The 72,089-nt window shown below is 45.2% G+C and overlaps 1 protein-coding gene across 1 annotated transcript; it reads right to left on the bottom strand.

Annotated features, from left to right (window-relative positions):
• Nucleotides 1–29,838: 29,838 nt before the first annotated feature.
• On the bottom strand, nucleotides 29,839–49,265 carry CCDC50 (coiled-coil domain containing 50). The gene is made up of 12 exons (XM_062498769.1): nucleotides 49,124–49,265; nucleotides 48,936–48,998; nucleotides 47,498–47,627; nucleotides 42,933–43,023; nucleotides 40,182–40,299; nucleotides 35,911–36,609; nucleotides 34,269–34,375; nucleotides 33,624–33,668; nucleotides 32,975–33,079; nucleotides 31,953–32,032; nucleotides 30,864–30,961; nucleotides 29,839–29,858 (listed from the first exon to the last, which is right to left on the bottom strand). The coding sequence occupies exons 1-12, from the start codon at nucleotides 49,263–49,265 to the stop codon at nucleotides 29,839–29,841; spliced, it is 1,698 nt and encodes a 565-aa protein (XP_062354753.1).
• Nucleotides 49,266–72,089: the final 22,824 nt, after the last annotated feature.

Here is a 72,089-nt window from a genome sequence, read left to right as displayed (position 1 = left end):
CACAGAAGGGAACAAAGAAGGGACAAATGTGTTCACTCCATCTATAGACACTGATACTCTGGGAAGAGACATGAGCACGTTGTGGGAGATGTGAAACAATTCAAAATAGATGTGGCAAATTATGGAAAAAGAATAAACAGGGTGATAATAAAGGACAAATAAACAGTATCTGAATTTCACCTGGAATAGTTCACTGACATCAAGGCAAACTGGAGAGCAGCTGGTTGAAGCAGGTAGGATCATAAGATAGGGAGCTCAGACAGCTGCTGGAAAGCCAAAAGGCAGAAACTCTCCAGGGTGAAGAACTCCCTCTGCTTCCCAGAAGACACAGTTAGAAACCTGTCTCTCTTAACCCAGCACTGCCAGAGCTGTGTCCAGGCCTGGAACCACAGGTCAGAAACATGTGGATGAAATGCAGAGTAAAATGTTCATGAGATACAGAAAATTCAGTAAACTAGAACAGGATGAAACAGAACTGTTTGGCTTAGAAAAAGGGGAGGGGGAGTACTCAGTGCTCTGCAGACAAAAGGTTACTACAGAAAAGTTACAAGTTCATCTGTGGTGGTCTGGGCAAAAAAGGGATGGACTTGGACTGCAGTAGGGGAAATTAAAAAATATTCTTAATATTTAGCCAATGAAAAATAATGGAGAAGGACTGGAAATTCTTGTCCATGGGAAATCTGGATGCTCCAGACATAAAAATCTTAGTTGAATAGTTTAGAAAAGGACCTTTCAGCAAGGTGAGTCAATCCTGTCTTTAAACAGAAAGAAAGGCACAGACTTATGGCCTCTCTAACCCAATTTTCTCTAACTCCTGTGACTTCTATTGTCAGTACTTGCCTTGCTAAAATGGAACTGTTTCTCGTCTTCCTCAAATATCCTTTGCCAGCAACAGAGCAAGGAAAAAAAGGCATTTTAATTGGAATCATCTCCATTCACCTCCGGTACATTTCCCACAAAACAGAAAAACAGTGAAGTCATCTCTTCCTAACCACATTCTCCCATGAGGTTTTTGCAGAGAGGGAAGAAACCCAGATCCATTAAAAAAGCAAATTATTATTATTGTTGTTGCTATTATTATTATTATTACTACTACTACTACTACTGAAATAAAAAACTAAAATAGTTATTTTCCCCACTGAAAAATAAAAAGGTGAATGGAGAAGCAGCAGACAGGCTTTATGGAGGCATTTATGTCTGAACTCATCAAGAAACCAGCAGTGCTAACATTGGAGAAGGACAAGGTCCTGTGTGCTTAACAACCCAGAGCAGCACTGCAAACTGGGGAAGGCTTTGAAGTATAGCAGACTCCTGAAACCTGTGAAAACTGTGCTGGGGCTGTGGGGGCAGATTTAGGTAAGCAGAAAGTAATTTCCTTCTCAGGTAAATTCAGCCCAGGTATTTCTGAAGGCTACAAAATCAACTCCAGAAAAATCTCATAAGTAGGAGCTTCAAATGGATTATTCCAGCATTTTACATTTATACGAAAGTTTGCAACAAGTAAGGGGGTTTAATATTGTATGTCTTTATTCCAGGAAGAGAGTTGCCAAATTCAAATTTGGGGCTAGATTTTCCTAGAGGAAACCAAGAGATAAGGTTTTTCTGTGGGATCATACTGAAGTAATTCTGAAATTCAATCATGCAAACTCTTTGCAGACGTGGACTTCATGTCTCCGTTCTGCAGCTGGCCAAGAATGGTCTTAAACTTTTGCATACACACTAACAATTGTGCAGGTTTTTTCTAGCTATCCCACATAAAATCCTTTTTGCAAATACTGATCTGTGAACTCCTGCAAGAAACAAAACCACTAAATGAGGCAAATGGAACTATAACAGGAAAAAAATAGGAATAGAACTGGAACCAAATCCACATGAAAATCTGCCTGCCATCTCTCTTTTAAACTGCTCCCAACATAATTCATGACTCTGGAAGATACTGAAAACTCACATGCAGTCCACAGTCATCAATCCCAGTATTTTCTGTGCTAGGCAGAGTCTTGGCCTGTAACATTTTCATCCTCCCACCCATGTTTTGGATGACTGGTGAAGCTATCAAACTTCACTTGGTGTTCTCATTCCTCGGCAAAACCCAGAAGAAAATCACCAGCTATCAGGGAAGTCAGTCACAATCACAATGCTTATTCTCTTTGCAACTGACTCAAGAGGTTTTTAATTCAACTTTTTATCCTTTTCACTAGATATGTTCCCAGCTGGAACAAAATAAATTACCCTTAGCTATCCAAATGAAAATTAAAAAGCATCAATAAGACTTGACTAACATCTTAACACATTCCAAATCTCTTCCAAACCCATATTGTCATTCTGAACAGGACAGTATAATCAATCCCCTCCTACATTCTTTTCACTGTTCTAAGTAGCCTTTCCCTTTACTTATAACTGTGGCGTCACATACTTGCAATCTACCAAAAAAAACCCAAACAACCCCCCCCCCAAAAAATAAAAAAAAAAAAACAAAACCAAAACCATTTAAAATAGGAAAATTATTTTTTGCTCTTTCCCCTATACTCATCAGGCACAGAAACAGCACCAAAAAAAAAAAAAAAAAAAAACAACAAAAAAAAAAAACCACAAACCTGCAAGGTTTGCAAAACACCTTCTTCATGTGCCCTCAAACTGGTCTGAATAGTCTGACTCCTGTTATCCAAAGCCTCATTTTCTGAGAATGGCACTGATTTCAGTAAACCTATTCCACAGGTTAAGGACAAGCCAGTGAGTTTATTTGAATGACAGCTCCACATACCCATACCTTCATCCTGAGAGAACAGTCAAAGATAGTTGTTCCAGTCTAAAAAGATTAGGTTTCTTCGATCCTGAAAAGAAACAGCTAAGGGAAGTATAAATATATCCATAAAATCAGGAGTGGCATGGAGACAGGGAACAGGTAGAGGCTGCACATGCACTGTCTCCAAATCAGAACTAAGGGCTATCAGACAAAACCATGAGAATAGCTTCAAAACAATCTAAAGGAGGTGCCTCTACATAAATGTGCATTGCAGCCAAGGAGCTCATTGTTCTGAATGTTGTGGATGACAGAAGTCGACACAGGCTAAAAATTGGAACATTTCTCTGAAGAATAAAGTACAAAGTCAGACACTGCCTTTGCTGTACAAAAGCCCTGCACCACAAACCGCTGGAAACAAGACTATTTTAAAAAGTACCTCTACACTTGCCTGTATTCTGCTGTAGATGAGACACTGGGCTAGATCCAGCATGTTTATTCTTACATCCTTATAAGATTTTTTTGAATGAGAAAAAGGATTGCTGGGAGGAAAAGCAAGGTTAGGAAATAATGTTACTGAATGTTTTCAGTTTTCTGAGTGAAACTTGAAGTGCTACTGTGCCATACAAAATACACTTGCTCTTTATGTGTATTCTCACACAAATCTGCTGGCTTGAGCAAGAGAACACATTTCTTCTCCTCCTAATTCCTGCTTGGCCTAAAACTGAAGAGTTTGCCCTCTTCTGTGTGTCACCAAGAACACTGATTGCAAAGACTCAGTTGAGTAGCCAGGAAAAGCATTCCTGAAGGTGTCAGAGGTTTCATAAGGAGTTTACGTTCAGCTTGCAAGAATTTCATTGATACAGGTAACTCAGAAGAAGGAGGAGATCCAGGACAGCCCCCACATTCCTGATATGTCTTTGGGTAACAAGGACATACCAGGTAACAAACAAGCTAACACAAAACTTGTAAGGAAGCATTTCTAGTTATAAGATCAGGCATCACTAAGAGGTTTTTTGTGCATGGAAAGTTCTTACTTATTTAAAAGCACATTTGTATTTGCAAAGGCATGTACAAACCTTATCAAAACTGAAGTGGGCCTGATGCTGCTCTTTCTAGAAGAACAGGTCTCTGTGGGATGAGCAGGAACTCCATCCCTCATCACTCACCACATCTCTCACACACAAAGAGTGAGCTCTTCATGAGGCATTAAAAACAAAGGGAAATAAAACACTTCTACCATTTGCCATCAAAAATTATTTCATATCGAGGAATAGTTCAGTTACATTTCGAGATGCCTCTTGGCAACAAGTCAAAATTCTGGCCTACTATTTCTCCAAGGTATGGGAAGATAGAAAAAGTTAAATAATCCATGAGACTTCAAATGATGATTTTCTGTAACCACTATGGGATTTAGAAGACTTAACCCAAATCTAAGGTGTCCAAATAATACTTCATTTCTAACCAAGTGTCTGCAACATAAATGACACTCACAACCTTATAAAAACCCTCAACTCTTCCTCTTCTGATTTTCAAATTTATTCATAGGAAAACACTTCAGTCATCACTGAGCTGTGATTGCCTCTTGCGTGGCAGGCAGCACTTAAACTGCTCAGTGCTTGAGGATTCAACCACATGAGACAGAGCCCTGGGCAAAACAGCCCAAATCTCCAGGAGCACTTTGGCTCTAACTCTCACTGACACCCATGGCAGCGTGGCCCTAAATAACTGCAGGGAGCTGTGACACTGCAGTTACTCCAAGCAGAGTTTGGTCAGTGTGCAGCAGTAAATGCCCTGTCCTCTCCAGGAGTGAGGATGGGTAATGGGAAGTTGAGACACATTCTGTTTTACTCCTCCTGCCAATAGCGGCCTCCAGACAGAGCTGTTGAGACAATTGTGACAGTAACCAGTCTCAAGGCTGCCTTGCTGGGTGGATGACAACTCAGAAGGCCATCCCAGTACCCACAGCTAGTCCAAGCATTAGCAATTGCATGTCTGTGTCAGCACAATCCAGCTCTGAGTAACTCACAGCAAGCTGCCAGCCCAGTTTCTGCAAGCCTGAAAAATTCGACCAACAGAACAAACTGTATAGACAGACATTATGGTAAGCAAATTATCAGGATTACTATGGTAACAACAGGGAGTGAATGATGACTTCAAGGTCACAACAACATATGCATCTTGTAGAAACAACTAATTGTCTGACTCTGCTCACTGACACCACAACATTTTTCACTAAATACCTTAGTATTTCAATTTTGCTGCCTCCAGCTACTATTAACATATTTTGCATTCCTTCTTTGAATAAACTCCTACTAATGCTTCCAGTTAAAGTTCCCAAACATATATTCAATTTATATTTAATGAGACAGTGTGACTTAAGTAAATGAGTGTTCATTAAAGCATATGTATAGTGGGCTGAGAGGATTAATTAATGTTTGCAGAGAGCTCTAAAAAATGTAAAAAACTATCTAAACATGAACTTTGCTTTGGAAGAAAGAAGGAGAGTGAGGAGATGAAGGGATACAGAACATTATATCTAACCTCTTAACATCATGCATGGTTTGCCATCAGTGTTATCTGCAATGAGAAACAATCCACACATTAGTTAAAATCTGATTAACAAGTTGCTGCTTTTCTGTTAAAAGTAAAATGGGCCAAATTCTCCAGTTCTGTTTCCACTGTGACAGTGCCACATAACATGACACATAGCATGAATTATCCAGAGTTACTGGATAAACACCAAGAGGGGACAGCATGGCCCAAGGGCAGGAGCAGTGTTTGCAGAGTTCCTAGTGCTGGCTTGCTGAATGCCAGTGGTCTCCAGCTAAATGTAGAACACACATTTTTCTAATGCTCCAACACATTTCCATGGCACCCAGAAAATCCCTGAGCTGAGCACTAGGGCTGCCAGCTCCTCTCTGGCTTCACGGTAGAAATCACCAATGCTCAAATCTTCTGGCTGCAACCCCTATACACATCTTCCTTCTCCTTCTTCCTTCTCTCAAGGATTTCAGCTCCCGGGCACTGTCTGTATACTTGGAGACCTGCCTGGCAGCATGAATGAAGAAAAAGAGCACTTAGAGCTTTCTAGCACAGTCTGCCACTGGCAGGGAGAAGGCAGCTTGGTCAGAGTTAACTCCACTGCTCCCTGGGCTGTGCTGAGACAGCTCAGGTCCCACAGTCCCAAACCCATCCAAATCCACACAGCCCCAGGGCTGAGAGTCTGCTCTGCAGGAATCATCTCAGGGAATGATGGACCCTTGAGCCAGAGGCAGCCAAAGCTGTCCTACATGCTTTCACTAGCCCTCCCCAACACTCAAGGGATAAGCAGGGAATATTTGTGGTCAGACAGCCAGAAAGATTGTGTTTCTTTGACTTTTGCCAAGGTAGTTCATTTTATACAAAGCTGGAGAGAAGGGGCAGAACAAAGTAAGTCACACAGGGAAAACTTCTTTAGACAGTGTAATTGATGCAGGGCAGTGTAATTGATGTAGAAGAGCTTTCCAGGACAACACACTGGTAAACCTTACGTGCCTGCTAAAGAGCCCTAGAAATTAATTTGGCTGTCTGCAAACCTAGAATGAAACAGTCTGCCCGACCTCAAGGTGAGTCTTTCAACGAAAAGAGGGCAAGGAATGTGCTTCCCCCTTCACCTCCTGAAAACTTAATAAAACATGATGAAGCAAGAGAGCCTAATGTGACAGGCTTCTCAGCACCTGGGCTGGGCTGTGTCCTCAGCAGACCTAAGGACTGAATTCACAGAAGCCCAAATTCCTTCCCACCTTCATGCGAGGCATGAATAAGAGGGAAAACTAGCACAGTATCTGTGAGGGATCCTGCCATGGTGGGTGCTGCTGGGGCTTAGGTGGCATTCTGGTACCATGTGTCCCATGCAGGTGAGCTCCATAACCAGCACCCAAAATCCTAAACCAATCATGTACCTATTAACCCCTGAAGTCAGCAAGAACCTCCCAGCTCTAACTCCCACAAGATGGAACAGTCTATTTAAACAGTTTCTGGGCCACTGTGATCTACCTTGAAAGCCCAGATTCTAATCAACATATGCCTGGAAAGATTTGGTTAGTAATAAACTCCAACAAATGGCAGCCTCACTTTCATAGGTGCCTCCTGCAGAGAAAGGCAGCTCATTGCAGTCTTCGGGAGAGATCGTGGCTGCTGCCCCAGACACAGCTCCCCACAGGTTAGGAGGAGCTTCTGCAGCTTGTCTGGATACAGTTCTGCAGCAGTACCAAGGAAGAGGAAAGCCCTTGGGTGGTAGAAGCAGGCAAAACACAAAGCTCAATAGCCAGATGCAAGGATGCCTGGAGAACAAAGCACAAGACAGCTTCATTTCCAGAACTGTCTGCGACTGGATTTCATTATCCGCCAAAAGACCTGCTTGCATGATGTTTCTGCTGTCCCACCAGACACCTTGCTAACTTGAGGGGCTTTCTGGGCAGCATCCTCCCCAAAAAAAAATCCATGTAAGCACACGCCTCCAAGCAGATGCTGCCAGCATGCCTAGTGTGCTGCTCAGAGGAGAACCATGTGTCCTTTCAGGAGAATAATCCTCATTTGTTCAGTAGAATTCAGAGGGTCTCATTGGTAAGGAATGCTGGATGATTTATTCAGCAGTCACTTTCTTCTGGAAGGACACAAGCCATTCTCTTAGGAGACCTACAAAAATCACATGAACGCTAATGTGTTCTTTGATGATTAGAGAGTTTCCCTGGCAACACTCCATCAGTGCACACTGCCAAAATATATTGTCATAGTTGGAGATAGATTTTTCCCCCTTTTGCATTACAAAGTAATCCAGCTGAAGGATTCCAACTGGATTCTTCCACATATGGTGCCTAATTTCAATAAAACTCTCTCCTTTGAGATGATGGAAGAAGCAAGTTTTCAGGAATTTCCCCACACCATCAGCTGTATGCTCATGTGGTTTTGTTTAACACAAAGCAAAAACTGGATGTCTCATCTGTTGCACCATGGTTCATGCAATATTTAGCTGAGTGTTTTGTATTAATGATGGCCACCATTAATAAAACAGTTTGTAGATTAGGAATTTAAACCACCTTTATAATTAATAGGCACCTCTTGCTAAACCTCCTCTATGGTACTTTCTGCCCTACATTCTCAAAGCACTTTCTCTTCCTATCTAGATCCCACTGGAAGGCCGTTTTCTACCATGGGAAACTGGCTCAGCTTCTAATTGGGAAAAAATGGAGACATGGCAGGGGACCAGCTGGTACAGCTATTGCAGGGAATCACAGCTATCAAACTTAATGAGAGAGACCACAGCAGCTATCAGAGAAATTTCTGCACCAAAGATCAGTAGAATTTCTTTATTCTTCAGTAGATAAGTGCAGTCAAGACCTCAAACATTTGATAGAAGCATTGATTAAGTTTGCAAGCTCCAGCACCCACTCAGGGAAGCAAACCTGACCATAATTATCTGTGTGACTAAGTCCTGACAAACACTTCCCTGCGAAAAGATAAGAGGCTTTAGGAACTGATACCTGCCAAGACCTATTCCATATTCCTAGTCTGGCTACTGAGAAAATTCAAGCAGCTTCAAGCCTCAAAGAAAACTTGAGGCAATCACTGGTGAAAAGACAAAGCCTTGATCTCTCCCTAGAAGCTGGACTTGAAGTCTAATAATGGGTCCTGAAAAAACAGGAAGCATAAATTATTTCTGTTAAAAGTACAGAATTAAAGTTATGTTAATAGAAGTCATTTAGCCATCTGAGCAGTCTCCTAACAATTGCATAAATTATTGACTGAACAAGGAGTTTCAACAAGAACACTATTTCATGGACAGACCCTGACTGATTTCTGGACAAGCAATAACACTCTGGAGGGAGCTGCTCTATCCTCAGATGAATGGCATTAATAAGACATAGAAAGCTGTTTAATAAACAAAGTCCCCCTTTTTCTCATGTGAGCCAGACAGAAACACAGTATGTGAACAGACAAGCCTTTGCTTGTCAAGCCTTTGCCACTCACTTTAAGCCCATCACTTCTAAGCCCCAACTGCTTTGATCTGCAGCACAGAGCCCCTGGCACTGCTGACACCTCCTGAGAGGGTTTGTCACCTCTATAAATCCATATGCTCCACTCAAGGCATGTTTTGTTTTTTGTTTTTGTGGATTTTTTTTTTTTGACTGTTCTCTCTCTGCCTCCGGGGACAGAATGGCAGAGTTTTGGTTTAAATCTGTTATTCCCCTCTAAGACTTAGCCATTTGTAGCTCATAAATTGCAGTTTAGCAGATAGATTGAGATGTTTCAAGTTTATCTTCCCACACAAGTAACAGCAAATTGTAGTGTGAGCCCTGTGCAATTTTGCTGGAGTGCCCTGAGGCTGGGAAGTGGCTCAGGGAAGTTGTTTTGCTTAAGATGAGCACTTACCCAGCCACCATCTTTCCAACACAAAGCTCTCCTCCCTCTGAAGTGGCTCTGGGAAAAGTGAAGGATACACAGCAGGCAGGAGCTTTATAAATGGCCCAAACTGAAAACCCATACAGTGAGTTACAACTGCTTATTTGAGAAGAACATCTCAGAACTTCTTACTGAGCTGGGGAAAAGGTCATTTGACTTCTTTAATTGTGCCTAAAAAGGTTCTGTACATTCCTAGGGGACAACAACAGTCCTGCTGAATCACCATGAGGAAAAGGCTGTATCTAGGCAGGTCTGGCTTTGCAGACAAGAAGCTTCCAATTCCTTAGGACTAGAAGGATTTGAAAGAAGAGCCAGCTGTGCACACATTTAACACAGGAGAGCTGGATCCTGCAGCTATCACAGTGAAGTTCATCACCATGGGCAGAAACAAGTATGGGAAACTTGCTTTTCCTGAGGCATTTCCATGCAGAACCATATCTGTGATCACATTCAGTTTATCTGTAAAGTGCCCAAAGCAATCTCAGGCCCATCCATGTCTCCACAGCCAAAGGCACAGAGATATCCCAGTCTGGCTCCAGCAAAGGCTAATCTAGATTTTTAATAAGGCATAAACAAAAGGCTTGTGGCAAATGCTATTTTTGGGATTGTGATGGTGTCAGACTGGAAGGAGCATTTCTGTCCCACCTGGATTCTCAGTCTGTGCCAGTGTCATGTGGTGATCAGTCCTGGAGGACAGACTGGCACACCTGCAAAGCCACAGGAACACCCCAGGTCTCCTAATGACCCACTCCCACACAGAGCTGAGTTTCCTGTTTATGGCAGCACACAGCAATTCCCCATGCAAGACCCCACCAGGCAGTGGGGAAGATTTTGGTTTCATATTTGCTAAGCCTCATGTTCTGTAGGGAGACACTACAACAGTCTGGCATCTTGGCCCCTTCTGCCACTGCATTTCTGAGGGAAGGCAAACAGAGATGGGGCTGGCCAAGACTCCCTGTCCCAAATTTCTGTGGTAGGTTCCAGATCTACAGCACTGATAGGTGCAGAGCCTCATCAGCTCCCTGTGGAAACATGCTAACCAAATCTTCCTGTTATTCCAATTGTCTCGAAAATCTGAAGCTCATTAACAGGAACAAGCAGGGAAAGGGAACGACAGAGTGCTGTATCAAAGGTTCATCTCTGAGGAGCAAACCCATCACCACTTCTGCTTCCATCCAGCTCCAGCATGACCTCTATCTATTTATCCACAGCTCTCCACAACCCACAGAGACATCAAGTGGCCAGAGAATCCAGTTGCACATACTGAGCGGACTGCAGGCTTGCTGAGGAAGGTTTGGGAAGAGAGTGGAACATCTGAGCTTAAGCAAAGTTGGGCCATTCACAACCCAGCAAGGATTGTTTTTCCACGTTTTTACTCAACATTATTTCATTCTATTCTTCCTCTCTTTTGATTATAAGCCTAGTAAAAACAAGTCCCCCCCCCCAAAAAAAAAGAAGAAACAAACAAAACAAACAAGCAAACAAAAAAACCCCAACCAAAAAAAAACCAAAAAAACACCCAAAAAACCCCAAACAAACAAAAACAAAACAAAACCAAACCACAAAACCAACCCCCCTCCAAAAAAAAAAAAAAAAAGCCAAACAGGAAACAAACTAGGTGAAGACTGAAATGACTGAATGTAGACACCCACCAGTCCACACAGATGCTGCCCCTGCAGGGTGTGTGACAAAGCCCCCTCAACACAACAATCTGCTAAAGGAGACCCTAGCACTGGGGCCTGTGCTCAGGCAAGAGAGGTTGTGCAAATTTATTTCCTGAGGTCTGCTCTCCCTCTCCTTCTCCCTGTATCAAGTAAATTGGCTACTATTACTATTATTAGTTTGGGTTTGATTGGGTTTTATCCCCTGAATCTCTGCTGTGATGTTATCAGCAACACAAAGCAGAACAGAATAGAGGGGAAGAGGTCTTTCTCTAAGAGAGTTAGAAAAAAAACATTTCAAAGCTAATCCTAGACCAAAACTAACATCACTTGCTCCTTTCTACACCTTCCCCTCTGCTAGCGACAGACTATGGCTAAGGACCTCAGCAGCAAGTCCAGGAACCCCAGAGGTAGGTACCACCCTCAGCTGATGATCCTGTCAGGAGCCTGCCAGTGCCTTCCAGGAACAGCTTACTAAACTTTGTATGAAATCAGTTGATTCAGAGAGCGTTTCTGTCACACCAGAAGCTCAGAGGATGAGAAATTATGGGACAAGCGCTGTGTGCAGGTGTCAAAGGTGAAGGACAGTCACAGCTTTTGCAAGCCAGCCATACAGGTTTCCTATGCTTCAACTCTTGAGCATCACAACAGGGTCTCCGCTTCCTGCAGTGCTATTTCACAAGAGACTTTTGCTTTCCCTCTCCCAAGCAATTCCCATCATAGTCTGCAAAAGAGCTGAGATCATGCTCGTGCCTCCAGGTCTTCAGCCTCCCCAGAACCACCTTTATCAGATGCACAATAAGTCCCTTGTTCTTGGAACAAGTAACTCCTCAAGTTTTCAGTTTCCTAGAAGGAACAAGACGGAAGAGTCCTGAGACAGAGGCCATGGACACTTGAATAGAGAGGCCAGGCTGAAGGCATGAGGAAACGAGTCCCCAGCCACAGACCAGAGAAGAAATCGTGCACCAGGACCCTCCAAGGACATGGCTAGGTCAGCTCTCAGTCTCCCTGCTGCTGTAAGCTTCCCAGTGTGAAAGGAAAGCATGTGTGATGGGATTGTTACAGAAAACCTGGATTAAAGCTGCCAAGAGACCAGTGTTTCACACTGAGGTTCAGGCACTCATTTGAACCAGCAACCCTTGCAGTCCTAAAACATTAAATCATGACAAATTTCCCCCTAAGACACACTTTCACTTCTCCTTCTCCCACTGTTGCCTGTGGAGGTTTAACACACAACTCAAATTCAGCTGCCTGGCTCTAGGGAGAATCAAATATGCATTGCTTCTTGAGCAGAATATGCCAAACCTGTTTTCCTTCACAAGTACCAGTGTGGCTTCTCTCGTTGAACACCCACAGCAATGCCTAAGATGCCTCTGCCCAATTTCACTAAAGCTCACCTACTGTAGGTTCAAAGGGTAGAGGAGCCCTGACTAAGTTTCAACTCAAACCACAGGAAGCCAGGCAAGGAAAAAGGTACATCCCAAAAGAATTTCCACAGAGGAGAGTTTCTCAAGCTCAAAACAACACCTCCACAGTAGCTAGACAATAACTGTGTTTGACAGAGCAAAGCTGGTTTTACTGCACTTGAAATGTCCTTTCTGCAGAGACCAGAGCTCCCCAGGGCTCCCAGCAGTGCCCTTTCACACAGTTTGAAAATAACACCCAGATAGACTCTTTCCAGCTGGATTTGTCTTTCCGATTCAGGTTTAAAAGCTGTGCAGTCTGTAAGAACTGACTTTGCTGCAGTCAGAGCTGCACGAGGAAATCTCACTTTAAAAATGCAGTTTGTTTGCCATTACCCTCAGTTTAGCAAGGGTTCCAGGAGTGCAGCTGAGATAAACATCACCCATGGGTGTTCCCTCTTCTGGCAGTGGCACCTCTGAAACTGCCCCCTATTGTCTGTAAGCCAGGACAGAACTGCATAGAGCTGCTCCAGCTCTGTGGATATCAAACAGACAGCTCTATTAAACCCAAAGGACAGTTGTTCTCTCTGTGACTCAGATTGGTCTAAAACCATGCTACAGGGGACAATTAATCTTCAGAATCATTTTTTTGGCAGGAGGCTAAATTTCAATTGTCTCAGGAATGGTGGTGCTGGGCTGGTAATAACTGTCCGACGAGGCAGCCTCTGAATTCACTGCCCAAGAGAACACTTTTATTAATAAAAACTTTTGTCACAAACCAAAGATCCTTTTTTTTTTTGACTTTGAGAAAACATGCTGCTTTATTTACTGTGTTAAAAACCTCACACTGCCAGGAGTCAAAAGATTTGCTTTGGGTTTTCATTGCTTTGTGAGACAGTATTTTAAGTAAGATATTCCCCTTTCCCCAGGAAGGCAAGGCAAACCACTCAGTTTCTTCTAGGACAAACTCAATAAAAATGATCCTTTTCCTTCCTTTGCATTTGTGGCCTTTTGCCCCATGCCCCACTCAACAGTAATCCTGATTGCCTTTCATCTTCCTTTGATTATTTATCCAAGAGTTATTTGCTGTCTGGCTGCTGCATTTGGTCCCCAGGCTCACTACTTGCCATCATCCAGAGGGACACAGCTCCCAGAAGATCCTTGGAAGCTTCAGAAGCATCAACTCCATCCATGTGCTGAAGGTGAGGCTGCCCCAGGACTACACAACTTATATAACTACACAACTCAGTGAGTGCTGAGCTTGGCTCCCTACAGCATGGACATTTCAGGATTTAATCCAGTAACACTGTCAATGCCTGAATAACTGCAGAAGCAGGACTGATCCAGTGACCCCTGTTTCCAAGGGATGCTAAGGCTCCCTGTTGCACCACTTCCCTCGGTATGGGAGCTCAGCTCATCAAAAAGCAGCGCATCTTGAGCAGCAGGGCCTGGAGAGCAGTGTTATCAGAGCAAACCTGTGTAGCCAGCACACTCTCCTGGCTCAGTGGAGACATGGCTTTGCATTTCCATGAGTGTAGTAACTATGTCAAGACAGATGGACTGACACCATCATCAACCCTTTATTAAAAACTTCTCTTTCTCTTCTTTCAGGCAACTCTAACTCCTTTCCTCATGGGCAGCTCCACACAGCACTGATTCCTTTCCTCATTAGCTGCTTCACACAGCACTGACTCCTTACAGGCAGCTCCACACAGCTCTGACTCCTCTCCTCTCTGCAAGTTTCCTTCTTCCTTCTGCATGACTGGCTAAACCACAACCTGGCCCTTCCTCCTCACAGCACAGCCAGCAGACTCCATCCCAAATTGCAGCAGGCTCTGGGTCTCCAATTCTAACCCAACTGCAACTTAACTAGGGGCCAGCTAGCCCACTCTTTTGTAACACCCATCCTCATTGGGCAGGCAAGGCTGTCTCCACTCCTCAGTAATCTGTACAGCTGTAATTTATTGGGAATTATTGCCTCCTGCACTATCCCTACAAAACCATCTTCCCACACGTGAGCAGACAGAATAAACGCTGGCTTTTCAGCTTGCCAACCACCTACTTTTTGGATGCAGAACACTGTTATGCTAATGAAAGGTGCTGCCTGGAGGGTGCCTAGATCTCCTCCAGCCACGGGAGCTGATGTCAACCGGAGCCAGGCACATCCCACACACATTTCCTGGTGAATAGTCCAAAGTGTGCCAATACACTGAACCTCTAAGTCATGCTTTGGAAATCCCAGATTTCCCCAGGAGAGGTCTGGGGTTGGAAATGTGTCTCACGTACCTTGCTTGGCACCAGGCACCTGTCACTGTGTCCTCAACCTTGCTAACACTGCACTTCCATTGAACTGGAAGATGTCCTCAGATCTCCCATTTTCTGCTACAACAGTCCTTCCCGTAGAGGAATCCTCAGTGTTTCAGGAAATTGGGCTCTTCAGGAGCTACTTTTTACTAGCAGAGGGATACTAATGAATTGAATTGCCTTTAAGTCCCTCCATGTTCCTTTTTCCAGCTTATCCAGCTAAAGCTCATTTGATTTGAAAGATAATCCAATAAGCATCAATTAATAAAATTAACTTTGCAAGGATTTGATTTCCCTAGTGCATGAGACAGATTAAGGGACATGCCAAAAGGGAAAGAGAACTGCAACTTCTGTTCTAAAAAGGTGCTTTTGTTAAATCCTGGACATTTTCCTTTGTGCAAGTGAAGGTTCAAAGGACTCCTGCCCCAAAGAAAGGCCAGGCTAACACTGTCTATGGGTGAATAAATCCCTCCCAGGGATTACTGTTACTTATTAAATATTATATTAAATATAATATTCTTATATTTATGGCAAATATTAGATTATTATAAATTATTCTATTATATATAATAGAATTTATAATAATATTATTACTATTATTTATTAAACAGGCACTGCACAGGTCCTGAAAAACTAAACTTGTCCAGGCTGGTCCTGCAGGCCCTGAGAAGCAGGAATGATGCTGCAGAAGTGTTACAAACAAGGCAGACCTGCCAGGTTCCAGCTCACTATTGCAGGCTCTGCTGTCCCCAGACTGACTCTGAGCCCTGTCCAGCCCACACAGGCTGGAGCATCTCCACCACAGAAGCACACAATGATTATCCTGAGGAATGAAATAAATGGAAGGAAGACTCCAGAGAAAAAAGGATGCTTGGAAGTGAGGACAGCAGTGTCTGCAAGACCTGTAATAGTGCTCCTTTGCATCCTGTAACAATTGTATTGCTGCTTACACTTACACTAGCTGATCACAGCTGGAAGAACTCATCCTGTTACTGAAGACCAAACTGAGCTTTCTATAAACCCTGAAAACAAAGGTTTGGTAAAAGCTCTCTGCTGTCCTAATACACTTTTGAATGATTAGCACCAGATTAAGCTATTTCACTTTTAACCAGAGAACCATTTTCTTATCACAGCCAGTGTACTTCTGAGACAATTACCTCTACATGGCTAAAGGCAAAACACATCACAAGGACTCTCCTGAGCTGCTGCAGTATTTTCAGAACAGGTTGGCTTCTGAGCACTGAAATGGGAATAATCCCTTTAAAGTGACCCCAAATACATTCCCAAGCACAAAACATACTTTGACACTTCAATTTATTTAGCATGAAAACACCATGTATGTCAAGAAAAAAAAGAGCAATATGCTTAGTTACAAGGAAATGCCATTAACCAGCAGTCTGGGGTTGCTGCAAGACTGAGCCCAGCCCATGAAAAATTAAAGGCTACAGAGACCTCTAATGCATCACATATCAGGAGAACCATTAAGTAATCAGTCAGCATCCAGTTTTATAGGCATTTTGGGCATAATTCAATCTCCATTCATTTTAGATCATTTCCTTAATGAAGTAATGCACTGGACATAAATATTTCAGCACAACTCTCCAATGCTCTTTAAGCAGTAAGCAGCTTTCAATAACACAGAACCCAATTAAGCTGTACAGGATAAAAACTGACATACAAAAAAACCTAAAGAAGGACTAAATACAGGAATAATGATGTGCCTAAATCCACAAGACTGGCATATAGATACAGCTGTGCTCCTGAAGAGCCATTGAAGACAATAAACAAAATCAAAAGAGAAGAAAAATCTGGGGTTATTAAGATGTTATTCTATAGACAGACTGTCTATTCCTTATATTTGCACCTCAAGCAATTTGGGGTAAGGATTGCTCGTCTGTTTCAGGTTTGTATAGCACCAACACAGTGGGATGGAATGGGTTAGCAAGAAAACAGTTTCCTTCAGTACTTTTCTCCCTGTTGTTCACAGCACTAAATGGTAGTTTTGTTACCTGTCTTCCACAGGTTATGGTAGCTCAGTAAGACATTTAAAATACTTACTAGAGCAGCCATGTACAAGTCCATACCCCATCTGGACCCTCCTGCATTGCAGAAGCCACCCATTCCTGTTCCCTTTGGAGGAGAGGCTGCCAGGCCAAGTTTTCAGATGGGTTGCTTCACATATGGGTATCTAGTACAGCCTTACAGAGTTGCCACACATCCAAAAGTCACTGCAAGCTTCAAAGCAGCAGCCACAGGTTTCTCTGGGATTCACACCACAGTATGATAAGATTCTTCAAAACAGAAAGCACTCCAAGCCCAGGAAAACCATTTACAGCCTTTGAACCACAGGCTGAAGTATTTCATATGGGGGAGGTAAGCTAGGGAATTAATTTTAGCATGTAAGAGTTAATTTTTAATCCTCCCAAGAGTAAACCAAAACACTTCACAACAAAAGGAGAGAAAAGTTTAAACCCACCAGAAGGATGGGAAAGAGACTTTCCAGGTGTGAAAAACCCTATTCCCAGGAAAGCAAGCTGGGAAGGGCTGGTGATAAAAGGGAGGAATCACTTCAGGGCATTAAGAGCTTATAGGGGAAGGTGGTGGAGACTCTGGCTCCTGGCTGGAGGGGGGTGTGCGTGGTTGTGTTACTTGTCAAGCAGAACTCCCTGTTCTTTGGGAAGTTTTGACTTCATGTAATGCTTTAAAACTTGTCAAGTTTTTTTGTTTTGGTTTTTTGGTTTTTTTTTTGTTTTGTTTTTTTGTTTTTTTTTTCCTTCATAATGTCCTAGTAGCTGATGTGTTGTATTGGTAGGGAACAGCATTCCTGTGGCTGCCACCCCCGATCTGAGGCCATGGCAGCTCTACTCAGCTCATCACACAGTGACTTGCCCTGGGCCTGTGGCAAAAGCCCAGGGAAAAGCACTGCCCCTAATCTTCCCTGAATTACACTGTGTACTGGCAAAGGGGCTTCTATGACTCCAATTCTGCTTTTCTAAAGTTTTTGGGTGTTTGGCTTTGCCAGATATTCAACATTATCAAAATCCACATTGTGTTGCACAGTTTCTATAATGAAATAAACAGAAGGTGTGCAATACTGTAAATAAGAAACTTGGCTAAATACTACCCTGCAAGCTCTCAATAGTTTAGATGCCAATGCCACCTATGCTACCAAATTATATATATATATATATATATATATATATAATTTAAAGGAATACAGGACTCCAAAAACTGCTGGTCAGCCTAGAGGAGGAATCCCCTCTGCAGTCAGTTCCCAGCTGCAGTGTGTTGAAAGGAGCAAGGCAGAGTGACAGCTCTCAAACAGAGCTCTGTCTGTGACCAGCTTGACACAACCCTGTAGTGAATAACTGCCCCCATCCAGCTGTTAAAGGGATGCTCAGCCCAGCAGTGATTGACTTCTGGAAGGTTTCAAATGCCTCCATCCAACCCAGACTCCTTGCACATTTTTTTACCCTGAGGACTCTGCAGGACTAAAGCACCATTTACCCATCTGTCCCATGTTTATTTCTGGTCCCATCAGGAGGCACATCCATGAGAGGGGAGCCTGTGGATTCTCTGCCATGTGCTGGGGGCTGTCAGCACCTGAAATTGCAGCCCCTGGGTGCACATACAAGTGTGTTTCCCTGGGTACACCTTGGTGTGTATCCTTGGGTATACATGCAAGTGTGTCTCTCTCTGGGCAGGTGCAGCACTCACCTGTTCAGTCTTTCCTTTCTGGCCACTAGAGAGAGCCTTGGGATAGAAGTGAATGCTGCTGGAGCATCCCAGGCCCGGGCACGTGGGCAATAATCACTTAAAGAAGAAAAATAAAGCATTAAAGCATTTTTCTGCCTTCCTGATTGTTTTTTTTCTTTTCCTGTCTCCCAAAAATTGTTTTATTTTGTCTTTATTAATCCAATTTAATTTTCAGGCCTTTGTTTTTAATTAGCTCTTTACTTCTCCAGGGAGAGCAGGATGGGTAGGTAAACTGATGCAGAAACAAAGACTCTCTAGCCAGTTAAAGTTAGAAAGTTGTATGTTCATTATGACTCCAGTCACACCCGGGAGAAATCCTCCACAGGCATGTGTGAGGCTTTCCATCCACGAGGCTTTTGCCTTCTTTTCTCTGCAAAAGTCTTACATATTCATATAATTACCCAATACACCTATACATATGCATTACCTAACCCTGCCTACCCCCAATTTGTATTCAAATGAGCTCAAAGTCCTTTTACACTTGCGCAGTTCTTTCCTTCAAATGGGTCAGTGGCCTTCTAAGATGAAGTCAAGGAAGTCTTCCTTGCTTTCAATTTTTCACCTTTGTCTTGTTGCCAGGCTTGTTCCTTGATCTTGATTGCAGTAGAAGTGGTGAGAAGCACCTGGAATGGTCCTTCCCTCTGTGGCTGGGCTCCGAAGTTTTCTCTGTAAGACACTTAACATACACAATCTCCAGGCTGTATGTCATGTACTGGCCCATCTAGTTCTCTGCTTTGAGCCCCAGCCACAGGCTTTTCAAATTCTCTGAGCTGTTTGTTTAGGACCACCATGTATCTATGTAGGATTTCTTCCCCTATTTGGGTTGGTGTTCCCTCCTGTACCCCATATGGTCTTCCATACAGTATCTCAATAGGACTTAATTTTTCTTTTGTTCTTGGCTTAGTCCAAATTTGCAGCAATGCCAAAGGAAGAGCCTGTGGCCAGAGTCTGGGACCAGGGTAATTTTGCTTCTTGTCCTAACCTTATAATTTGTTGCTTGATCAAGTGGTTCATTTTCTCTACTTGGCTATTTGACTGAGGGTGATATGGGGTGTGGAGTTCCTACTTTATGCCTAATTGACAGCTAGTTTGCTGTACAATTTTTGAAATAAAGTGTGGTCCTCTGTCTGAGGATATTGTGACTGGAACTCCAAAGCATGGTATTATTTATTGTAACAATACTTTGGTTACCTCTTGTGTTTTGGCTGTTCAGGTAGGGAAGGCTTGTGGCCACCCTGAAAATGTATCTGTTATTACCACTAAACATTGATACCTCCTTTTCCTGGGAAGTTCTGAGAAATTAATTTACCACTGTTGTCCAGGCCCATAGCTTTTTCCAATTTGACTAAGCTTTGGACAAATTTTTGTCCAGTTTTGGCATATTTTTGGGATTAGTTTGGAGGCAAAGACTACATTGTTGGGTCACTTGAATGACCGTACCCTGTACATTTCTGGCTATAATTCTGCCTTTTAAATAATTGCACAAAACATCTGCTTCCAGCTGGTGGCCATCTGAGACCTTCTCCCAGCTTATAAAGGGGCCACCATTGCATGCAGAATTTAATTAAACTTCTCTTATTTTCAGTGCCCCCATATCCTAGTAACTATTTCCAGTGAGTCAAAATACAGCCTAATGGACTAGCCTTAGAAATCTCCTTGCTCTGACTAGTACCCATTACCTCTTCCTTCTTGTCTTATCCCATTTTCACTCAAATCTCTCTCCACACAATCTCACAGTCCTTTCCCAATCTTCCTCCCCACACACACACCCAAGCTGCAGGTACTAAGTGTGATTTTCCACACACAAACTTTAGAATCTTCACTTCAAACTTAGCTTGGTTAGGATGCTTCGGCTTACAGTGAGGGCATAGACCTTGCCTTCTCTCAGGGGAACAATACCAACATTTTTTACAAGTTTTACACTGTAACAGTAAGCACGCGGAGTGCCAGCCTCTAGAAGCCCCCAAAGCCTTGTAACACCTGCAAAAGCAAGATATTTTACTTCTTCTCTCACGAATGTCCAGACCCTCTTGAGCAGCCTAGCCTGTTCCCAACCAAAGCTACCAACCTCCCCGCTGAAGTTCTATATGCTCCTTCCAGATAAACCTGATTGTTTCCTCTTTCTATCCAATAGTTCCCAGATTCACAAATTCCCAAGGATCCAGTCGAAACCACTGAGGGAGGGGGATTCCTTCTGTTCTTCTAGCCACGATTTAAAATATGCTCAAACTACTACAGTGTAATAAATCTTACACAAAAGCCGTCCCTGTTAACAGCTTTAACAATCCACAAACCCCGGCTGAAGCTAAAATCACCTAAAAGCGCTTGTGTAGATGGCCGAACCCTTTCAGCTCGGGCTCAAGCTTCAACCGCCGCTTCTAACAAGCCACAAAGGGAGCAACCACCAACAACACAGCCCGAGTAACAACACAGGCAACACAAGGCGAGAATTACCACTTCGGTGCAATTATAAGTTTTGTCACAAGAGGACAGGCTTGCTCCAACAACACGCAGCGACCAGCGGCGGCAGGGGACGGGTTAAACCGGAACACCAGGTGTTACAGGAAATGCCGTCCCCCACTACCCGGAAGTGCCCCCACAACCCCGGTCCGCATCAGCGGGCAAGGGTCGCGCTTTATGAAGGGGCAAAGTATTCACCTCTTCTCAACGCGGCACACAGCATACGGCAGTTTTAAATGTTCACCCTGTTACAAATGAGAGATAAAAACTCTCCATATCCAGCAAAATTTAGATTGCTTTATTTGATACAGACGGAGCCAGCAGCGCTGGGGAACGTGAGGGGTCACCGCCCACTCCACGCTCCATCAAACCTGGGTTTGCAGCCTCTTCTTATAGTATGGGCTCTCGTTGTAATTTTTAATTTTGCCAGGTAAGCAGTGGTGGTCGAATAAACATCCATAAAGTCTCTGGGCGATAGTCGGTCTCATAGAAAACCATCTGGTGGTCTTGGTAGATAAAAACAGGCAAAAGTCAGAAAGTCTGGTCTTTGTAGACAGCATTTGTCAAACAAAGGCAGGAAGTCTGATTTTGCAAAATCTATTGGACTATTGGAAAGTCTGATTTTGCAAACTGGCAGTAGATATGATTTATTTAGAAAATAACAGGAATTTAAAACAGAAATATATAATCATGCATTTTTCTCTGTCTAATGTCCATGCTTCAGTTCAAACCTTAGCATTCTGGTTTATACAAACCCCAATAGTTTTATGATTAGCATGAATCTTTTATCAATTATCACAGCCCCAATCGCTTTGCCCCTCTTTGGCTGTTTTGGTCACCTGAAAATGAAAACGTGAATCTGAGTTCTGCTCTCAGGTTGTACCAAAGGTATAGACATCTCATCAGTCATTCACACAGCCAGGACCCAGTTAAAATAGCTGCAACAAAAAAATAGCAGCAATAAACAAGGATTTGTCCAGTTCACCCCCAGAACTGCTAGCGGGTCCCTCTCAATTCAATAAATCCTTTCACCTTCTAGCCACACATCTTGCAGACCCCACATAATTTCAAACCCACCATTTCCACAGCTACAAGCAGAAAACAGCAGCAGGGCCAGGAGGGGTCAGCTTTGACTGGCTGTTTCAGCATCCTTGTGGATGAGACAAGCTGGCATTAACATGCACCTTTTCACAGCTGGCTCAACTCCTGACATCAGGAGAGCTGGCTTAGCTTCCAGGTGCAACGAGTACCAGGAGAACTGTTTTCTGTTGCTGTTAGACCATTCCAGTTTTCTTTAGCAAAGAGACCTGCCCACCCCAGAGGCCTGCACTGCTGCTCCTGGTCCCCTTTGTCCCCTGGGGATGTTAATGGGACACAGCTGCTGTCAGATCTGCACTCATGGCCACACTGGAGCAGCTGTGGGTCCTCTCTGCCTCAGGTGTGGCAGCAGTGCATCTCTCCCCTCCTTTGGGATGCTCTGCACTGACTCTTCCAGGTTCCCTGTGGCAACAGTGACAGTTGTCTCTCTACACAGGAGTCACTGCCTAAGGTTGGGAACTTTTCCAGTAGGACAGTGTGTCTAGGTTTGCTAGCAGCCTAGCAAAGTCTCGGAGAAACCCTGGTTCTTGGTGCCTCCCTTAGCCTTTGGAGGAGAGGGGACTGCAAGGAATCCCTTCCTCCAGACCTGCTTGCACATTTGGTGGGAGGGATGTTCCTGGACATTAACAGGCACCTTCAGGCTGGCCTTCAGTGTTTCATCACTTGTGAGCAATTAACAATTAAATAAAAATACACAAATGAGCTGCTTGAGTGGGGTTTAGGAGTCCCTTGGCAGGCTGAGCAGAAATTTAGGCTAACAAGCTGTGTGGCAGCTGGTGGCCAGTGCCAGTGGTGGGAATATACCTTGAGTATGTGGGCATCTCATCCTCTTCCCAAACTCCATCTCCCCTTAGTAAACCTCCTGCTGCTGTACCAGCACCTGTTAAAGCTCCTTTTCAGTTTTGCTGGGACAAAACTCACACTTCCCAAGCACACGTGATCACATCAGTTTTTAACAATTCACCTTGATCCATCATCAGTGGCACAGTGGATCCACCCACCATGGCACACCCACAGCTTGAGAGCTGCATGCAGCTTGGAAACTCAGACCCAAGTTTTCTGGTACTGAAAAACATCCCCAGGGGCTCTTCAGTGTTCTTTTTGTGGTCCCCACACCCAGTTCCATGTGTGCATGACTGCACCAGGTGGAAGATGTTTCTCAGGGCTCCAGCTGGCCCTGCTCCCACCACAGCCTAGTGCTTCAACAAGTGCCAAGGCTGACATGAAAGAAGCCTTTCAGAGAAAACAGACTGACCCAGTCACTCCAGACAAGAGGTGGCAAGTGGTTGTAAGCTGGCCGAGCTCTTGGCACTCCCAAGAGCCTTTTTTTTACAACCAGGCTCTTCCCCTGCCAGCCATGTGTGTTTTGCTGACTCCTACTTCCCACTCAGTGCTAGTACCCAAGGGACTCAGATGCAGCTGGTGGAAGGTAAAGATAACATCAAGGCACGTGAAAGCACTGGGATACCAGTGTGACATAGACCCTAATCTAACCCAAAAGTGAACTCTGTTGGAGTCGGAGCACTCACTTGTGCAGCCCAAGCCCATGGAGGGAAAGCCTGGTGCACCCTGTACCAAAGGGCTCTACACTCCTGTCCAAAGCTTATTCTTGACAAGCAGAGAGAAATTAGTAAATAAGCATTTAAGAAAGGTTTACAATCTGGATTCAAGATCCAGAATTTTTATTCTGTAACCTATGCTTTATTTCGTCATTGTTCAGTCACAAACAGTTCATGACATGACAATGGGATCAGGTCTGCTCATGTTTGAGCTGCATCCTCATCTGATGCCTTTGAAGAGAGCAGTCAGTCCCAGGGCATTTACCATTTTTCCTTCTTGCATTCTGTCCCACCACTTTAGGTACACATCGTTTGAGGGAAATCTTCAACCAGGCTTTTTGCAAACTAAAAGCTATGTTAATGAAATAAGAAAGAGCATCCTATCCTTGCAAATAATCATACTGCTTTATTTTTCAGTATCACAGTCTCAGGAAATGAAACAGTCCAGATCTTTTCCAAGATATTACATAGCCTTTTTTCCATCTGTCTGTCAACAAAATAATCAAATTAAATACAAATTTGTTTGTTTGCTACATCTATTACAGTGGAAAAACATAACTGTTGATAGAAGCAGCTAAGCTTTGGGAACAAAGGGTGGATCAAAGTCTTATTTTCCCCTGCTTTTGTGTAACCCACTTAGGTTTTCAGAAAAGCACACAGAAGGACAGAAGGAAGTGGTGAATAACAAAATACGGTGGTTTATTGAACAAAATGGGGCAAGGCAATGTTCCCTTTACATTCAATGACAATTCAGGAGTATGAAGCAAAACATGCTATACACACACACACAGACATGATACTTTGGTTAAACATCATTCAGAAGTTCTATGCCAAACCTGGTAAAATTAGAGAGTGAACAGTCAACATAAAACCAAGAATAGGCTTGCATAGACAGATTATTGTCAGTGTGCAATTCATATTTAAGGATTAGCTGTTACAATGCAGGATACACTTGCAGCTCTGAGGAATTTAAGCCTTCTGACTAATCCACCTCATTGCATGGCTAATATTTAGATTCAACAGGCTGAAAGTTTACCCTGAAGAGATAAATGAGACAACTGCAGTTATTTATCTGAGGCAATTAACTATATTGCAGTGCACAGATGCAGCTGGAGACAGACCACGGAGTCTACTTAGAGTGAACACTGATACAGTGGAACTTATTTACCATGAAGTAGAAAATATTGATTTGTGTGTGCCACTGTCCTCTCTGGGACTCTCCTGAAGAGCCAAGACTTCCTGGCTAAGCCTTGCCCTGTGCTACTGATGGGGAATGGGTGGCTGATGGTATCTCCAGCCCAGAAGCTGAGGCTTGGGCAGTTCCTGAATGTGAAACCCATATCCCACCGCCTGTCCTGGGCAGGGCAGTCCAAGTGGCACCTGTGTGCAGCACAGCCAGTGCCTCCCCAGTAGTGCTGCACAGCCACAAATGTGCTGGAGTGCAGCAAACTGGGATCTCTGCAGCAAAAAAAGACAGACAGGCTGCCCATGGTGTGCTCCATGCAAGGCCCCACGCCCCTCTCCCAAAGCAACTGCAAAACTAGGTTCTCCCTGAACATCTTGGGAGACTGGGGCAGAACCAACTGTCCACCGGCTGGGGACAGATAAAGAGCAAACCTCAGACACCACCACCCAGATGGGCATTCCTGCTGCAGCACCCACCCTGGGACAGGTCAGCACCAAGCTCAGGCGCCCATCAGGCCATGCTGGAAGTTGTGCTCCAGTTCCTATTGCATCCCACACAGTCCTGCAGCATCAGTGCTGCCAGGAGGGACAGCAGGAGCCATCTGCTCAGGGGACAAACACACAGGAGACTGCTCTGTGAAGGAAGCAGTGAGTTTCATCAACCGGCTGTGCTCAGTTACAAGAGTGTAAACTAAGTAGGGGAATCCTCACACTGTCTCCAAGTGCTCCCCTTTTTATATATTTATATATATATAAATTAGCAATCCACAGTTAGTTTGCATACAGGATAATACGAATTAAAATAAAAACCTTGATAATAAAAATATATAATATACATATTGATGATCAGCAATAAACTGAATGAAAACACTAGAATGTAACAGTGGCTGTAATTTGGCACAAAATAAACACACAGATGTCTAGCACTGTAAAAATAACAACCCATTTTTTTTTTCCCTAAGTAGAGAATGTTATCAATCCTGATAGGTGGGAATGCAGAGATATAAAAATACTGTACATACAAGATCCCTTTTATAGACAGAGAAGCAGACTGCAGCATCCGTAACTTCTATCCTTCTTTCCCAAGAGGAGAAATTCAAGGATGAGAATTCATCTATCCCTTAACAGCTGATATTTCCTCACCCCACCAAGTTCAAGCCCAAGAAGTTCTTTAAAAAAAGATTAAATCAACCTGTTGGAGCTATCCCTGTGACAACAACTGCTTCTTGCTGTAGGAAGCTGTACAGTCCACATTAAGACAGTGTTTCATAGCAAGATGACTCAGTTCAGCCTGCTGTAGACATCGAGTATTCCTGCATGTAAGGCACGATCCCTCCAGGTCACCCAACCTCTCTTCTGCAGACCACTGTGCTTTGGACAGAGGGGAGGAGATGGTGAGAGCTCTTGCTGCTGAGGTGAGCCTACTGGGAAGGTCAGGAAGTGCCAGGATATCAAGGAGATTAATTTTCCACATGGTGCTGGATGCCTTGTTAATGCAGAGAGTCAGAAAGGGATGCAGGACCTGAATTAACTGGGCAGGGGTCCCAGCAAGGGCTCCAACATGCTACTAAATCCAGAGTAAACCCATAGGCAAAGCTACTGAAACCTAGCAAGAGTAAACATGTAAAAAAAAAAAAAAAAAAAAAAAAAACAGATACTCATTTTTCTGTCATAGAAAAGAAATATTGCTCTGAGTGTTTTTCTGAAAGGTCAGCTTCATTGTGCCACTTTCCAGGAACACGTTCACAAGGTGCTGATTTTGCATCTCACCTACACAAGCTGCATCTTCTTGACTCACAGCAGAACTCTGGCTGCTGAGCCCCAAGGGAAGTGGCTCCTTGTTCATCCTTTATCTTAATTCTTGTTGACTTCACTGGGAACATGGAATCCCTTTTCAAAAGTGATCACTAAATATGCAAGTCCAGTTGCAACCTCTGCCACAGGAGGTCTCTAATCTGTATGGCTGCATGAGAATCCCAACATGTAGAAGATGAACAATTACTCTGTTCTTATACCACCTACTACCTGCTTTCCTCAGCTGCCATTCCTAGCATTTCTCTCCCCCTTGTAGCAAAACCTTTGGAACCCCCTTTCCACAAGGACTATGGAGTAATAAAACAGGAGAAACACTTACATGGGACAGCAAATGAATAAAGGCGGGGAGAAAGAAAAATGGATGAGGACTAAGGGAGGATACTGAGCAAAACAGCCCATAAAGCATTCAGTACCCCCCAAAGGCATCCAAGGAAGAAGCAACTGCTCCTGGGATCCTTCTCCTGGGCTCTTGTCTCTTGATGTCTTGGCCAGAGACCTTGACAGGCCACTAAGAATGTTCTACAGCTCCACAAAGGAGGCACTGAGGTGTTCTTCAGACTCCACTCAGCTTCCAAACTAAACCTACCAGAGTTTTCCCTCACATTTCTACTCACTACCATTGACACCAACAACTTGGATACTCCCCAGCATCCCACCTGAATTAATGGGTTCTTCAAATGTCAGAGGGCTCAGGATCTTCATGGCTTCTCTGACTAGGTTAAGACAAAAGCTACACCAGCCAACTGCAGTGCAAGAAAGTCCATCACAGCCAGATACAGAGGCCCATGGAGGGCTGAATTCTTAGTTGGTGATTTCCCTTTGTCTTTGGTAGAGAGTCACCAGTTTTCTGCCAGCATCGCCAGTACAAAGCTCAACCTCTGGATGGAGAAAAGTCCTGCCAAGAAAGTTTTCTCAAGTGTACAAGGTGGTACAAGCAGCAGTGCCTGGACTAGGGTGTTTGTAGGAAGTATTAATTCTTACAAACCTACCAGGCAACCATTTCATAATAGTAATTACTCTGATATCAATGGAAGCAAAAAGCCCACAGGAAAGGAAAAAAGAAAGGCATTTTCAGCAGTAGAAATTTGGACTGCCACATGAGATTAAAAAAATAAACTCTTAACAAAATAAAACCTTGGTAGATGAGGTTGCCACACTGGGCCAAGTTATCAACACAGAAAGAAAAAAAATGAGCATCCATGTTTCTCTTTCTGAATCCTTTTGAACAACATGAATACTTTTGAATGGACAGAGACAGAATGAGAAGAGGGAACAAGGCAAGGACATTAAAATCTAGCTGCTGACTGGGATATTTCCTGAGAGGCAGCAGCAAGCAAGAGATTGCAAGTCATTTAGGGGCCCATGCAGGCAGGTAAGCCACAGTCTGGAAGCAAGGCTGTGCAGGTTCTGCTCATACACAAAGTTCTATGTGGCGAGGTTTTTGTTAGGGTATCCCTGAAGCAGAGATCTATTGGGATTATGTGGTTCTTCACAGGTACTGAACTGCTGTCAATGGGCCAGTGGATGTCAGAGATGGAAGTCTCTTGAGTTGTTGGTCAAGGGAAGACATGGGCTTGTGATGTGGTATTAAACTTGACCCTGCCATTTATGTGAAAAAGGAGTTGTCCTGTCTTCCCAGTGATTTGGCCCAGTAACTATCCTGACCAAGGAGAAGAGCCAAGGTTAAAGCCTTGCAGCTGCCTTGGGGCTTGAGTTGTGCACTAGAGGAACAGCAGACAGCCATGCTCTCTTCCTATTTACTACAAGTGCTCCCTCATCACAAAGCTCCAGAGAGCTGGCAAGGCCCCTTTCCCAGGCAGCTCAGTGGTGAGGAAACAAGTCCATGTTTCTATGCCCCAGGCACAGGTGTCTCCCCTCCTCTGCAGAGCCAGAGGCAGAACTGCAGCTGCTGGAGACAACAGATAGAGTGGTGACAAACTCAGTGCTGGCACTAGGATTGGGCTGCAGGGGCAAGGTAGCCAAGCTCACTGCCATGAACTGGACTAACCCATGAATAACCAGCCTGCCCTGGCTGAACAGGCTCCAAGACAGTATCCAGGTGTTCAGCTTTGTAGTTTAAAAATACACCTGAAAATAATGGTGAAAATATTAAAATTACTAAAGAATTTAAGTGAGAGGCCAAGGATAAAGGCTACTGTTTTGTGCAAGGAAAAAATATTTTTAAAGAGCGGAGCGAAAACAAGCCAGGACAGAATCACTGCATGGGAAACCATATACAGACAACAAGCCTGCAGACACTGCTGTGCCCCAGACAGCAATGATTTTTTTTATTCCTGACTGGAGTTTGCCTGAGGTGCTGGATGCAGCAGTGGAGAGGAAAAGCAGTCCGCACAGACGTTGTGTGGATTGTTCTGCACTCCATGTCTGGCTCAGGTTGCCTGTAACTGTGGATTTTGAATTTGATGCTCAATGCCCATATGGCCCTCTCTCCAGCAGCCCCATGTTTACAAAACATATCCAAGTTCAGAAACAAGTTACTCTACTCAAGTGCATCAGCAACTGAGCTAGGAGTTACAGGAGATCCTACTTGGCTTTAATTAAATTCCTTGGCTTCTGCCACAGTGAAGCACAAAGCAGGTGACCACAGAGGTCCCTTCAGACACAGATCTGTTTCTATGAGTCTTCCCAAACCACAACTCACAGCTTCTTGAACTACCTGGCAAATCCTAAGTCATGCACACAAGGTCTAACTTCAGTTGAAATGGTCTTGCATTTAATGAAATGAAATTTAGTTCTATCCTACATCCTGGAGCTAAATGCCTATACACACTCTATTCAGATTGTTGGAAACCCTAGAAAGAAATACAGCAGTTAAATAATTCTGTTTCATGGGCAATTTCTGCCTCACCAGTCTCAAGGTTTGGTATTTGCCGATTTATATTTGACAATGCTCTCTCCTTCCTGCAAGCTCATATGACTGCCAGGTTGGCTCAGCTGTCCTATCTGACACAGGAAGAAACACAATTCCTCTTACAGCTCTCGCCGCTAAGTTATCCTAATGCAGAAAGGACTTGTACTTCTGATGTTCTGCTGCACTTCCATAACTCAATTTCTTCAATTTTCCTCCTTTGTACATGAATCTCAATTTGTCCTATTCATCAGAGCTCCAGTCAAACTTAAAAAGAAAGCCTCAAAAGAATGTATGAGGGAGCTGTTAAGCCAACTGGTTGATCTGCACAGCTCAGTGGCAGCTAGATTACACTGCACTGCTCAAGTCATCACAGATGAGTAAGAAATTGAATCAATTTTCCTTAATATGATGACACTTAAAAGAGATGATCCTGGGAGTGGAGGGTGGGCCTCCCAACAGGTCAGGAATTGAGAAAGTTGCTTGGCAATTCCAGTAATGTTTGCTACAGAAGAGTCAGTACCAAAGCAAAGGCTAGCACAGTTTACTGCTTCCTACGGGAACCTGGAAAACAAAAACAAAACAGAAAGGAAACAGTCTGTGAGGCTAGATCCTGGTGAAAAAATTACTACCCGCAGTCATATTTTACCTGTCCTGCCCTCTGTCTGTCTGAACTCCTAGGGTACTAGTAAAGTCAAAGTCCAGAATGGGAACTAAATAGTACATGACTCAAGCAAAAGGAAGGATAGATCCATAAGATAGGCAGACGTGCATTTCTTCTAGGGTGTGAATGGTGCTGCAGCCCCATTGTACAGTCTCACTAAAGCAAAGAGACCCTATAAAGTGCCAACAACTTTCCAGCTTGCTTGATGAAGACAGAACATAAGTTTACCAAGCTAAGTTTTGGCAAGGGAAGCATCCACATTTAAGTCTCACTAGTGGAGTGGAAGAAATCTGAGACTGAGTTAAACTCAGACCGCCCCCCTCCTTCCCCAGAGGCTCTACAGATAACTCAGACAATGGGCATTCAGTTTTAAAACAACTGCAGGGGCAATCCTACCCACAGTGCTCCTTGCAAAGTGATTTCAGGAAACAAACCAACAAAGCAGTGCTGAGATGCTACAGGAATAAAACCAGCCTGCTCTCCAGACAAGTTTCTGTCTGATCATCCCATCTGCTCACCAGACAGGTGAGGTTCTGTCTTGTATTGGATTGTTTGAGAATAGTGAGTCACCTAAAATCCATCATAACGTTGTCTTCATGTCACTTCTTTGTCATTTGCTACCTGGATTTGCAGTCATTCATCATTAAGAGATCACGGAGGACATGTAGACAGCATTGTGACAAATTTCAGGCAACCCAATTCAGATTTTTAGTGTCTCAGCCTGCAGCATGCTCAGCAACTCCAACCCAAACACTGCCCAGCATCACCTGCCTGCTGGGGCATTAATTCCTACTTCTCTTCTCTATGTGCATTGCTTTCAATCACTCTGTCCCCCCAAGGATCCATGTGAGAGGAAAACAGCTGACAACAGCCCAGGTGCTGGGCAGCCCAGGGGTTGATCCTACCTTTAGGAGAGTGCTCAGGTTTGGGGATCTGGCGCAAGGGGCTGGGCTGGCTCATGTGATACCGGGAGTGTTCAAAGTCATCGGGAAGAGGCTGGGACCTGCCAAGCACAGTGTAAAAGGAGCGCTGGGAAATAACTCAAAGGCACAACAGTGTACAAAGAGCAACATCTCAGCTGTCTGGTCTGTTACTGTCAGTTTGAAACCCTGCCTGGCCCAGACTTTCTGCCTGCACAACAGCTCTTCTGAGCACAGCACTTCACTGTTTCTGCAGCAAGAAAAGCAGAGTATTTACTGCTTGCCATGGACCTCGTTAATTTAATAATGGTTTTAATTGTCAGGAAATAAAGAATTTCCATTATGAAGTTTGTAGCAAACTTCACTCAAAAGGGCAGTGTTTTAAAGTGGCTAATGCTTGTACAGTTTTACCCCCAGAATATTTTAATATGATCTCTCAGTCTCCAGCTGCACACTCCATTTGCTTTTTCTTCTGCAAGTTCAACAAGAATTTCTAGGTTCCTTTCTGGAATAGGAATCAAAGCCACTGGGGTTGCTTCCAGGGTTTATTACCTCGTGAAGAGCATTGAGCCAGAGTATCAAGGGATTCAGAAGCAGTACTAGGCTCCAGCATGTTCCCAGTTGGGGAGGAGACACCCCAAAGCACATGCTCTTGCCTGCAGGGTGGTGTTCACATGCAGCAATGGGAGCTGTGTACATGGCTTAACTGGGAGCAAGGACTAAGGGAGCAGCTGTGCAAATGCCATGGTGACTACTCCTTCCTGCCCAGAGATGACATTTGGTTTCACATCCCCAGAAGCTGTTTAACCCTCTCAAAGTTTCTCTGCCATTTAACAAATGTCATTGCACAAGCTCATCAATCTCCATGAGCACTGAGCACAGGGACCAAGATGGACAAGTGCCACGAGCACAGTGACTGACATACATCACCAAACACCTCATGAGCCCTGTGCCCCCCATGGCTCTGCTCTCCATCAAGTCTGTGGGTGGGTCAGGCTGGTCATCCCACACATCCTCCCTAAGACTCAGCTTCTCAACTGCATTCCCCATTCGTGCCAGCCAGTTCAAGCTCACCTTGAAGGCCTGTCATTTCTGTGTCGCTGAGTTTCAGTCCCCTCTCTTGACCTTGAGCGCGTGGACTCGCCTGCATCAGGCTGATGGGAAGAAGGGAAAATCAGCTCATCTGTGTGCCTTGCAAGACACCAGAACACTGGGACTGCCATAATTCCACACAGTCCTTTTGTGATTGGTTTACACACAAAATTAATTGCAGCCAAACATGCAAGTGGCAGCATCAGGACTCATTTTCAGTGAACAAAACCCAGCCTCATTGAGCCAAACTCAATTTTTATGCTCAAGCGTGACAGCAGTAAGGGACTGTTCTGAAGCTGGGGCTGAACAGTCTGTGCATAATGAGTGTGCACAAGGCTGGGCTGAGTAGGAAGGACCAGCTGCAGGCAGCTGTGCTCCTGCAACCACTGAAACACAATAAGGAGGCTGAAAACACCAGAGCTGCCACCATCTGGCCCCAAGATTAACACCACATTCCCTTTAGCACCTTAGCAGTGCTGACCATAAAATCTGTTTCCTATCCCACTCCATGCTGGCCAGCCAAGCCTCTCTGGTGTTACTCCTACAAAAACCAGGCACGACAGACTCAGGACTTCCATTACATAGCCAGTTACGAGGCAGAGTGACTACTGAAGCAGCTGCATTGCCTTTACACAAACAGAACCAACTACTGCTTTTATACAAACAGAACCAGCTACTGCTTCTATTACTGCAGTCAGGATTTCAGCAAAGGGAAGTTCCTGCACCAGGGACAGACAGTGCTTCAGGGAGGGCACAGGGTACTATGACATCCAGTGCCATCCTCCAAGGCCAGAGCTCAAGGATTACTTTGCTTGAGGCTGAAGCTAAAAGCATCTAACCAAGGAGGTGGCTCCAAAAGGCTTGGGAAGCAGCCGAATAACAGCCAGCAAGACCCTTTAGATGCATCACCACCTCTTGCTCTCACCATACACACTCACCTCCCTCTGGAAATGGGAATAACATTACAGCACCTTATCTGTGGTGCTTCCTGAAGCCTGGCATACCTTCCAATCTTGATCATGCCTCCTCTTTTCAAAGGAAGACTTTTCTCTTTCTTTCCCTTTTCTTAAAGCCTTTTTCTCCTCAGCCATCAAGAGCCGAGCAATTTCCTGGAAGGGAAACACAGACTCTGTCAGACAATTTTACTGCTCTTGTGGGTTTGAGTTATTCAGAGCCTTTCCCATGGACAGCTGCTGAATGGGAAAGGTGCAAATCCAGGATTTCATCCACCTGTGACCAGAAATCAAGGCACAAGACAAAATTAAGACTGGTGACATGCAGCATGTCCTATAGGTCCCTGATTTACCAGAACTGAATTTGCAGAACCTTTCTGCCCTCCATCTATTCTACTTAAAGGGGTTGGTGGTTCATCTCACAGCATCTTGGATAGTCTCCCACAGGACTCAGTTACAAGAAATGGTCTTACAGAACCATGAACTTTCTAGCTTTGTCATGGTTGCAACAGGCAGTGCAACTCCCTGCTTGGCCAGCCTGAGCATATACACAAAACCCACCTGGGAGAAAAATCCCACTGGAGTCCCAAGCTTCCCCTACAAGGAGAGAAATTAACAACTAGAGGGTCAGAGGAAACAAGAGCTGTTTAGCAGCTTCTATAGCAAAAGGAATTCCACAAGTATTTGACTTGTTGCTTACCTCATCTTGGGCTACTTGAGCTGCCTTCTGATCTGCTTCATTAGCCTGGGGGGAGAAAAAGTGGGGAAGGAAAAACAGAGACAAAATTTAACATCTCGGAATTAATCATGCTCATTAACCTACTCGGCAGGGCAAGCAGAGGCCCATACAAGTACACCATCTTTTTCTCCAAATATACCTAGCTACCCCAATACTTACTTCACAACCCAACTCCAATCTGGCATTTCACCTTTGCAGCTGAATTTTGCCCTCATGTATCTGCCAGGCCACACCAGAATGCATTTCCCACTCTGCTGCCTTCTCTATCAAAGATGGGCAATGGCCTGTCTCACTTGTGAACTGCTTACACTGACTACATGCCATCCTCACCTGCCTGGAAACATCCATTTAATATCGCTCTGCTTCAGTACTTTAATTTTGGGGTGTTTATTTCAAAAAAGTAGGGCTTAACAGTTGGAAGTCAGCTGTCACTCCATATTCGTGTGTATGGAAGACAAAGGTAATTTGCAGAATGCACAGAAGCAAGCCCTTAGGTCTTACAGTCACTCTCATGTATTAAAGATTTACAAATTAAAGTTGTTCATGCTGGTTGCCTTAGTTCCTTTGAGTAGACCAATGAACCCTCTCAGGTGCACCTCTACTTACCAGGAGCTCTTCCTCCTGCAGTTTCCGAGCAATCTCTGCATCAGACAACTCCTGTTCCATGCGGAGTCCATCGTACATGGCTTGTTTCCTCCCCCTCAAATTAGTGCCTACAAAGTTGAGAGAAAATAATCAACTCAACCATTCTCCAAATTCTTTGGTAAGGAGAGCCCCACCATCTCCTCAGCCCCCACTCAAGAGAACCAGAGATCACCACAGTGTACCTACCACACCGCTGCTGTGAGAGCACCTTTAGCTGAGGTGCAGCACCTCAGGCAGGTTTCTCTGGGTACACAGCAGTATCTGACACAACCTGTCTCAGGTAAAACATGCAATTCCAAGGCAGAACAGGCCATGTCCCTTGAAGCAGTCTTTGTTGACAGCAGTGCTAGCAAAGGAATTGTAATTTGTCACTCTCTGCATTGATGCAGATACAGTGGCAAAACTGGGCAGCAGAGAGCAGCCCAACATTCGATATGAGCACAGCAGAGTCTGAACACACTGCTAAAGCAGTGTGGACTGCAAGGGTTACCTGGCACAGGCCCACGTCGAGTTTTCAGACAATTTCTTTCTTGGGATGACCCATGAATTTTACAATTCAATGCGAAAACAGACAAGTAAGCATGTTTGAAGTTTATCTAATGTTCAGTTTTTGTTTTGAGTAGAGAGTTCTGTTATTGTGAAGCTAAACCTGATTAACACCTTCTATTTCCCTAAGGAAAGTATTTGTATCATGAGGAAGAAGAATAATTGTCCCAGTATCTCTAGGCAGGCACACATTCTCTTCCTCACCTTATCCATGTGAAGATCAGTTAGATAGCTAGACACATAAGCTGCCCCACACTTTGACAGACAGACATCCAAGTCTCTAAACTCGTACTTTCACTAGGTCACCCCTACTTTCACTGTGGCTTTAAAAGTAGAAATATGGATCTGGATCTTTAAAGCCTCCAACCCCCAAGTGCTTGTTGAGCAAGAGCTATACAGGTACACATTTCCCAGAAAATTCCACTTGTACAGAATTTGGCAAGAATCTTACAAACAGAACCCAGTTGGATGCCCAGTGCCACTAGTGAACTTTGCCCAAATTAAATTAATTTACCAGCAGGGTTTTCAATAAGAAGTGGATGAAATTTTCTCATTTTTTTAGTGCTTAAGCAAAGTGTCCTCACTTACAGTTCTGCACTTCAACTCCACAACATACAATTACAACCTAACATTCAGTGTTATGTTACTTTCGTTTTTTCCTGTACAAGGAGGCCACCACACAAAAAGTATCACAAAAACAAAAGCTGAGTGTTGGTTGTAGTTTTCTGAGGATCTTTCTCTGGGGATGGTGTGGAGTTTTTTTGGTGGGGGGGAAGGAATTTGTTTTCTTAAACAAAAGGATACCAAAGGCACCACTTCCAATGATACCTTCCTACTCATCCTCTCCAATGTCATGAACATCAGGACATAGAGCGAGAACATTAATGGATAAGAATCCTGCAAAATCAGGGAAAAACCTGGGAAAGAGTCCCTGTGTACACAGGTAAGATACTAGAGAGCAGCATCTTTAAGGAAGCCAAACATATCTCAGACACCAGTATGGAGAAGGCAAAGTCCATCCCCACACACACGCACACCTTCCCCATCACTTGGTTACCTGGGTCTCGCTGGCAGTCTCCAACCTTCCCCTGGCTCACAGAATGAGGGGAGGGGGAGTGTTTCCTGTGTCCTGCCCTTTTGTAGGCTCGTGCCTCACCCCTCCTATGGTCATCTCTAGATTCAGCATCATAGAGCTTCTCATCACGTGCCATCCTGTGTGACGAGTGGCCCTGATGGTGAGATCTGTGTTTCTCAGGGTGCTGTCTGCCACCCCGATGCCAGGCCTCCTGCTCCGCCTCCAGTTCCATCTCAAGGAGGGGAAGGTGCTTTTCTCTGTCTTGCCTTGGTGGCTTTCTGCTGTGCCGTGCCTCCTGTGTGAGTCCATGCTCTGACTCCAGGTCGAGACTGAGAGGTCTCCTCTCCTTCTCCCTGCCAGCTGTCCTCCTCTCCTGCAGCTCCCAGCTTCTGCTGTGATCATAGGCACGGTGGTCAGCCTCTCTTTCCAGGTCAAGGCTGGGATGTCTCCTGGACCTTCCCTGGCTGGCTGTCTTCAGCTCCTGCTGCTGGCCCCTGCTGGCCTCTCTCAGCTGAGGAGACCTTTGCTGGCCCTCTGAGGCAGAGTGCCTGTGTTTGGGGGCACTGCCAGGCAAAGGCGAGGGGGGTCCTCGGTGCTCTCTCTGCTGGTGCCTGCACCTGCCATGACTGTGTGCTCTGGGAGGTTCAGAAATCTGCTCTCTGGGGTCACCCCAGGGCTGCTCTGAGCAATGGGGGGACAAACAAGGAGGGGGTTAGTGGTGCAGGGGTTAATGGGGGGTCGAGGCCAGACTCACAGCAGGGAGATGAAGGAGCTTGATACAAGGTGCTGAAAATGCAGGCAAAGCATGACGAAAGAAAGAATAATATCAGGGACATATAAGGCTTGCAGGATACAAAAGGGGACACAGTGAAATGGCAGCCTGGCTAGCAGGGCAGCACAAGCAGCAACAAGGTTGGAGCAGAAAGCACAGGTCCAACCTGAAAGTGTCTGAGCATTTCCTAGGCAAGGACAAGTCAATATGGAGATAAATAACTTTTAATGATGCCACTGGGGCTGAAAAACAGCCAAGGGAGCAGCTCATCTCCTGATGACACATCACTGCTGCAGGATCCTGAAACCACCTGGGAAAGGTTTGCAAAGAAGGGCACAAGAGGCAGGAAAGGTTGGGAGACAATGAGGGGCATAAGGCCAGGAGGGGCCAAGCACAGTGGTCAGGTTGGACCCTGGTTTATAAGTACAGGTGCCTTGCCCTGGTTTCAGGCACAGGATTTTTCATCAGAAAAAACAGTCTCACCTAACTGGGGAAAGACCCCCTTAAAGCAGAAAAGAAATACACAGGTTGGATAGGATTTTTTTTTTTTTTAAAGCAAGAAATGGGTAGCTGCAGCATCCAAACATCCTCCACCACAGGCTGTCACATCTTTTGCAGACCCGTAAGTTTCAGGGCCTATACCTAGTCATTGTCTAAAAAGAAGTTTCAGCTCTGAATGCAAAGACAGTTATGGATAGAAATTTTGGGGCAGAGTAAGACTTCACAAAACCCAGACTCTTGACCTCAGCATTGTAGCTAGAAAAGCTGCTTACTTGGCATTTTGGTGGGGTTGTTTCCTCTGTGCTTTCCAGAAAGCAAGTAGAAATTTTATCTGCTTTTAGTTTTGGTAATAAACCTGAAATAGCTACGAGGATGCAGCAATCTGCCTGCATACAATCTACTAATTGATTTATTTTTTCAACTAATTATTTGCTAAGAAAAATCATTGCACTCAGTAAACTAGTATCTCTTTACAGGAGCTTTTCAAAATTAAAAAAATGCCTTGAAGCAGAGATTGATTTGAAACAGAACTCCCCACCAAAATAATCCTGCAGCAGCAAACTTTCCTCTCCTCAACTATCCAGAGTTTGCTTCATAGTATCTCAAAATATTTAAAATAGATTTCACTGCATGTGAATTGCATTCTGGTTTAATGAATAGCTCTGTCTCACAATCCATCTAGAATTCAAAGGGAGAAAAACAAACCTCACACCAAAACTGAATGTTCCCTTCAGTTCACTCTATTCAGAAAAAACTTTTTCAGAGCCAGCAAAAATAGAGCCTACAGAAAATCCACCTTGAAAACAAGTCTGTATGACTTTTATCTAGAACAGGTGTATTTTTAAAAGTCCAAGAACTGTAACAAGAACTGCTGTGGTTGCTCTTTAACTGGTTGGACTTTTTCTATTCAGTTTTAGATAATTCATATAATTTACAGAAAACAAATACCCAATTAAACAATCCAAGTGACTTACTGAACAACAGAGACCAGAGCCTGAAAGCAAGAGTCAATTTTTCAACAGTCACAAGGGCCTAGAAATTAATTCCATTTTGTCATTGAGGAAAGCTCAGTAAATACAACAGCAGAGAGCATGAGAACACAAAAGAGCAAAGCCTGGCTGTGCTGGGAAAGGATTGCTGCAGGTAACACAACCATGCCAGACAACCCAAGCAGAAGATTTGCTTTTGGGATGTCTCAGGGTAATTAATTCATCAGCAGGGCCATGTAAGCACTCCACAGACCCTGGTGTTACTCTGTGAAACAGCAAGTGACTGAGCGAATACAAAAATGTTTTACATGGCACAGACATTTTTTGGGAGGAAACCTGCCTTTTCTCATGTTTATTTTTCCACTTTTAAAGAGCTCAGATTGCTTTGGAGCAATAGGCCTAATCCACATTCCTCCTGAATGTGGATAAATTTTACCTCAACCTCAAACAACTAAAAAAAAGCCCTAAAAACTCACCCCACTCCCACCAAAACAAAAGAAACTTAAACAAAGCAAGGGCTTTTTTTTTTTTTTTGTTTTAATTCGCAAATAATTAGGACAATACAAACCAAGGCTGCTGAAGCCTAATCAAATGGTGCTCAAGTAATTAAGATTTCCCAAAACAGCAAGCTAGATGATGCAGGCATAAAATCCACTCCAGTCCTTTATAGCTTTTAAAGAACACAGATCAAGAGCAGCACTGCTATGAGTAGCCAGGCAAACACCTCCTACCTCAAAATTATGGATTATTGCAGGAAGAAAACTTAGACCCACAAGATATCCTGCTCTCCAAATCCACACCACAGCCTTACTTCAGGAAGTCATGATTTGTTACAAAAATCCACCCTGTCCTACCATCTCTGCATGCACTGTTACCTATGTTGTATTTTTTCAGACTTCTCCCATTCAGTTCAGAAACCCTGAAGTGGGGATTTGCCATAACACTCCAAGAACAATTTTTCCCAGCTTTGTGCATGTAGCAGGACTTGTGATCCTGAAGTCTCCACTTGGTTACTGTTTTATACTTTCAAACTTTGTGCTTTGTACTTTCTTTGCTATCTTTGAATTTCTTCCAAATTAAAACTAAAATACTTTGTGTAAGTTCAAATAAAAGACTTTAAAACCGCCAATGGCATTGATGTTAAAATGAGAAATGAGGTTTGATCTTCATCTTCACAATCTGGTAATCAAAAGCAACCCATCTTCCCCATCACATTTCTGAAGAAAGAACACAGGAACCACCACCAGTGCACAGCAAAGCCATCCCCAGATTGCTCCATAATTAAACACACCCTGATTCTCTCCTCCCAGTTTAAAGGTCTGTATTCAATCACACAAGCTGACCAAAAAGAAGCAACAGAGTGCTGTGGATCAATTAATTTTCAGACTGTACAGTCCCAGATGATAATCACAGCAGAGACATTCTGTGGAGATGACCTTGTTCTTCAGTAAGTCATTCAAGGCAGTTGTGCTAATTTTACAGCTTGGATACATACCTGCCAGGAGCTATTTTTGAAACACATCTCCATGAAGCAGCATTTATTCCTTCATGCAGCCGTGCCAGCATCACAAATGAACACATGGAACCATTTCTCTTCAAATGCAAGCATGGAATTTTGCCAGCATTTCTCTCCCACACCCTTGGTGTCACACAGCAGTAACTGCCTTATCAGCCACTGTCTTCTTCCATAAGCACTTTTAAAACATACATGTATGGCTACACTTGCATGTACACACACCACACTCCCTATCTCTCTCATTTAGGCCACCTTCGAGGACAAGAAAAACTATTAAATTGTCTTCTCTGCCTTTTTTTTTTCCAAAAAATACTTCCTGATTATAAAATAATCTGATTCTGACTCTGGAAACTGATATAATGCAACACTTTTAAATTCAGGACTGTAGGATAAAGGGAGTTTCCTAAATAGTTGTCAGACCATCAGGTTCACCTACACTTCCACAATCCTGACCTTTTATCTTGCAGAAACATACCTCCATTTTCTGCATAATAGCTCTCTTCATAGCCTGTGTGTCCCTGGGACTCTGGGTAGTGCTTCTTGCGCTTTTTTTCTTCCTGCAGTTCTTTCTGTTGTAGGAGACGGGCAATATCCTGCAGAGATGGAAGAAAACAGACATTAAATCACCACTACAAAGAATCTCCAGATTATTTCAGTCAAATTCTTTATTCAGTTACTAAAGTCCTCACCAAAAAAAGTTTAATTTTTCAGACACAGCAACAACAGTTACTCAAACTGTCTCCCTGGGCTGGATGAGGCTTTCAAATTAATGGGTGACACAAGGGACCACGTCAGCAACCAGTATTCAACCTCACCCAGGCCCAGTGCTGAGATTCCAACACCATGGCAAACTCCCAGGTTCCTGCTCCTCCTGCACACTAGCCTGCTAAGCCCTAATGGCCAAAGCAGGGCAGAAGGGACTGCATGTGCAGCCTCATGGAAAGAAAAACACAGAGGCAAAGACTGTCCAGCTAAAGGCACTTCTGACTGGAAGGAGTTCCCAGAGCAAATGGTGAACTCATTTCACACTGGCTGTAATTTACAGGGACTACAGGATGCCAGGCAGGGAAATGCATCAGTTTGACATAGAGAGACTTGAAGGAAAAGAAAATCGAAAGGACATTAGGAAGAGCAAACTAGGCACAAGGCAGGAGCACAGTGGGGACTGCAGATATTTGTCTTCTGTCACAGTTTTGGTAGATATGCCAAAGAGAAGAGCACTCCATTTTCCTAATTGGTTTTCCTTCGAGATGACTAATGGATCATCATAAAGGCCTAGGAGCTGCAAACAGCTCCCTGGGGATTGCTCCTCTGAGGTCCAGGAGCTTGTGAGTCAGTGAAGCCAGGCTGGAGTTAGGGAGCAAAGCTGGGAGATACCAGCAGGGCATGCTGCCCCTTTGGATGCTATTCATTTAATCCTTCCTAATCCTCAGGACCTTTACAGAGCCATGCATGTAAAGTGGACACTGCAGGCAGGAAAGGCATGGCTGAAATGCAAACTAAGAGTCAACACCCCCCCAGAGCCAAGCCAGCACTGGAGGACACTGGATGGCTGATCAAGTACAAACTATTATTTGAGGATTCAGGTAAGATGTGCTCTGAAACCAGTGTTGTGGAAAATCTGGGGACACCACAGGCTCCTTAAAAAAAACCCAAAAAAACAAGAAAACAAAAACAAAACAAGAAAAAAAAAAGTGCAAAACAAAATAACACCAAAACAAACCAACACAAACCTCCACGAACTCCTTCCCCTGAAGAGATTAGCCTTTCTAGCAAGTACAGTAAGTCTATAAATATAAGAGCTAAAGCACATTATCTCCAGGACTGAGACAGCTCAGGACTTGCAAATCCACATGAAACACTTCTTCCAAACAGGATTCATAAGCAGACAGGGCAGGCAGGCTTAGTGCTTCATTTAAAAACTCTGCACTCCAGAAAGGATCTGCCTCAGTCCTCAGCTACATTTCAGCCACACTTGAAACTTGGGAACTTCCCACGTACCAGCAGGAAGAGTTAGAATATTTATGACTTCTCCTTCCTTTAAGCCACAGTCAACTGAAGCCTGCTCCCAACTGCACAAGATGGTCAGCAAGCAGGTTTGACAGGCTGCAAGGATCTGTTGTCAGACTGCTGACTTCCCTGCAGTTCTCTACATAAAGCAGGAAGGAAAGGGGCAATTCCACAAGTTTTGCATCTCCTTCACCTTCCTGATAAAAATATGACAGATTACTTACTACCTCCTAAGCACAAATCCTGTAGCCAAAGTGTTCCTCCCACCCTGTTACCACAAGCTCCTCTTGGAAGCCAAGCCCTTCCCATCTGTCTGGGCAGCCTTTCAGTACTTGCTTGGAATTAATGATAGAAGAAAATGAAGTCTTGCAAAAAAAAACCCCAATGCATCTGTTAGGTAAGGGCAGATTCTTATTTCAGGCTCTTCCAGGAAATACAGCCTTGTGTTCAGGCTTTTCCTACACAGAGAATGCCAGCAGGTACTTCTTGAACATCTTGAGACAACTCAGGCTTCTCAGGAAACCATCTGAAATCACAAGTGGGGACACACTCCAAGCTCTCACAGGTGTTCCTCTACTCTCTGAGTTTCTTGGAAACTTAATCTGACAGGCTGATCCTGTGAGTACTGAGGTGACCAACAAGCAAAATCCTTTGTACATTACGAACAAACCACACCACCCACTCTCAAGCAAAAGCAGCAGAGAAATATTCTGACGTCACAAAAGGAATCCGCTAAGAAGAAACTGTAACAGAGTGTTCAGGCTGTGAAAGACTAAATTGAAGAATGGAGAAGCCAGAAACAGATTGCTGGGCTGAGAATTCTGCTGAAATCTTTGCATCAAAGACAAAGAAATCATGTCCCAGGATTCCCCCAAGAGCAGTACCTGTCTTCTTGCATTTGAGAAAGCAAGGAGGTCTCAGAGTGTATAAACAATTACAATTCCCACAACAGGGCAATAAACACCTCAGCAAGACTTACCTATTACTTGCCCTCTTCATTAGCAAGGCCACTGGCATCAACAACTCTTATGACCCTTGAGCGTAAGGACTATGACTGTATCTTACTCCTGTAAGAGGACTCCCCAAAATCTCTGCATACAGAGATCTGTCAGGACTGCCACCATGCAAACCAACTCCTGTGGCTACTGGCCAAGAAATGTGTGCCTGAAAGGACTGCTACAAATAGCCCTGCCATCCCTGCAGCTTTAAAGGTTACCTCATCTTTTTCCTCTTGCCTGCGGCGCTCCTCTGCTTCAAACGCGAGCTTCACTTGGATTTCCTGAGCAATCTCACAGTCCTGTCGTTCTCTAGAAGGCAAGGAGACAGGGATTATAGGCAGCTGAAATCACAGGCATCAGTCAGCCTGGGGAAAGGGATAAAAGAGCTAAAAAACGTCCACCTGATTTACACAAAAGAATTATTACTCAGTGTTAGTGTGGAGCTATGAATCCTCACCAGGGACCAGGACTCCCTGTACTTACTGGTGGCCATATTTAGAGAATACTTCCTAAAACATCCACAGAGTACAAAGTAAAAGAGATTCGTGGGCAGATTGCTAAGAAAGGAGATAGGTACCACAAAATAGGGCAGGTCAAGGTAGTGCTCCGGAGTCTGCAAACAGCCTAATTCTGCTGAGTTTTTGTACATGTGGCATCAAAGGAGGGGTTCAGGGGTATGGTTAACACAGGCATTTCTGGGAACTGGCTTTCAAGTGTAAGCCAAGGAGAAGGAAGTGCAGGAATATGGTACATAGGCCAAGTGGAGGCCAGAGGTGGCATTCCAGTAATGAATGAGAAATGTCACTGAGGTGGGATGAGACACAAAAGCAGGACCAGTGCCAAAAGGCAAGGGAGCAAGATGTGTCAAAACAAGGGGGAAGGAGCCATTGCCATAGTGTGCCAGTAAGGATGCAGGAACACTAAATTTCATTAACTGGGGACAGGGAGAGATCAGAGCAACTGAGAAATGAGAGGTTTGGCTGTGCAGACAGACCAGGAAGGCTGGAAAGCATCTGCAAGAACCCTGCCATGCTCAGCAGCATGCTCTGATGTCCAGCAAACAGGCTGGAACAATGGCCAAGGATTCCTCAGGGCAATTCAGAAACAGGCTGGGGGAATTGAAAAGAAAGACTAAAAGCTCTCAGCACTGTTGAGCTTGAGCTAAAGAGCAGCTCTAAACAGGTCAGAAAAGTCAATCCCTGCAATCACAACTACTGAAATGCAAGGCAGAGGAGAACAGCAACAAGCAGAGCCTGTCTTACTAGAACACAATCTTTTGAGGAATACACTGACAATGATCAGACAGGTGATGAGAAGACTACAAAGAGGGGAAGACAAGCAAATAACTGAAGAGACTGAGCTATGTCAAAGCTGTGCTATGTAGGATGGAGCAACTAATTCTAGGTTTGAGCAAGATCTGGGCATAAATGACCTAGTGAATCTAGAGGCAAAGGACTGGGAAAGAATCTAGGACATAAGAAGTTAAAACACTTAAGTGCAGACAAATACTTTTTGTCACAAAACCAAGAAATGTGGCATGGCTGGAGCGGCCAGTGGCACAACAGAGCCTTCTTTTACAGAAAGTATAAAAGACAGAGAAGCAGAAGGGGTGGATATGTGGCAAGGATGGAGAGGAAGGACATTGCAACAAGAGGGTTTAGAGGACAGATGTCACTAAAACAACTCATTTGTCATAGGCAACAAAAAGGCACACACAACAGGAAGGAAAAGATTATTTCTGTCAACAGCTCTTTGGAAGCAGACCTGCAGTTGTGCTGGAGTTATCGATAGGTCAAACATCTTAGGACACAAGTTTCTTTCATCCAAGTAATAAAACCTGGCAATTTTTGCATGTGTCTGTGTGTGTTTCATTTGACTCTGGGAACAGATCTGTTCAAAGCCACGGGATTTCACACAGCAGCAAATCTAGTTCTTGAACCTGCTTTTAAAAAGGGGCCTTGGCAAACCCGGCACCAGCAGAGAACAACAGCTCCCAGGAAAACAAGAGCTGAATAAGCAAATCCTAGGGAGCAGGCTGTCAGTGAGCCTGGTAGTGGATCCTTTACAACCCCAGGCTCTGAGGACACAAAACCAGGTAGAAAATAAGTTAGAAAGGTCAGACACATCAAGGCACTGCACGTCTACAGTTCCCCTGGCACCTGTGAGCTAAGCTAAGGTGCCAAGTTCATCAGCACAAACTGACTCGCTAAATGCTTAAAATACATCCTATTGCAGACAAACAGGACAGAAAAACAACTAATCATCTTTCACAGCCAAAGCAACAAGGTCATTGCCTCTCCGTTAGCAGCAAAGGACGCCAGAAGTATTGCAAATACAAAAGTATTTTCTTCTTTTTGATGACATCTTGGAATACACCACATCAATTCCTAAGAACTGAACAGCCACAGAGGATTAGTTTTGGGGGTTCATTGCTCAGCAGTAATTAAATACTGAGATTTGATTAGCTAGGCAAGATAAACTAGCATATTAACTTGCGTAAGCATAAGAAAACAAGTTGAAGAGCTTTGACAGCTCTTCTTGTCCTTCAGTTTCCTTAGTGTGAGCTCAAGTGCCCATCAGACCCCAGAAATCAGCCAGAGCAACATAAACATTACCATTCCTGAACATCCCACTCATGTGTCCTTCACTCCCGGGCAGCCAGGAGTGTTAGTTAAGAATGTTGGGAAAACTCTGCATCAGTTTATAAAGAAGAGAAAAAAAGCACCCCTAAAAGTGTGTGTGATTGTGTGATCAAAAAGCTCCCTCCCATTCACAGTGACTGCAGCTACTAGTTGTTGCCAAATGAGAAGGAAAAAAGGCAATATTTAAGGGAACTGTTCAAAGGAACTATTCACATCAGTGTAACAGAACTATCACAGCACTGGGAGCAAAACAGGGAAAGAACATATTTTCACACTATTTTATTTTAGCAATCTTGCTACTATGCTTAGCAGTGTGCAGGCTGCTCAGCTAGATGTGAGAGATGCTTTTAAAGAAGTACAAAAATCAGGTTTGATGCTTCCCTGAACTCTTAAAAAGAAATGCTTTTATTCTCTCATTTGTCTTCACAAAGTCTTTCTGAGAGAAATTAGGATTTCAAAGAGAGAAGAAAGACAATAAATTTGAAGAGCTTTTTTGTTTCCTGTTTCTAAAGTCCCCTTAGTTCTGCCTTCTTAGTCCTCCCATCACCTTGTAGCATCAAACTGTCCTAGATGACACAGAACGCAACAACAACAGGGATTATTTTGTTGCCAGAACATGCTGCTCTTGGACAAGGAAGAAACAGTAGGCATGTACAAAGAATTAAGGAAGAAAAAGATCCAATTAAAAAAGGATGCCTCCAACTTCTATGCTTCTTGCAGAAGAGCTCCTGCTCTCAGAAGCAGAACTGCTGCTGACACATTTTACATCAGCAGCTCTGCCTGTGCTTTGGATCACAAACTTTGTAAATCCCATTTTACAGAGTCCTACAAGAAAATTGTTTGCAGCTCCTAGCAAGTAACAAAGAGGAATCATGTCTGCCATACAAAATAATTTTTTATGTTGTCATTTACTCACATCTCTAATTGGTAATAAAGAAAAAACTATTGAAAAAAAAGGACAAGCTTGAGAGATACATATGCACATAAGGTCTGTCCCAATGTGCTGGGAACATTGAAAACAGTGCCTGATCTGTCACACCCCAGCTTCAATGCTTTCATGAGCTGGTGCTTTGAAGTCAGTCCTGTATCTTCCACATCTGCAACACAGAGCTCTTCTCTGTCACTGGTCCTGTCAGATGAGCCACCCTGTGAGATCCACTACCAACTGCACCTAGTGGGTGGCATTCCAGAACACAAGAAAAGCAAGGAGCCAGCACAGCTGCTGGGAGATTCATCCTGCCTTGCAAACCTTGTATTTGCAGGGACCACCATCCAGCCACCTCTCACAAGTGGGATCTGGCTGAGCCCTGTCCCATGAACCATCTGTTACATTCAATGCTCTGCAAGTCTACTCTGGATTGGAAAGCACAGTTTGTTCTGTCCTGTGCTGCCATATTTCACTTCTACACCAGCTCCACAGCTAAGAACTGTGGCGCACAGAGAGCCAAACCACAGACCACAGGGTTAAGATGTGGTGTGCGGGGACTGAGCAAACCTGCAGGGCAAACTGGATCACTCACTGAACACCCTCCAACAGCTGCTGCAGAAGTCAGTGACTGCAAGAGAAGGCCTGTCCCCCAACACCCATCCCCACTGAGCCACCCTGGAGCAGCAATTCCCCTTTCCCAGGTCATTTCACACTGAATAGCTGCAAACAGCAAAGGGGCTTTCAGCACAGCAGGACATCAAACAGCATCACACCCTGCTCCTCAGTAGCATTCATCAGGCACAGGGCAAACACACCAATATCTGCAATTCCCACACGAGGGAGATTCCCCTTATAGCACTGGGTATTTCTGTGGCATGCTTCCTTCACTCTCAAACCCCAGCCAGGGACAAGGTGAACACAACTGACCAAATTACCCTGTTCTGACAATAAGCACTGCAATGGGTAGGCTCCTTCTGATCAACACTAACTAAGGCAGAATGGGCTCCAGGACCACCTACTCCCACCCTGTTCTCATTCCTCTGTGCCAGAGCCTAGTATCAATACTTTTACAGCAATGGACAGCCAAAGTAAAAAAAGAAACAAAAGCAAAAGGCTGATGAACCCACACACTATTAACTCAAAGCAGCTGATATTAGTGCTCTGACCAAATGGAACTAGCATTCCCATTCCAAGATCTCCAGCACAAACTCACAAGTCTTTTTGGTGTTTCTGGATTTGAGCACGGGCTTTCTTATCCTCCTCTTCTTGCAGTTGCTTGGCCATCTGCAAGTCATGTTGCACCAGACGATTACGCTGAACATTTGTGGCCAAGTGATGCTCAACTGGAAATAAACACAGACAAGAACCCTCAAATCAGGCTGCAGAACTTCACTGCATGAACAAGATAAACCAAGTGGGAGGGAGATTCCAGCCCAGAAAGGAAGACAGATCTTGGCAGGGAAACACCATGCAATCTCTCTAGAGGTGGGAAAGTCCTGAACTGAAATTATGCTAGCAGCTTGAGATTGCCTCTTTTCAGCACTGAGGGGGCTGTATATGTGTCTGTTACCAAAACAAGTGTTTCATATATTAACACAACCAGGTTTATAGGGAATGGTTTTTAGGCTTTGAATTTCATTTTCTCACCAAAGAATGATGAGGGTCCAGGAGGGACCACCAGAGGCCAGTGAGGATGAGCTAAACCTAAAGCACTTACTATGGATACCTCCCTATTTGTTCTCAAGAACCTCTACACAAGAAAACTCCTCTCACTCTCAGCAGAATCAGTTCCAAAAATCTCCCTACCTTTATATTTAGTAACTGAACAACATAGTGCTCCAGTGAGTCCTTTACCATACATGGATTTTGCCTGCCAGAAAAAATGGCTACATGACCTGCAGCCCAGAGTGGTCTTTAATTCAATGATCTCAGGTTCCAGCACCAAGGGCATGAGCAGCTGCTCCCTTGGTGGAGCAGCAGGAATGGCATTAGCACCTGGTACAGGCAGATACCAAACTGGTGAGAAGCTGATTAGAGAGGCCACCACACCTGAAACTGCAATGTGAACATAACCAAAGTAACAGATAAGCATGTTAAAAAAAAAAAAAAAGAGAAAAAGGCACCATTCATTTTGAAGTTCCTGGCTGTACTTTTTTCCTCTTTTATAAACCCTTCTAGAGTACAGCTGTCCTACCTCAAAATGTCTGAAAAGGAAGGCTCCTTTCAAAAGGCAGACACTGGCAATTCTGAAATAAGTAAACAAATAGACCTCTTCTGGTTGTACTTCAGGTCAGACTATAAAACTTGAAGCTTCCAAAATCGCTAGTCATTTCTAAAAACCCTGCACAGCAACAAAACCCCAAGTGCACTCCTACATGCAATTTTATCATAAATGGCATAAACAAACTCAACTCTAAAGGAGAGCACAAAATTGAAATATGAAATACAACTATCTCTGGGGTACAATGTGAGCTGGAGCAGAGTGAAGTGTAGTGTTACAGGATAGTGAAGAGAACAATAATAAACTGTGTTCCATTAAAGGAAAAAATTAAATAAAAGCAGGAAGCATTTTTCTTAGCAAAATCAAATAAAGCCAGATATATGCTGGGACAAGCTTGCTTCAGTTTGTTCTGAAGATCATTGCTACTTACTCTCTTGTTCCTGTAAATTATGGGCCAAAGTATGATCTTCCAGAATAGCAAAGTCTCGACATACTGAACAGGGAAAGAAAGAAAAGAGAATTAGCATCAGAAAAATCAAAAACAAACAAAAAAGCATCAAATGAGCTATGGCAGTCAGGGGAGCATAGAGACATATGGACTTCTGGCACACTTTCTACCAGCCAAGGTCTCGAATTGTATATTTTCCCCCCTCCTGCCATCATGTCTATTTTTGTGTGTGTTTATTTCTTTGTCCTTGTTGGCATAAAATGCCTTCTCCATTCTTGCCTCGACCTCCACTTCAAGAACATAACAGCCCATGGTACCCCTGGATCAGACCTTATGCATGAACCTCTGTGTTCCATTCAAACAGAATGCATGTTATATATTTATACCAATGTCCACACTGACTGGGTTCAGCCGAAACAAGGGCAAGCATTTGTGTTTACTGTGCCTTTCTGTGCCAGGTTAAAGAGTCTGAGAATAGTATTTTCATGGCACATAGGGTATGTGCACACTGGCACCTCTCCAAAGCTGAGCAGACTGAGCTCCATGGCTCTCACTGCAAGGCATTTCTACCAGCTCAAGCATCATTTTCAGTTGTTTCTTTTAAGCTTTACTGAATGTTTAAAGTGCAGATGCAGAATTTGCACCTAGAACTCAGATATGGGACCAACCACAGCATTATGGGCAGGGATAGGTACAGCTTCTTCAAAAGATGCTGAAAATGACCTTGAGACAAGTGCAATGGGAAATGGATGAAGTCCCTTTGGCACCAGTCTAAAAGCAGCAGATTTCTGCCAATGCCTATCACTTTCCCACTTGAACTTTCAAAGTAATGCCCTACCTACACTGTAGAAATACACTAGAGTACATTTTTAACTTGTTATTGTATTTTTAACTTGTTACGGCAGGCAGTAGGGCAACAGAACACAAGCCACATACATACTGGGATAGGGACAGACACACAGCATCAGACTCAGCCTTTTGGTGGCAGGTTCACATCACCTTTTCTGTGAACCAAAGCCAGACAGTGACCTGTCCCTCCAGACTGCAGGATAGGGCCCCTTTTCACACATCTTCCAGACCTGGGGTTTCTGCCTGCTTTCAAGGGGCATTTAAGGCAGTCGCGCCAAAAACTTTACACTAGAGTGGTCTGACACTTAGTTTTCCCTCGATGTCACAAGCTAAAAAGCTTAACAGCACCCACAGAGGGGAGTATCTCTCATCTGAAACACATCACAAAGTGGAGAACTACAAGGTGCTTCTGAAGCTGCAGAGGGAAGTACGAACTTCTCCTGCCACACTCCACTGGCAAAACCTCTGGGGAAGACAAAGATTTCTCTTTAGCAGAGCACAGGCACAGCCTAAAAGATCAACTGAAAATAACACCAAAACCCCCAGAATGTATCAAAAGTACAAGGGGAATTTATGAGGATTCTGTTTGTGAATGGGCTCAGAGTCAGAAAAGATAAAATATTTCCATCACCACAAAGGAAATGAGAAAGTAGCTGCATTTTCCCAAGCCATGATCTCACAAGCCTTCCCTTTTCTCACAGATGCACGTTTCACTAGAGAAACATCAAGACATTACTCCACACCCAGGTATCCTCACAAAATATCTGGAAGAGTTTCTAGTTGTTTGTACCAAGAGATCAGCTAATGCTTTACCATATTCAATGGAATTTTTGGTTCAGTCTGCATTGAAGGGTGTTTTAAGATGACAAAAGCTCTTAATAGCCAGAGCAACACTTCAGGGAAGGACAGTGACATGCAGCAGGGTGGAGATGAGGACAAAGGTCACATTATACATCCCACAGTGGCCCACTTTAAGCATGAACAAATCTGGATGGTGTAGTTAAGGTTTTGTTGTTGCTTTTTTTCGTTGCAACTTCTTTTAAAAAAGGAAAGATTATATGAAACTCAGTAGCATTGAAATGCTTCCAGTGGCCATTTCTGTACAAAGAAAGAAATGTTGCCTTGAGCCACAGATCTGGCAAAGCCACAGCTGAGTCACAGGCAGCAGTGCTATTCACAGGTGACAAACCCAGAATGCTTGGTGGTCACCAACACATGCTTTTTATAGGATAGGCCAAGGGAATCGTGCCCTAGAGACTAATCCTGTGATCCCTAATATTACTTCAGCTTCCTAGAACGATTGTGGAACTACCTTCTGCTCACACAAAGCATAATCTGGCTTGCTGGAAGGACACATGCAACTCAGAGGTTTGAGCCTCACAGTGAGTTCAGAGCTAATCAAAGACACCTCAGCACAGAGATGTCTGCACAAATCTAGGGCTGTTATTACTGCCATGTATTCAAGAAGAAGCACTTGTTCTTGACTGTTTAAAAAACAAACAAAATAAAATAAAACAAAACAAAGAAGAGAATGGGAGGGAAGTGTTATTTTTAACTGCAATAGGTCTCTGAGCAAGTCCACAGCACAGCTGCCTGAACAGCTGTACCAGCAAGACAAGGCAGGCAGCACAGGAGCAAGGACGAGCATTTCAGAGCTACACAATTTTTCTGCATAAGGATTACCGTTATGAGAAATGCTTATAAAAGTACGTCCTAGTCCTTTCCAAACCCATCCTGCACAGGCTCACACACTGCTCTGATCCCTGTGGTATTGAAGCTGTCTTGTTAGTCAGTCATGGTGCTGATGGTGCTGGCAGACCTTTGCTCCATCCTCCCCAGAGAGGCACACGAACATAGGAGGACTTCAGCTTTGTTTTCATTTCTTTTTATTCAGTTCTACCCACACCCAGAAACACTTCTCTGTTTGGAAAAATACACATTGCAGAAGCATGCTTGGAACGTGGGTGAGAAAGTGGAAGGGCCATGGTAGGACACTGCTCCTTGTCTTTTGACAGTGTTGCACCAACCCCAGAAAAGTCTCATCTCTATCACTGACCTTATTCCTACAATGCAGCAATGATTGGTTAACCCTTTTGGACTGACAGGCCACTCAGACTTCCTAAAGAAAGCATGGGCTTAAAATAAATAGGCAAAATCCATATAGACTTGTGTTGCATAGACAGGCCTGCTTCTTCCAGCTGCTCCTCCAGAGAAGTACTGGAAGTTGTCCATGGGTCTCTAAACAAACAGGCAAAACAAACTCCTCAGATTCTCAGTTCTTACAGGCTACAGCTGAAAGCTGCTAGATATCAGAGATGTAAAGCAGGGACAAAGGCTCCTGTTCAGGTTGTTTTGAAGCTCATTGCCTGAGCCAAGAAGCACATATAGGCCAGGGTACCTTCCCCAGTGCAACTTCCAGATGCTGACCCAAAGCCACCTAGGTCCAGTGCCATCCCTAATATGGCCACACAGCACCCAGACCCGAGGCTGTGCCCTGCCACAGCCTGTCCTACATCCACACAACACTGACAAAGCAAGTGGGGACACTGCCCTGGTATGAGCCACCAAGCTGCAGGGCTTAGATATGAATAAGGAGGCTGGGTCTTAAACCAGTCATATTAACCCACCAAGGTTTAGTACAGAGAGAGGGAAGCTGGACAGTTAACAGTGATATGCACACTGGAAGCTCCTCAGTGTCTGGGTTCCCTGATGCTCCCACCATATAGAGGACACAGCACAGAGCAGACTGGTGGGGCAGCAGCAAGCCTTGGGTTTGTTCACTTGTTTGGAATTACTTGAGCATTGCTGAAGAAACCATTTGGCTGCACACACACTCCTGTTACAAACCCAAACAGACAGCTCAAACACACAGCCCTCTCTTTGTGCTGTTGTGGCTGCTGGCAGGGCAGGCAGCACAAGGCCTTTCATCACTGTCAGAAACTTGGCTGGGCTGGCTGCCTCCAACTCATCTGAGCACATTATTCTCAAGTCCCATCAGCCTGAGAACAACGTGCTAAGGAAGATGAGAACATCCCATTACTAACACAAGGAAGCACTGTCAGACAGCCAGGAGGCAAAGGATGGGGACACCTGCACCTCCCCAGCAGATTTGGGGCTGATGGCAGTGCAGAGCATTCTCTCACAACTAGACCCAGTACCCATGGGACTGAGCCAAGCATGACAGCAGCTGCAAGTGAGGCCAAGGAAACCAATCCTTGAAGACTCACATCCAACAATGAGGCAACTATGAAATAATTGGAGATGTGTACGGGTCAGGCATGGTCTGAAATGAAGTTTCATCAGCACTAGTTCTGATTCCCTGCCCAGTCTCAGCAGGGTACAGCACAATAATTACCAGGTATTATGTACACTGAATTTGTGCTGAGAAATAGGATGGCCCCAGTGACAACAGACTTAATTTCTCTTCTCTGAGAGGCTTCATATTTAAGGGAAAAGAAATCCATTTCCTTGCTCCCTAATTGTATGTCTTAAAAAATGAAAGGTGAGATTAATATTACCTTTACTGTTGCAAATTAACTTGACTTCCCATCCCTGGGCCCTGGCTGGAAGCCACCAGACACTCAAACAGGCAGCAGGGGTGCAATCAGAGCAGCTGCAATTGGCAAATCCAGTGAAGCACGGAACATTCACAACAAGTTTACCACAGTCTGATTAAGCCAATGTACCTTGGCACAGCAGGAATGCAGTCTGGCACAGCTGTCAATAAAGTAATGCCTGCCCAGAAATCCCAGGGGCTGCTGTGGCCAATAGAGGTGCCAGCTGGGGAGGATGAGGGCAGAAGCATCACCCTTAACAGCGGTAGGATCCAAAATCCATGTGTGGAAGAGGGAGCTCACTTGTCTTGAGGAATCTTCGAGAGCCCCTCTGCAAGCAGCAAGCACAGGTCTTCTCCTCTGGTAGTTCTCACTGGAAATATACCTTTTTGTGCACCGGTACATCTGAGGCTCTCAGAAACATGGCTGCAGCCCTGCCTTTATGGCTGACAAAGTCCCTAAGCACAACAGCTCAGCAAAATTTCATTAAATAACCTCTTCCATTTTATATTCTGCCACCCACCTCACTAACTTTCTCCAGAACAACCTCAGCTCCACAGCTCAGCATTTCTACCACCCCAAACTGCTTCAAACAGATCAACGCAACCACAACAGAGGAGCAAAGGCAGCCTTAGATGTTGTTAGTGATACTCAGGTGTGTGACAAAGAGGTAAGCAACACCCAAGAATGGGTGGTGTGGAGCACACACTGTTTCAGCAAGAGATCAGCCCCCACTGGCTTTTCAAGCAAGGTTCACAGCAAAATACCCCCTTCACTTCTGCCTGAAGTCTTAGATCATGTTTTGACATCCGACTGCAGGTCCCAAGGGCCCCCTTGGTTCACGTGGCCAATATAACGTGTCCAGGATATGGGCCAGGTCAATGACCCAGGGACCACAGATACATGTTCCAAGCATCTCCTTTTGGGTCTTAAAAATCATCTCTTGCTCCCCACCCCCTCCACTCCCAGCATTTTCCCATCAGCATTGTGTGCTGGGTAATTCACAAAATAAACTAGGTGTGAGTCATACTTAGTTTAGACCAGCTGCAGTTCTTGAATCCTAATCTGAAGGACAGGAGGGAGAGGAAAGAAAAAAGTAACATGAAAAAGCAGTATCATCAGCTAAAAATCATTTTTAGGGCCTACACAGCTGATAAATTAATGGCAAGCAGCAAATGCAGCCTTTTACAAGCCAGTAGACTCAGGAGGATGCCTGAGTTATGTAGATTCCTGCAGAGTAGAAAGCAAGTTGAGATCTCTTAGAGACTCTTGCCAGCAGGGAGTGGTCAAGCCACTCCAAGCCAGGTAGGTTTCAAAAATCTGCACATTATTTCCTTGAAATAAAGCCACCCTGACCAAGCAGCAACCCAGCTGGAGGTGAGGGGCTACCTTGAGGGCAGCTTCCAGATAAAACATGCAACTGGGATGTTTCCTTCCCAGCCTCAGCAAAGCTGCTCCGTGAGATACATGGCCCAGCCTCAGCAATTGTTATTTCTGCCCTGACTCTCCATCACACCAGGAGATAGCTGAGCTCCTGCTACCACACCCAGGTACTGACAGGGGCTGCCTAGGACATGTCTGGCTGCTGCAGTTACACGGATGACATTCCTAGGGCCTTGTTCACCAGCCTCCATCACGCCAAGGAAGTCAGAAAACCATGCAGGGAGAAGGTGGATCCCAGACAGAGGGCAGGTCTGGGCAGCCTGAGAAAGGGAACAATTTCTGCTTCTCAGCCACAGCACCAGAGCATCACATGTAGCTGGGAGCTATGAGGCAGCACAAGGAGACTGGGTGACTCCATGGGGAACCAAACTGAGGGATCTCAGCCTAATTCTCAGAAGGGTAAACATGTAAAATAAAAATTAAAACTAAATCACAAACCACCGTTTTTTTTTTTTTACAAGCAGTCTTGGCCTGGAACCTAAGAACATCTTGGGATTTGGGAAAGAGGTTATCCTCTGCTCTAAGCTAAATGCCTAGAGGTCAAGGCCATGAGAGTTTTGTGCTGCCTGCACCATTATCCAACATTAAACTCTCACCTGCCTAACAATGCTTTAAGAAGGAAGACTTTATGTATTTTGGAGTCAAGCCCTCAGAACTTCATTATATTTTTTTAAGCTGCCTTGGGACAGAAGTCATCAACATTCACAAAGTGCCTTCTCCAGAGCTACTAGTTTGGCAATCTCATTCTGTAAAGAAGCCTGCCTACTACCACAGACCAGTCCTAAAGCTGAGAGAGTATCTGCTGAACACCTCAAAGCAGAAGGTGAAGTGCTTGCAGTGTAAACAGGAAGCTGGAGATACTCAAGATAGGGGGAAAAAAGTCACCTCAAAAGGTTATCCCTTGAGCAAGCCCCAGCCACAAAATTTGATAAGATTTATCATTCTGCTTTTCTATGGAAAGCTGCCATGTTTTTCATCCCTGGATAATTCCACCCTACCTGGTTTCAACTGCAATGTTTCTAAATAAGAGCAAGTCTTCTTATTGCCAAAGCTTAAAACACAACCCATAGGTCAAGAATATTAAAGACCATCTCTTTGACGTCCAGAAGAAGAAAATGCCCAGTTGGATAATTTCAATCATTAAATCCTAGAATAAGTTAGGTTGAAAAAAAGCATTAAGTTACCAAGTACAAGCACTGACCTGGCACTGTCATCTCACCACTAAAGCATATCCCTTAGTGCCACATGTATATCTTTTTAAGGACATCTTTCAAATATCTCCTAGAACGGTGACACAAATACTTTCCTGTTTTGACCACTGGTCATCCTTATGCTGAAGGATTTTTTTATTTTTTTTTTTAAACATCCAATATAAACTTCCCCAACAGAACTTGGGCCAATTCCTCTTATCCCATCACTTGTTACTTGGTAGAAGAGGCCAACAGATGCGACCTCCTGACAGTGAGCCTGTCCTTGAGCCTCTTCTTCTCTGGGCTAAACATCCCCAGCTCCCCAAGGACTTGTGCTCCAGACCCCTTCCAGCTTCACTGCCCTTCTCTGGACCCACTCAGCACCTCAGTGGCTGTATTGTAGTGAGAGGCCCAGAACTAAGCACAGGATTCAAGGTGTGGCCACACCAGTTGCCAGTACAGGGTGACAGTCACTGGCCACACTATTGCTGATCCAGGCCTGGATGGCACTGGCCTTCTTGGCCACCTGGGCACACACTGGCTCATATTTAGCAGGCTGCCAACCAGCACACTGAGGTCCTTTTTCACTGGGAAACTTTCCAGACACTCTGTGCCAGGAGACTTTCAGATGTACCTAAAAATGGTATTAAGCCTTAAGAAGTAATGACACCCAAGCTTTGAAAATTCATCCTTTTCAGCCGTGTCCAGTTGGGTCCCCAGACACAGAGCACCCTGAGTCACAAGAGCTATCCAATACTCCCTACAACCAACACTGCTGTTATAGCTGCTGCTTTCTATTGCAGGGGCTCAACACACAGAATACATTAACATTTTAAAGCAAAGAGAATATATGATGTGTTAGTGTCTGCAAGTCATTACCTGCCAGGCTCAGAACACTCAACTTTGCAGAAATTTCTTGATTGCCCCAGTGTCCATCTACCTGTCCAGGACTGCCTATATTCAAAAGATCACCAGTGAGCTCAGCCACTGTACTGTGGACCCACCAGTAACACCCAGGTGGACAACTACAAAAACTTCAGGGTAGGTATACTTGTCAGGGATGACTTGGCTGGTTTGACACCACAGTCAAACAGCAAACCTCAGGCAGCCAAACACTTCACTCACAACATCTCAGTCTGTGTATGGAGAAGATAATCTCAGTCATCAGTGAGAACAAAAGCTGTTTGTGTAGTTCATCCTCTCCAGCATTTGACATGGCTTCGGTTGACTCAGCTAATACCACATGTGCAAAAAGGAACAACCAGCAATAAAGACAGGGAGAAGTTTTCCTAGAAGTCAGTTTTAACCACTACCTCCCAACCATGGACCACAGCAAAACAAACAACACTTGATTCCAACAGCAGTGTTTCACCCTCACTTAGCCCAAAGGCAAACTAACCACACACATCACTGGAGAGCAGGGCAGGAGCTGCCTTCATCAGGAGAGGTCAAAATCCCTGGCCCATACAGGCCCCATGAGCATCACTGTAGCTGTAAGACACACCTTCAGCTGTGCCCCATGGATCACATTGCACCCTTCTTCTGGAAGGTTTTTTGGTTTCTTTAGCAGACAGAATGTCATGGCACCTTTAGCTTGAAGCCAAACACCACTCCTTTAAATTGTTGTAAGGGAGGGGGAATAGAAAAACAGTCTATTGTGAAGTGCAACTCAAAACAGCCACCCACTCAGAAAATTTCTGGGGCATGGAGCTTGCATCTCAAGAGATTTGCACTATATACCCTCCCTTGGCCCACACCCACCTCCAATGGTGATCACTGTATTATGTTGTTTTATCTGTTTAATTCAGCTCTTATTTCAGCATTTTAGCCAATTTTGCACCACACAAAACTTTTAGAAGGACACACTGAGTTTCCCAGATACACAAAACTTTGTTCTCTGATGAATGCAAGCTAAATGCCTTGTTCAGTCCAGCAGTTTCTCTGCAGAGAGCTGGCAGGCCCACTTTGTGGTTCAGGATGGCTTACAGGAGCCATGGCACCCTGGATCGCAGATATTTCACCAGCATTTCTCAGCCCTCAGGCTGTGGTGAATAACCTCACACAGCAGCTCCAAAGAGGCAGCAGGGAGCAGAGATAATGCAAAGTGTCAGCTCTCACAGGGTTCTCCTTCAGCTTAATCCTAAAAGATAATGTAGCAAAATACAAGGGAGACATGATGCAAAAAGGGAGGTTTGAATGCCCCTCTAGTACAACTTCATGCCCTGACTTAGTTTGGTGACTGCTTACAAAAGGCTGACTGCTCGAAACCTCACACCCACACAGAAGCTGACAAGCACCAAAAAAAGGTTAAATTTCCTCTCTAAACTCCACAGCGTGGTTTTGCATGACAGTGACCTGCAGTTGTACAAAAACAATAACCTCTGGAAAAAAACAAGCAGAATAAAGAGTCCCCAGAGATGCCACTTTCTCTTCAGCCTTTGAATGACTAGAGCCAACCCTGAGACTGCCCCATGGCTTGTAGCTAAACCAGAGCTGCAGCTGAAAGGACACACCACAATGTCAGTGCACATTCAAACCAGCCAGGTTTTATTCCTCCAGATCAGATACCAAGAGAAGCAAAGCTCCAGCAGGATGGGCCTCTGGGCAGCCTCCCAGCCTTGATGGAAACCCTGCCAGCTGCTGCATTTGAAGCTGAAGGTATCTGAACTAATGCTGCAGTCAGCTCCAATTCTTGCAGATTCCCATCAGCTTTCTTTTCCCTAGAAAGGTGGCTGACAGGATGCAAGGAAAGACTCCTGTCTGCCACCCGTTCAGCTGCTGCCAGCACTGCAAAGCTGCTCTGCAAGAACTATCCTCCACCTAACCAAGCCAGGCTCAACAGCCTGTTTGTTGAAGGGTTTGTTTCAAAACCCTTTTCCTTTGCTCTGCCAGCTCCTCATGGGTACTCTTTCCCTCTCCCCCCTTGCTTCTTGTGTTTAAGTTCTCCAGGTTTATTAGTCAGCTCTGGGGAACACAAAGTACCAAAGCTGGCCCCAGATCAGTCAAATTCCACATCCATCTACAAATCACAAATCAGTAGAACTGCAGCACTAACAATACATGTCCCCCTTCCTGTCACAGCCTTGTGTTGGCACGCTGCCATAAGTGCAACTACAGACTTAGAACACTGGCATACAAGGGTAAGAATAAGTCCCTGGTTTCTGAGGCCAGGTGGACAGAGAGACAGAGGTCCCTGAAGCAAACTACTTTGTGGCATCTGAGGCCAGAGTTTGTATGTATTGCAAAGCATGAGGAAGCAGTAGGCTGGCAGCTTTTTCTCCTCTCTGAGAGTACTGAATGAGCTCCAGGTCACTAAAGGTAATTTTTTTTTGTTTTTTTTTTTGCTTTGGGAACTGTATCACCTTCAAGTGATATTGCACACTCTCAGCTTCTTAAAAACCGAAAATGTAAAAAAAAAAAAAAAAAAAAAAAAAAAAAAAAAAAAAAAAACCAAAAAAAGAACAGTTAAATCAGGACCAAGCTAAGCTCAGCTGTTACACAGCCAGAGTTGATACTGTGGGCAATGCCAGCTGCCCAGAATGCCAGGTAACTGAGCACTAAGCTGGAGAAAAACCTGATTTTCCCACCTTGCATCACGGATGTGCGGAATCCAGGCAGAGCTATGCAGCCCTAGCCAAGGACTCAGTCCTTTCAGCACTACAATTAAGGTCAGGAGAGCCCAGCCTCTTCCCAACACCAACTTCCTTCGGAAACCTGGCGCCAACCAGATGGCCTGCAGGAGAGCACAGCACAGAGCTCCTGCCTGCCATGAAAACAGCCAACACCCTGGTGACTTGGAAAATTCCCAGGCCTTCTCTGTGCTATGCTCCATCACCTCACCTCAGCAGCACTGCCAAGGGCTCCAGGAGCTGTTGGTGAATTTAGGACATAAATCCTTCCCATCCCACCAGCCAGCATCCCAATAATAAAACACCAGAGCAGAGGCCATTTCCTTGCACCAGGATGCTATAACTAATGCTTTCTGTATCCAGAACAGATAGATATAATAAGCTGCTTTTGCAGTTCAAAGTCATTGTGCTGTGCAGAGGTGGAGAAGCTTTCAATTCACACCAGGGGAGGCTGCCTTGAGCCAGACCAGCATTACCCCAACCCATGTGCTAAATCAGTGGCAACAGTCCCTCTGCGAGGAGCATTTGCTCCAGCCTCTTGTCCTCTCTGGATGTAAAGGAGTCAATGCTACACATGTTATATAATGCAGAAAGGAATTAAAACCCCTGCCTTCTCACTGCCAGGAAATATTCCTGTTTGCATAAACTTCCTTCCTCCCTTTTGCCCCATTACTTCTCATGCCACTGCTGTCAGTGTCCTTTTGGAATACTGGTGTCTCAGTGTCTTCAAATATTTCCTCACTTAAGTCCCTTCCCCCTTTGTCATCACTTACTGAACACCACATACTGAGCCCACGCAAGATTTCCCCTTAGACTTGACTCTTCTAGCCACTAAGTTCTGGTTCAGCAAAAGGGCTCAGGAAAGGACAAACAAAAATGCACACAGGAACTCAGTTTTACTGCACATGGCTTGTTACACCTCTTTTGAAAGGAGAAGTGAAGAAAAGTGACTCACTTGCAAACCCACTTTGACTTTCTGTCCTGAAGAGCACCTAATGCAGGGCAGAGCTATCAAGAGCACACAAACCAAACTTATACCAACCGAGGCCAAAGACAAAAAGATCTCACTATTTTAGTGTGCCTGACAGAGCATTGTGGCAGCGATGTGTGGGTTGGTGTGCAATTAAGATAATCATCAGTTGAGCTTCAGGAGCCTGACACAAAATAACTGGGCAGGTGCAGATGGGCTGTGCTAGGCTGTGAGCAGGCTTTTTCCCCTGAAAGAGCAAGGCTTCTGGCAGGCTTAACTCACAGGGTTGTCTGGGGTTACAGGGTAAATTTTATGAGCACTAAGACCTAACGGATCCCCTCTGTTCAAGGCAAGGTTCACAACAGCACTGCCTTGTACCCCTTACACAGCCAGCCTGATGCTGCACTCTCCTGTTCTCCTCCCAGCCCTGCTCAAAGTCTCGCCCAGCAGCACTACAGTGTCAAGGCCACACAACACCCACTCAGCGAGCTGTGTGGCATTTTTTCAAGTACTGAGAAAGAAAACAGCAGGAAGGCTCAAATTTCTACTTCTTAAAAAGGAAGTATAAATGAAGTGTCAAGGGACCTTCATAAAGTCCTATACATGCTCTGTGGAAAAGCCAGAGCTGTAAGGCAAACAGAAAGCACAACAACACGTCAGCCTCCAGGGAGACAGCAGTGGACATTTCCCAGTGGAAATGTCCAGCAAACGCGCCCTTTGCTCCCTGCCATGCAGCCAACCAGCAGCAGAACAGCAGCTGTCATTATCACCTTCTGGGAGAAGAGATGAAGGTCAAGCCAGAAGCCAGTGTCACACCAGAAAATGGACCTAAAGCTTCTCAAGTTGTAAGGCAGTTTCACCAATAGACCAACCTCCTTCCTCAGTCCTGCAGCTTTCAAACCACCACTACACAGGAGCAGCAGTGAAGGAGCAGGAAGCCAACCAGCTGGGGACACTCTGGAAAGGAGAGAAGGAAGGAGGCAGAGAACTTGTCACTCTGTCCTACAAATCAGCACATTCATGTGAACTGGATGACACTGAGCAAGAAAGGTTATTCCAGCAAAACAGAACTTTCACACAGCCCCAAGGAATAGCCTGTTGTTTTTCCAAACGGGGTTTTTCTTGCACCAGAGAGAGCAAAACTGGCCTTTTCTGCTCCTTGCAGCAGCCATCTCCAGCTCCTGCCTGGCATCCTCTGACATTTCCCATGGCCACAGGAAATGAAAGATTAAACAGAGGCCCATGGTGACCATAAACACACTGCTCAGCTGGGAGCATTACTCAGAGACCAGCAATGGGTGATGAAGGATGTCATGATGTTGTATCGTAAACGGGAGAAAACTCCCTGCCTGCTATCCCTGTATCCCCAGGAATCAGTGCAAAGACAGACTGTGTCCCCTCTTATCCCATTCCAAAAATCTGTCAGGAGCCAAGGAAACAGCTCTGCAAAAAGCATCAACAGGGGTCTTGGAGTGTCTTTCTGCCAAAGACTGCTTTTTGAACAATCTTTTTGCCTCAGTACAACCTCCACAGCAGCTCACAGAGGACAAGTGTTAAGGATTTAGGGATGGGAGGAGGCAGACCTGCTTGCTCAGTTGCCTTTCAGAGCCAAGAGCATGAAATATGCTAATCCTGCCCATCTCTGCCAAGCACTGCAGACCCAGAACCACTGAATGCATAATAAAACTTTCACCCAGCTTTAACAAGAAGTGAAATGAGTGCCACAGCCTCAGCTACTGAATTCATGCATGCTGGAAAAACAGATCTCCTATTACCAAGAAGAGCTGGATGTGAACCAGTGACCTGTGTCTATGTCCCACCACTCTCCACCTCCCTGCTGCCCTCAAGCCATCCATCTTGCCTGAATTTCTCAGAGCCCTTAAACAAGGAAGTCACAAAGCAGAAAATCATGATGCTGCAAGGAAAAAATCCCAGCTGGAGCCAAAGGGCATGGGGCAGGTAGCTTCACAATGACCCAGCTGACCCTCAGCTGCTCTCAAAATTGTTGCCCTGATTATATTAATCCAGTAAAAGGCCAACGCTTCCTTCAGATGAATACAGCTGACAGCTGATACCTCAAAACCATTCCTCTGAAAAACACCTAAGCAGAACCTTTCCTGATCAGACACTGCGCCAACCATTCACACTTCCTCAATCCTCTTCCATCTCTGACAGACATCGAATTTCTCTTGTCCACTGTCATGTTGCTGAGCACAGACAGGCACCAAAGGCCTCACTATAAGCCAATAACCTCACTCTGTCCCATGGGAGCCTGACACATTGCACCTCACAGCTCATCCCCTCCCCAGTCACTTGGAGGATCAGTAACCAGAAGGTTTTTATTGCAGGAGTCTAGCACAGGTCATGTTAAGCTGCAGTGGTCAGCAGAAAGGTCTGTAGCTGGGAGGAAGACTGATGCTAACAGCAAACTTTTATTCAGCTTAGGTTAAGGTAAAAGAGAGCCAGCTAGATTGCCTGCCCCAGAGAACACCTTGCCAAGACAGAAAATATTCAACCTCTTCCTGTTTTCCCAAGGTCACAGTCAGAACTGTATCTTTTATTAGCACATTTGGGATACTAGCCTCTCAGGCAGCAGATGACAACCAGCAGCATTTGCAGCTCAGGAGCTCCCAAAAGTCAAATCAGGTGCTTAACAAAGAGTAGAAAGCACAGTGTGAGCATCGTTGTATCTCTCCAAGTACAGGTGCCACAATCAGCCTTTCTCAAGGCTGGAGCTCCAAACAGCAGTGGCAGGATCAGCTCTAATCATCAGCCCAGACATACTGCCCTTGCATTTCTTTACAGTACTACTAAAAATCAAATCCAATAAAAACACTCTAGCCAATGCAAATTTCCACAGTTCTCCAGCACTGCATACTGCTGGGGCAGAGTTTACAGTCCCCTCCCTGCCCCACCTCTCCCTTTTCTCCCTCACAGAGGATTCAAACTGGCAGAAAGATAAGGAGTCCCTGGGATTATGCCCACACCTGGGTCTTTTCTGCTGCTGCCAACAGCTGATGGTTCTTGGAGACTGCAATGGATGAGGGACTGAGCCTCAGCCTAAGTAGCCAGGTATTCTCTTCACAAAGATGTTGCCTTAGACCTTTGGAAAGGCAACAGCAGACAGGACCACGGGTATATCCTCCAGAGAGGGGTATGGTTTGCACTGTTCCAAAACACCTCCCATGCAGCTCAGCCTGCCTGCATGCAGCCAGAAACACCTCTCAAGTTCAAGGGTTCACTCACAGCAGGCACCCAAAAGAGGGTAGAGCCCTTCCCAAACACAGCTCCTAGTAATGCATCGGGTCAGAAGAGATGAGAGGCACTTAGACATCAAGCAGAGCCCAAGATAGCTTTATTTGCTTTATAAATAACTAATCAAAATAATATTTCTAGGATGTTTTTATCACCAAAAGGCTCACAAATGAGACCTCTAGTAAAAAAAGATACACACACAAAGCTGAGCAATGTCCTGAGGCACGTTAAAAGAGCAAACAGCAAAGGCTGCTTTGTGAAATGCAAGTATGTCAGGGACACTTGGGAGATGAACAGAAATTCAGGCAGAGAAGCACAAGCCACAGATTGCAACTAACACCAAAACCTTCAACAAATAACTTACAAGAGGTTTGCTGACCACTGAGGTCACATCCACTCTACTACTCATGGAAAAAACAAGTCTGTAACACCAGGCTGGAGCAGCTAAGTGTAGTTTATACTAGGAAAAGTGTGTTTTGAGGGTGTATTTTTACATTGGTAAGCCCCTGCCCACAAAATAAACTGGACCAGCTGAAGCAGTTTTCACCAGCAAAATGCCATCCACAACAGGTCTTCAGCTGACATAAATGCTTTTACAGATAAAAGAGTAAACACAAGAAGCTATACTTCCTGCAGCACCTAGCTACAGTTATCAGATTTTCCCTGCCATCGCTGCACTGAAATGTCCCCACTTTCAGAAGAGCTTTTGAAATCACTCCAGAAGAGGCAGATGACACTGTCTCTCAGCAGTCCTGGCTACCTGCAGACAGGGAGAATCAGGACACACCACCTCCTCTCCTGAAGCAGAGCTGGTGACGAACAACGGTCTCAAACCAAAAGGCTGTTTTTCATTGTTAATGAATGACTAAACCGACCTTTACCCCTCACAAAGAAAGGGAATGCTTTTTCCAGAAGGATCAACAGTGATTTCTCTATCAAGAACACCTCAGTATGTCAGGCAATGCATTTTTTTCCTTGGCTGGCATTGACACAGAGCACGAGAAGACCTACCCCAAAGCATACCTCGGTCTCAACACCTTCCAAAACAAGTGATGCCATGAAACTAAAAGCGTGACACATGCCTGAGGCTTTGCAGAACGTGGCTCAAACCTCATCTACTTTGCACGTTGCTCTGGGACACTACTTTAATCCCATTGCTATCAAGTAACAACAGATCGTAGTAACAGGACACAGTTGAAGCTTAATCCACGCTATACCATAGGTGCAAATTTCCCACAGACTGGCTGAGTTACACTGTAATGCTGTAAATGTACTTTCATTCGGCATATAAACGACCTGAGCTTAGTCCAGTTAGTTCAACTGAAAAATTAATAAAGGCAAATCAAATTAAATTGTGAATATGAGTATCTACACTGGGATTTAATTCACTTTAATCAACCCACTGGAAAGGTTAATTGGATTCATTTTCTTGAGTAACCAACCATGTGTGGACAGACTAAGGATGAGATCTTGACCACACTAAAATGGCCAATGACAGTTTTACTAATGACTTAACAGGACAAACATTAACCCTTAAAATATCAGCTTTAGCTTTTGTTCTAGTAACACTAAGTGAAGCATTAGAGGATGACAGGAGGTCAAAGGGAACCCCAGTTGCCTGCACAGAAATAAGTTTCCTACTCTTGGCTGGCTAAATCATCAAGTCACAACTGCTATTTTGTAAGAATTTAATTAAGAAAAAAAACCACAAAAAAAAAAAAAAGTGACTAGGGAAATAAGTTGAAGGAAGTTTGGTTTCTCTTAGGGAGGAAACCACTGCTCTCTATTACTAGAGAATAAATCTAAATCTAAACTAACTTGATTATGCCACAGCTTCTACCGGTTTATATCACAAATCACTGTCAGAGAGAGCAAACTATCTCCTACACAGCTTTCTAAACCCAAAGAAGCTCCAGGGCATATTTAATTGAGCTCAAAGGCACACGTGTGAGGCAGACACTGTGCTAACAGGGAAGCCGAGGCCAGCCCGGCTCAACAGAAGGCGAACCCGCGCTCTGAGCACAGGCCAAGCCAGCGGGACCCCTGAAAGCGAGGGGGGCGCGGGGGTCTCCGGGGCGGGAGCGGCTGCTCGGCGCTCCAAAGCTCAGTGGAGGCCAATCTTCATAAAATCCGGCCGGCGTAAGTGTTTATAACCGGGGCCACCAAATCACCAGTCCCCCTCCAATCGCCAAATCTGTGGATATTCACAGTTCTGCTCCCATTTTTTCCAACGGCCCGAGCGGAGCCTCCGAAGCCGGCCGAGCCGTAACCGCGAGGGACGGACAGACAGACAGACATCCCTGCTCGTCCATCTCCCGCAGGGCGTCCCGGCTGCCCCATCCCCCGCGGGAGCGCAGCCCCGGCCGGCGCCCCCAGCCCGGCTGCCCGGGCGCGGCGGGGGGAGCGCGGCGGAGGCGCCGGCGGCGGCCTCGGCCCCGGCGCAGACAAAGGGCTGCGCCCTCCCCCAGCGCCGCTCCTCGCCTTCTCCCGGGGACGAGCGGCGCCGCCAGCCCGGCCGCCGCCGCTCGCCCGGGGAGGGGAGCCGGGAGCGGGGCCAGCAGAGCGGCCACGGCTCTCTGTCCAGCGCCTGAGGCTCTCCGTCCAGCGACCGCCGCCGCTTCGCCGCCGGCCTCCACCTCTCGTCCCCTCCCGCCAGCCGCCGGGCACCGCGCACCGGCACGGCCCCGGGAACCCCGGTGCCACGGCCGGGGCACGGAGCGCCCCGTCCCCTCCCGCTCACCCGGCTCCCCGCCAGCGCCGCGAACCGCCGCGGCGCCTGGAAATTGTAAAATAATAATGTTAAAAAAAACAAAAAACAAAAAACCTACCCAAACCACCAGTTTCTCCCGTACCTCGCTTCCACTTCCCCCACACCGCCCCGTCCCGTCCAGCGCCCCCCATCTCCCCTTGCCGGGGCGAGCCGCACCTTCCTTGACTCCGGGCAGCTTGGAGTGGTCGATGCCGATGCCGGCCATGGCCGGGCCCGCGCCCCGCTGAGGGCGGCCCCGCTGAGGGCAGCGCGGCGGTGCCGCCCGCGCCCCGCACCGCGAAGTTGGGAGCGGCTGGAGCGGCGCGGCCGGGCCGTACGGCGCGGGAGAGCGGACAGAAAGCGCCGGGCGGGGCGGAGCGGAGCGGGGCCGCCTCGCCGCCCCTCGCCCCCTTCCGGGGAGGTGGACGGGGGCGTCCCGGGCTGCTTCCCCCTCCCCTTCCCGGCGAGGCTCGGGCAGCGGCTCGGCGCGACGGGCAGCTTCCGAGGGCAGTTATTTATACGTGTGGGTCTTGGGGATTTTTTATTATTATTATTATTATTATTATTATTGTTTGGCGGGGGGGGGGGGGGGGGAGTTGTGTTGGCTGCTTTGAGGCCATGGCCGGAGATCCGCTCACACCGCTCGCCCAGCTCCGGTCCCCCGGCGCTCTCCCGTACTGGGTCCGGCTCCCTTTGCCCCTTCATCCCCAAACCATCCCGGCTCCCGTGCTTTCACTGTTCCGCCGGCCTGGGAATATGCAGATGTGTCCCGGTGGAGCCTCAGAGCCGCTGCCCAGCGGCGTCACCTTGTCCCTCAGGGCGGGGCCGGTGACAGCGTTGGGACGGGCACCTCTCGTGGAGGGCAGTGCAGGCGAGAGATTCCCGGTCACGGAGCATTGTGAGAGGCCTGTGAACCCCAGCAGTGCTCTGCCACACACCGCTTGGTGCCAGCTCTCGACGGAGACGGAAGGACCCTCAGCTGCTGCCCACCTTGGTTTGCCGGCAGCAAAGAAACAGAACACGATGATGCTTCGTGGGCAAAGGGGAGAAGATAAGAGGAAGAGGATTTGGGGTTTAGGAATGTCTGAGCTTCTCTGGGCTGCGCTCAGCACAACCAGTCACTCATGTCAGCTGTTATATTTGATCATAAATGCGTGATGCTGAGCACTGTGCAAGCAGAAGTTGTTAATGTTGCCACATTCTAAATGGGTCGCTCCCAGCGCCCATTCCAACGGCCCATGGCCTCTACACCACTGGCGAGCAGGTGGATGCAGAGGCTGAGCCCATTTCCTGCTCCCCCTCTCCAACAGGCTCTGGGAAGCTCTGTGCTGTGAGTGACTGGGATGGGAGCTGAGAGGGAGACAGAGTAGGATGTCAGAAAAAAACATCAAAGGGAATAATATTTCAATTTCATTAAAAAGCAAAAACATTAAAGAAAATGACCAAAAGAATTTATTTCCAGAAGGTTAGTCCTGTGCTACTCCTGTATTTTCTATTCTTGTTTCCTGAAACTCAGGAACTGTCCATCCTGAATTCTGCCCCTTTCAAACGATCACCAACCCCAAGGTGGGTATGCATAGACTCTCTTCAATCTGACTGCCTTTACCGTCTCTTCAACTTCTTAGCCTCCTGCACAGAAAAAGCCAAGGAATTGTGTGTATTTGTGATCCCTTCTTACACCGTGAACACCTATTACACCTCTCATGTGTGCTGGCACACTCTGAGAGCTGATGGGCCTCCTGCCTAGGGGGATGTAGTACCCACTTAGAGAGGTGAGCAGTGCACAGCTGAGCCCCACTCCACAGGTTCTCCATATGATCACACAGATGGGCATTAGTCACAGGGTCTTTCCCCTCCAAGGGGCAGCTCACACAGATTATCTCCTGTCACAGTCCCAGCTCTGCCCAGATCCTCCTTCTAATCCCTCTGCCATCCACACAAGCAGCACAACTGGACTTCTTGCAAATAATCCCCATGGTTTCAGCCAGCTCTGAGCTGATGATGGGTCTAAAATCCATTTCTAGTTTCTCCTAAATCAGTGTGTTTCTGAACTCAGTATATTCCTCTGGATATTCTTCACCTTTTTCATAATCAAGCTTTTTGATCACTTAATAAGATTTTTTATTGGACAAAAGTGAGGACAAAAGAAGAGGCCAAGCAACCAGGACTATACAGGAGAAGTGGCAATGAATGTACTGATCTGACACAGGTCACAGCTTTCCAAGGCCAGAGTATGGTTTTCTCCTGTCCTTCTCTCATTATAAAATATTCAGGTCAGGGCAGCAAAAGCTGAAACCCTGAAGCATTCACATTTACACGGCAGCTCTAATACAGCAGAGTCACTTTGTGACCCTACATTTATGAACAAAGCTTTAAAGCTGTCTATTCCAATGGTCATGCACTTTACTCCACACACAAATCTCTTTGCTCTAGTCTTCAGTAATGAATTTGTATCATATTAAGTTTTCTGTCTAGGGCCAAAACCCAGCAACATAAATTGGTCATAAATCTGCACTGCATTCAAGAGGTTCCATATTGGGCTGATATGGCTTTGGTTGCTGGTATGAGTGAACTGTCTTCCTGAATGTGTTTAACTTCTCTAAAGTGAGATCTGGTACCCAGTGCTCAAAGTCACAGCTGAGCAGTTCCCAATTTCAGGTTTCTAATACACAAATGATGGGCTTTATTTATCTTCAACATCTGCTGAAGCTCAGTGACAGTCTGTGGGTGGTGAGCTCTTCTAGGACCTAAGGAAACTACAGGAACACAAACTGACACTTTGTTCTTGCTGCTGGAAATGCAGAGAACATCTCCAGTTGTCAGAGCACAGAAAGGCTGGAGCAGGCTCCTGGGAAGGATAATGCAGGCAAAACCCTGTCAACCTGCTCCATAAGGCAGTGTATTACACACCAAAGTATTTCTTTGTCTTCTTGACAACAGATTTCTCTCTCATTTTAACTTCATTTTTGAGGTATTATTCAGATGAAGTCTCTGAAATTGGAAGATGGCATGAATCACTTGATTATGGAACATCCAAAAATGACCATGGCAGGACTGAGGATGAGAAGGAATTAAACAGGAACCAGGCAATGTGTTGCTGATATAAAGCTAGCACTGCAGCAGCATCACATCTTAGGCTCCCCCAAAGGGCTCCTCAGTGTGGTTGCTCACAAATCACCCTCCCAATTCTCACTTGTGTCTACAAACTGCAGCATCTAGGCAAAAAGCATGAAAAGTGTTTGTTCTGAGAGGCTGTCATCATCTTTTCCTGTGCAAACTGTACAGCACCTAGCTTGACAAAGTAGTACATGTTGCAGTGGGTAGGTGAATCCCAATAAAGTTGAGAAAAGTAATCACTTCCTTTAATTTAAGATGACAAGACGATGACGACACCTCAGTCTTTTATAAAAACAGGTACTTATTCCCACAGGACCTTCTGTTGGAAGAAAAGTCCATATTGTCTCCCATGAAAAAAACAGAATTTGATCTGACTCTTTTCTCGTGCAAATTTCATTCAGAAGAGATTTTACAGGCACTAGTCAACCCTCTGCTCAAAGTAGGGCTGGCTTCAAAATCAGATAAAGTTGCTCAGTGCCTTCCCCAGGTGAGGTTTGAAAATCTCCAAGGCTAAAGATCACACCACTTCCCACTGTGATTTTTCTCCTTGCGTCTTGGTGGACTTCTCCTGGCTTCAGCCTGCAGATCTGGACCCTTGTCTTTGCACTTTGTGCCCAGTTTGGCTCTGCTTTCCAGCTTCCCCTCTCCATGGCAGACCACATATACCAGGCACATCTGTGAGGGGTGTGCTCCACCAGACAGCTGGGGCAGGGGCTCAGACATGGCACTGCAGCTGGACTGTGCCACCACACAAGTATTAAACACCAGGGAGCTCCAGCACTAGGCACTTTGCCTACTTGCATCCAGGCATCTGACCTGCCCCCAAGCACTGGAGTAAACCCAGACTATTATGCTGATACACCACACAACACTTTTCCAGCTTTCACAGCACTGAAAACACTCCTGAGAAGATGCACAAAGGAGAGACTGGGATACTTAAAAACAGGAAAAAAAGCAACACAATTTGGATTGGCCCTCAGAAAAGCCACAGTGAGCTTTGATGAGCAGGAGCTGCCAGACTGAGCGTTGGGACTAGGAGCTAAGATTGCTTTATGCTGTAAGATCTTTCTCCAGGAAGGAAGAGATTGTTTTGTGCTTGCTTCTTAAATAAACTGGGCACCTCTCCAAGTCTCCTGCTGTCATTTGAGGTCAACAGGATAACAACAACTGTGAAATAAATTAAGTCTCATCAAGATGTTCACTTTTGACAGAACAGTCTTTGTTAAAGTCTCCTTAACGATGGCAAAGCTCACTTCCAACTGATGAGGCTGCTGCCCAAATAGACACAGAGGATAATAATCTTACAGACAGGAACTTGTGCATCCGATAATGGTTAATGCAAAGGGATGGAAAAAAATGGTTCTAGGTCTTTCATGCTATCAGGTGCTGCACAAGCCTATGTCCAGAATTAATATGTCAGTGGTGACTGATGCCAGGGAGCTGACCCTTCAGGGGACATGGGCTCTGGCTTTTCTCTCCAAAGGCAAATTCCTGTATAGCACTATAAAACCCAGTGCAGCACTCCATTCGATCTGCAGGAAGCCTGAATGCTGTGAGTGCATTGTTTTCCCCCTGTGATAAATAAAAATCATGGTTGGGGGCTCAAACAGAACCTGCCCCCAGCCCAGGGCAAGGATGCTGCAAGGCCTCCCAGGGAGGGAGGCAGGTGATGTAGTGACGCAGGGGGGAAGAAAGACAGGGAGAAAAATAACACTTCAGACATCAATCTCCCTGCATTTCTAAGCTAAAACACTTCAAGAGAGGTTTGAAGTCCTGCGCCAGAAGGGGTGGATGAGAGGAAGCAAACATTACAGCATTGGCAAAGGGTGCCAAGAAGCAGGTGTGTAATTTCCGTAGGTAGCTGAATGGTGCCTGTGGGAATTCAGGCTCCCTGAAGAACAAGGAGAGCAGAAGCCTGCAAGGATTAAGGTATTATAAAGCTCACCAGGAGTAATGAATGGGGTGATTGCAAAGAATGAGCAGAGAGGAAACATAACTTGTGCTTACATTTAACATAACGAGGAGCAGTAGGAAAATCATGAGCCATGCCACAACAGAGCAAGGGGCTTTTTTGACTGTCAGGTTGGAAAGTAAACATGTGCAATCTGAAGTGAGGTATGGCTGTCAAAAATATCACTTAGAGGAAAGTATTATTAAAAGTGTTACAGAGTAGATGAGGGAAGAAGAAAGTAGCTAAATGTGTCATTCCTTACTCACAAGTTTTTCACTTAGTGCACTGGAGGGAGCTGCCTGCCAGCCCACGCAACGGAGGCATAAGAAGCATAAAACATGTGGCACCTAGTGATGAAGCACCTTGTTCATTCTCAAATATTCACAGCCACTACCACCTGGATGAAACCTCAACACACTGATGTTGTAA

The sequence above is a fragment of the Cinclus cinclus genome, chromosome 10, assembly GCF_963662255.1.
Source record: "Cinclus cinclus chromosome 10, bCinCin1.1, whole genome shotgun sequence".
Lineage (NCBI taxonomy): Eukaryota > Metazoa > Chordata > Aves > Passeriformes > Cinclidae > Cinclus > Cinclus cinclus.
Note: the sequence above shows the minus strand (reverse complement) of the source record. Positions and strands in the feature narration are given on the sequence as shown.

Excerpts from the sequence above, each read along its gene's own strand:
- CCDC50 (XM_062498769.1), bottom strand. The coding sequence starts at position 49,265 with ATGGGCTGTTATGTTCTTGAAGTGGAGGTCGAGGCAAGAATGGAGAAG. Across the intron at positions 36,610-40,181 it reads CTATTATGCAGAAAATGGAG|AGCAGCCCTGGGGTGACCCC; the intron begins GTATGTTTCTGC and ends CCCATTGCTCAG. Across the intron at positions 30,962-31,952 it reads AGAAATGACAGGCCTTCAAG|GTCCCAGCCTCTTCCCGATG; the intron begins GTGAGCTTGAAC and ends TGTGCTTGGCAG.